Raw genomic sequence first — 66,707 nt, 5'->3', positions numbered from 1 at the left:
GAAATATGAAACGAATACATGTTTATACGTAAAGCTTTAATAATCCATAAGAATAACGGTTTTTATGAGATGGCGAAAAAAACTCTTTTTAAATAAAACAGATCAATAAACATCATCATAAGTATATAAAAAAAGCTTTTATTTTAAGGGCGTTTTATTATTATTACTATTAAAAATCCAATCCTCTTAACCTTCATCCAGCCAACGTACATTTTCCACCTTTAAAAAAGCACAAAAATGGTCATAACTTTTTTGTTTTTTTGAAGGATTTTGAAGAAATTTTCACAACTTCCCGAAAAACTCTTCTAGTTTATGATGCCTGAGACAAGGGTGCCTGGTCCACATGGATCCGGAGTTATCCCGGATTGTCTTGGGTACCAAAATTGGCCACATACTTTGCGCAACGTATATCTCAAGATCCCGATGAGGTAGAAGTATAGTGTCTTCGGCGAATTCGTTCAGCAGGTTAAGAACTGACTGGCAACGGCGACTTTGGTTCGCGATTCGGCCGCTAGGCGGCGCCAGTGTCAAAAATGATCAAACCCTCATATCTCAGAAACCTGATAAGATAGAATGATGCTGTCACCGGCAATGTTCTTCAGCAAGCTCAGAACTATCTCATAGTTGAGTCTTTGATTCGTGATTTATCCGCTAGGTGGCGCCTTGTGTCTGAAAAATACCCTAATGAGATACAAGCATGCCGTTTCCAGCAAAGTTGTTCAGTAGGCTAAGAACTATCTGGCAATGGCATCTTTGGTTTGAGAAGCGTTCGCTAGGTGGAACCAGAGTAAAAAATGTTCAAATTTCTATATCTCAGAATCCTGATAAGATAAAATGATGCCGTCTTCAACAAAGTTCTTCAGCAAGCTCAAAACTATCTGATAGTTGAGTCTTTGATTCGTGATTTATTCGCTTGGTGGCACCTTGTGCATAATATTTAAATACGTGTATCTCGTTACTCTAACGAGCTAAAAGCATGGTGTTTTCAGCAAAACTGTTTGGCAGATTGAGAGCTATCCGGCAATGGTGACGCTAGGTGGCACCAGCAATCAAAACATTCAAACAATTTTATCTCAAAAATCAGAAAACGTTCAGCAACTTGTTCCGAAAGTTAAGAGGAAGTAAAACGTATCTGGTGTCCTTGGTTCTGATCTTATTCGATAGATTCCGTCTTGTATTAAGAAATACTTGTATGAACACCCAAATGAACAAGAGGTATTCCATTTTCAGCAAAGTTGTTCAGCAAACTAAGAGCCATTTCGAAGGATAGGAGACGGTCGAGTACGGTGGTACAAGAGGCAATACTTTAACACCGTCATTGACCCCCTGCAGACAAATTTTGTCACCCTACAATATTACTTCTTTTGCTCCGTTTTTTCTTCCGGGAATTTCTACAGGAATTTCTCCGGGAAATCCATCGAGAATTTATCCAAGAATTCCACTGAGAATTCCTCAAGAACTTCCTCTAGGAATTTCTTCAGGAAATCTTCTTGGAATTCCTCTGGGACATCCTCGAGAAGTTCCTCCGGGAATCTTCTAGAAAATCCTCCAGGAATTCCTCCGTTTATTCCTCCAGAATTTTTCCCAGGATTTTCTCTAGGACTCCCATCAGGAACTCCATCAGGAATTCATTTGGCAATTTCTGCATGAATTCTTCTGGGGTTTTTTGTCAGGAATGCCTCCGATTTTTTTCCAAGATTTTCTCCGGAAATTTCACTGAAAATTTCCTCAGGAATTCGTCCATGAGTGCCTTCATAAACTCCTCCGGGGTTTTCTACAGGAATTCCACCGGGATGTTCTATAGGAATTCCTCCAAGAATTTCTCTAGGAATTTCTCCGGGAATTTTCCTGGAGTTTCTCCAGGAATATATCCGATAATTTTCTAAGGAAAACTTTCGATTTTTTTTTCAAGAAAATCCTCTGAAAATTTCTTTAGGAATCTCTTCAGGAAGTCTTCCGTTATTTTTTTTTCTCACAAAACCCTCTGGGAATTTCTCCCGGAATTCCTCTAGGACTTCCTTTACGAATACCTTCGGGAATTTATCCTGTAATTCCTCCGGGATTTTCTCCAAGAATTCCTCCAGGAATTCCTCCGAGAATGTCTCCGGGAATTTCTTCAGGAAATCCTCCAGGAATTCTTTTGAGAATTTCTTCTGGAAATCTTCCAGAAAATCCTCTAGGAATTCTTCCGGGAATTCTTTCAGAAATTCCTCCGGGGATTCTTCTGAAATTCCTCCGAGAATTTTCAAAGGAAATCTTCGGGATTTTCTCAGGAAATCCTCTGGGAATTTCTTCAAGTATTCCTCTGAGAATCTCTTTATGATTTCCTCCAGGAATTCCTCAGGATATTTCTTTAGGAATTCCTCTGGTAATTTCTCCAGCAATTCCTCCGGAAAATTCTTCAGGGAATCCTCCTTCCTGGGGGATTCCCCAGAGGAAATTCGTGGAAGAATCTCTGGAGGAATCCCCTGAGAGAATTCCTGGAGGAATACCCGGGGGAAATCATGGAGAAATACCCGAAAAAAAATCTGGAAATAATCCCGGAAAAGTCCTGGAGAAATTACTGAAGGAATCACCGGAGGAATTGCTGATAGGAGTCCTAGAAGAATTTCCGGAGAAATTTCTGGAGGAAGTCGTAAAATAAATCCTAATTGAATTCCAGGAGAAATTTTGGAAGGATTTCCTGAAGAAATCCCTAGTGGAATTTCTGGATAAATTCCAGGGAGAATTTCGAGGGACATTCTCGGAGAAATTACCGGAGAAATCCAAACAGGAATTCCTGGAGAAATCCCCAGAGGAATTCCTAGAGAAATTCTCAGAGGGTTTCCTGAAAAAAAAAATCACGGGTGATTTTTTGAAGGAAGACTTCCTAGAGAAATTCCCAGTGGATTTGAAAAAAAAACCGGAAGTTTTCCTGAAAAAATTCCCAGAGGAATTTCTAGGGGGATTTCCAGAGGAAATCCTGGAAGATTTTGTGGAGGATTTCCCCAACAATTTCTTGAAGAAATTTCCGAAGCAATTCCTGGCGGATTTCCTGAAGAAATGCCCAAAGGAATTCCCGGAGACATGCCCGGAGACATTCGCGGAGATATTCCCGTATATATTCCTGGAGGAACTTCTAGGAAAATTCTCGGAGAAATCCAGTGTGGAGAAATTCTTGAAGGAATTCCTGAGGAAAATCCCGGAGCTATTCATGGAGTGATTCCCAGAGGAACTCAGGTATTCTCGGAGGAAATCCGGTGGAATTCCTGGAGAAATTCCCAGAAGAATTACGGGGGAATTACCGAAGAAATTCCTGAAGAAATCTCTGCAGGAGTTCCTGATGGGGGTCCTAGAGGAAAGCCTGAGAAAAAATCTGGAAAGAATTCTCGGAGACATTTCCAGAGGAATTCCTGGAAGAATTCCTAGATTAATTCCCGGTGGAATTCCTGGAGGAATCCCTGAAGGAGTTCCTGGAAGAATTCCCAGAGAAATTCCTGGAGGATTTCCCGGAAAAACTTCTGGAGGATGACCCAGAGGAATTTTCGGAAGATTTCCTGAAGAAATTCCTGGAGGAAGTTCTTTAGGAGTTCCCAGTGGAATTCTTGGAGAAATTCTCGGTGGAATTTCCGGAGAAATTCTTGGAAAAATTCCCGGAAGAGTTCCTGTAGAAATTCCCGGAAGAAAAAACGGAGCAGAAGAAGCAATATTGTGGGGTGACAAAATTTGTCTGCTGGGGGTCAAACACTGTATAGCGAATAACCTAGCGAATGAATCAAAAATCAAAGACTCAACTTCCAGACAGTTTTTAGCTTTCTGAACAACTTTGCTGAAAACGGTATGCTTGTATCTCATTACGGTATAGAGATATGGGTCATTCCATATGAAGTGACCGAGAAAATGTGAAAACTTGCAACCGACCATCACGGATTTGAACCAAATTTGGCTGAAACATTTGTTTAGATGGAAAAAGAAAAAAATCCAAATTTTGGTGCCGATCAGATCACCCCTCGGCCCGTGGCAGCACCCCTCGTTTTGGCCAATATGAAAATGATCCTCTCTTTCTTTTATTTTTATCATTGAAACGATTGCACCTACACATTTTCGACCTTCGGCTTTTTTGAAGGAAATCGTTCAAGGAATCCAGAAAAAATATTATTTTTTTTGATACAGTGTTGCCAGATACCATATTATTCAATTTTAAAACTAAAAATCGATTTTTCTCAAAATACGTATATTTTGATTTTAAAAATTTTGATTCCATCGTGTTTATCAGACGTTTTTCGATCGAAAAAGCTTAACTCCCCAAAGTAATTTGCGTCGTTTCTGAGATATAGCGTTTTTAAGAAAAAATATTATTTTTTTTTCATATAAAGTATCGTATAAAATCAGGTTCAGTTTACAAATTTCGCACAAAAAATATTGTTCGATGCCATACAAACACGTTTTGTGTTGATTTGAACAATATCAAGTATAATCAGGATTAAAAAAACGTTACAGTGTTGCCTGTTAATCAATTATGAGTCTATCGTAACGGACTAGCATAACCTGTTGTTCTAAAAATTGTATCTATTGAGATCATCAATTCTAAACAAATTTCATATATTTTAACATTATCTGAACGGAAGTGCTGCCAAATATTTAATATTTATTGTAGAAATCTTAATTTTACTAGAACTTTAGTATGAAATCTAATTAACAAGCCAAAAGTATTTTTTATTTAGGTTTAGTACATTTGGCAACATCGACGTAAAATATATTCAGGATAACATTTGATGAGTGTATTTATAAGCAACAGTGCTGAAAATGTCATTTCGATATAACTACATTCAATGACCAACAGCTAATTTCAAAAGCTGAACCTGAAAATATGGAATATGATAACATATGAAGCATGATATCCTTTGGAATTAGATAATATTAGATACTACGCATCGTCGCGCAACTGGTAGCTCAAACTTCAGTATTTTTATATTATATTCGAAGTTCCAACTCCTTATAAAAATCCCTGTAAAAATATCTTTTCATTGATTTTTACGGCAGTGTTGCCAAGTATGCTAGTATTTAGCGGAAACGCAAACAATAGGTGCAGGGATGCTTAGTATTGCGTTTACTCTTACTGGATTGCAGAATAATAGATCATGTCCTTTATTGTCCTGGGCAGAGAAGTGAAGAACAGTGTTGAGTATTGTGCTGTCTATTGATGTGATTGCATATGGTATGAGTTTTTGTTTGTTCTTCGTGGCGAAGAATGAACAAATATCTGTGAGTGAAATGGATTAGTGGCGTTTGCTCCCTAGAGCCTACTTTTCTTGCATGGAAAAGAGATCGGTTGTACGCGAAGGTTAATTCCGATAAATCAAATCGATTGTTCGATCAATTGTAGGTGACTCCCAGATCGACAAATTGTTGATTCAGTATTATCATGAATTTGATGTTAACTAAATAAATGAATCCCAGATCGACAATGTATAGTATCATATTAAGGATCGGTATATTCGCCTCACTCCATTCATATTCACTCCTCTTTGCAGAATCGAATCGAGAAAGATGCAGCAAACGGATTGTCGTGATCAAGCACGCAACCCCATCACCAGTGGAAATCCATGCGCAAGTTGCTTGACATGGATATTCGTTGCCGTTCGTCGCAGTTTTGATCGCAAGCGAATGAATGAATGGCGAATGGTGAAGAATTCTGGTGAGTGATCGAAGTGGCTGCTGTTGTCGCTGACAAGCAAACACACAAACAAAAGCGACAATCGTTCGCTGCGATTAACCATGGAGTAGCAATGGGCCTTTTCATTTGACGTCTCCAATCAGCTGATTTTTCGGGCCTTTGACAGTTCTCCTATGAAAATGACAGTTTGGTGTTTGCGCATTTGTTCGGCGTGGCTTACACGGCTTACACGGACCTGTCAGCTGAAAAGGCCTATTATGAATTGTGTTGCCATCTATGCTCATACTCATGCACTGTTGCCAAATGTGCTCGTTATGTATAAAAAACTGAAATTATTTGTTTTTATTTGGTGTTATCTAATTTACGAAATTAGATGTTTACAATAAAAATGACATGTGTGGCAACACTTCCATCTACAACATCGTTGAAATGAATAAAATGACAATTGAAATGAATTTCACAATAGATACATTTTATATTTTAGCAATTTATCCTCATCTTTTCCAATAAACCAATTTTTTATTGCTAACTATCAAACTAACAATAACTGTCAATAATCGGGTCGTTTTGTCGGAACCATAAACAAGAAAACACAGACAAACAGACGTAACATTGGAAAAAATTGCAACGACCACGGTTTTAACGATTTTTTTGAACCTTTATAGTTGTAGCTTTCACAACCAGAGGTGCGCACATCATTTTTCTAAGCATTAGACGTTTCACCTAGTGTGAACTAGGCGATGGATTTCGCGAAAAATTTTCTTTGTGTTACGTCTGTTTGTCTGTGAAAAAAAGGTCAACAACAAGGTCGTTAGAGAAGATGTGTATTGTTTTTATCTTGCTCACACATCTTGCAACACACATGGTGCGATTTTTCAGTTAAACTGGCAACACTGTCACATTTTTTTTATTCCTTTTTATACTCGATATTGTTCAAATCTGCACAAAACGTGTTTATATGTCATCGAACAATGTTTTTTTTACGAAATTTATAAACTGCACCTGATTTTACATGATACTTTATATGAAAAAAAAAAGAATATTTTTTCTTAAAAACGCTATATCTCAGGAACGCCGCAAATTACCTTGGGGAGTTAAGCTTTTTCGATCGAAAAACGTCTGATAAACACGATGGAATTTTTTAAATCAAAATATACGTATTTTGAGAAAAATCGATTTTTAGTTTTAAAATTAAAAAATATGATATCTGGCAACACTGTATCAAAAAAATAATATTTTTTCTGGATTCCCTGAACGATTTCCTTCAAAAAAGCCGAAGGTCGAAAATGTGTAGGTGCAATGGTTTCGATGATAAAAATAAAAGAAAGAGAGGATAATTTTCATATCGGCCAAAACGAGGGGTGCTGCCACGGGCCGAGGGATGATCCAATCGGCACCAAAATTTGGATTTTTTCTTTTTCCATCTAAACAAATGTTTCAGCCAAATTTGGTTCAAATCCGTGATGGTCGATTGCAAGTGGTCGGTCACTTGGCGTGGAATGACCCATATACGTGTTTGAATTTTTCAGACACAAGGCGCCACCTAGCGGATAAATCACGCATCAAAGACTCAACTATCAGATAGTTCTGAGGTTGCTGAAGAACTTTGCCGAAGACAGCATCATTCTATCTTATCAGGTTTCTGAGATATGAGGGTTTGAACATTTTTGACACTGGCGCCGCCTAGCGGCCGAATCGCGAACGAAAGTCGCCGTTGCCAGTCAGTCCTTAACCTGCTGAACAAATTCGCCGAAGACACTATACTTCTACCTCATCGGGATCTTGAGATATACGTTGCGCAAAGTATGTGGCCAATTTTGGTACCCAAGACAATCCGGAATAACTCCGGATCCGTATGGATCAGGCATCCTTGTCCCCGGCATCATAAACAAGAACAGTTTTTCGGGAAGTTGTGAAAATTTCATCAAAATCCATCAAAAACAAAAAAGTTTTGACCGTTTTTGTGCTTTTTCGAAGGTGAAAAATGTACGTTGGCTGGATGAAGGTTAATATCCTACTATGGAGAATTTTCAGCTCAACGCACGAATCGCACAGACGCGACTTTAGGATTAATTCAAATGAAATGATAAACTATCTCTATCTGAAAATATTTACAATTTATTTTGCAATATTTTTCATCTAACTTTTGGAAAAGGAGAAATGTTAAAAATCTGATATTCTTTTCCAAAAAAAAAATATTTTTTTGCTAGGTGGGGGCAGTGAAATAGGCAAATAACCAAATGACATTTTACAATCCTGACTGAGAATAATATTCATTGCAGATCTACGTTAGATGTCATATAATTTTATTTTTTTCAAAAACCTTACCCTTCGGTTTTTTATTACTAGCTGTCCCGGCAAACGTCGTACTGCCTACCTATTGTGTTTTTGACGCCCATAGGGACGTCCTCCAACATTTATTTGTATGGGAGCCCTTTCCAGAGATGGGAAGGATCTCACGCCGAGCTAAGAACCTTCCCCGGTTCCAAAAGTACACAAACATTAAGTTTCACTTCGACTGGTTCAGTAGTTTCCGAATCCATAAGGGTCAGATAGACAGACAGAAATTCATTTTTATATAGATATATACAGGGTGCGGCAGGAAAAAATGCGAAAAGTTCAAGGCACTGTTACACGCTAAATATGGGACATATATGACTATTTTTTCATGACAGTGTATCAGTCAATGTCTATATTCTAGCACTGAAAAATAAAAATGAACATATTTGATGTTTAACATGTGATAATGTAGGCCTAATAAGCGTATATCAATAAACTGCGCGCCCAATGGTCATTAAACAAAATGACTATAACAGTAACAAAATTAGCTCTAATTCGACCAGACCACACTGATTCAGAGCCATGTAGTTTCACATACCAGATGGAATAAGTACATATATTTGATGATATTGTAGAGAAAATCAAAAATTTTTTTTATCAGATGCGAAATTTAGCGACCTGTGTGGTTTTCTGCGGTTTGAAAATTCTGGTTGTCTTCATCTTCAGGCGCCGCCCTGTAAAGGTTAGTGACCAAAATGGGAATTTTTTTAATTAACTTTTCAGAAAACTAGCCTATTATAGATCATGGAATGTTGAAACATAGATTGGTTAATGTCAAATGGACGAAAATGAGGTTTGAAGTTGAAAAACACTTTCGCATTTTTTCCTGCCGCATACTGTAGATATGTAGATTATTTTTTATCTATCACTAGCTTTCCAGCAAAGATGTCCGATTAACAAGATGGCCATGTGAGTGGGTTTTCTATACAAATCGTAGGAAACATGCCTAAAGTAAAGGAAATTTGATTGTTGTATCATGGAAACGGATTGAAGGACTATCTGTTTCATGAAGTTTGGATCAACTATTTTTTAACGACTATTAAAAAAGTTGGCTTGTCTTGAGTTGTGCCTTTTTCCGAAAAAAAATGTGAAAATGCTAAAATCTCGAGTTTCTCAACGAATTTCGGAACGGGTCTTTGTGAGATGAGAGTTAACATAGTCTTACATCATTTTCCTTCAACATCTAAAAAATGACAAATTTTGAGTTGTGCCTCTGTTGCAGGAAACCCACAATGTATGCAGTTTCTTTCCTCGACCGTATAAGATGACAGGGATGTACTGAAAAATACATTACATGTGAAGTGACTGTTGCAATACAGATTAGTTTCAATTGCTGGTGCTTTCGAATGCTCTGTTCTTGATTCTTCCGTCTTGCCGTATCTCGAGTCATCGTGTTTGTTGTGCATTAAACTGCAGGCATTCATTCCACATGGGCTCTTGATCTTACTTGCACCAACATGTTTCTGTAAGCACTATAACTGCTCTGAACAAAGAATTTGCAAAAAAATAAATGTATAAAAAGTTATGGAAAGAAAACTTTTTTTTCGGGTGTCACCCTATTTTTTTTTCTTGAAACAATAATAGGTATCTCTGAAACTATTAGAGATTGCGATATGGTTTCTTTAACAAAGTTGTTTAACCTTAACTTTTTAACTTTTTAGAACATTTTTTTTTATAAGAAAACCATTGATGAAATGTTTTATAGAATACTTAAAGATATCCATAAAGCCAGATTTTAAGAGTAAACAAAACTCTCTTATTTGTAAACTTTCTGGCATTCATTATTACCCCAATAAAACTGTTCAAGCTCCAACAGATGGCGATCCGTTCGATTAGTAACGACATCTGATGATGACAAAACAGAAACTGTGACTCTTCTAGGTTTATTGCGGTCATCATGAAAGTAAACTTGCTTTCGTTTAATTTTCGCTAATTATAGTCATCGCCATATTGTAGAATTAGCTAACGTGAATGGAAAATAGTTATTTTTGCCCAAATTACCAATGAATTGAAAGTTTGCCGCCATTTCCATAACATGCTTACATAAATAAATACTCTTAGCTGAGTTTTCTTGTGATTCGAGATAGTTTTCCTAAATTAACAAATTGATTTATTTCATTCCAAGATGAAAATAATCACCATTTTCGAAGCGCATTAACTTTATGTTTCTGCAATCCCCATATTCACGGTAAAATTGAATGCGCATAAGCCTACCAACACAATAACTACTGAAACATTACTTTGAAATAATCGCTTTCTACTTACGAATAATTTAAATTCCTGAACTTTACGTGCCATCCAAGAAGTTTTTATGCATCTTGAGCTGTCATAGTTTTTATTAAAAAAAAAAAAAAACAACGATCGTCATAACCTCTTTTCGAGAATGGAAAATTTTTCAACTAGGTTTTATGACGGGTTGATTGCTACTCTTAATGCCAACCTCTCCGAGAGTGGTCCACTTAGCCGGAAGATGCTCTTAAAGAGGTTATCAAGAGGTTTTGATGTATGATTCAGTTTTATTGCAAGTTTTATAAAATTGATCATGAAGATCTCTTATAGAGCCGAACAAAACTTAAAATGTTACTTGGGTAGTTGAATTTAGGTAGGGAAAGGTAGGGGAAAGGTAGGTAGGGAAACTGATTATTTTATCTGATTATTTATTATTTTATCTTTTTAAATACAACAAACGGAGCAAAATTTTGACAAGATCTTTTGGATATTTGGCCACTTCACACCATCAATGTGCGATTTTCAGTTCGGTTCGCGGTGACAGTTTGTGACAGGTCCTCCTTGACATTAAGTAGCACGCAATCGAAGCCAGCTGTCTCCTCTCTCTCAGATCTTAACCTCTTTTCGAGAATGCAAACATTTTCAACTAGGTTTTAAAACGATTTTATTGTTACTCTTAATGCTGTTTGCAAAACCTCTCCGAGAGTAGTCCACTTAGCCGGAAGAAGCTCTTAAAGAGGTTATCAAGAGGTTTTGATGTATAAATCAGTTTTATTGCAAGTTTTATAAAATTGATCATTAAGATCTCTTATAGAGCCGAACAAAACTTAAAATGCTACTTGGGATGGTCCCCGTCCCCTGTAGCTAAACCAGCTAAAGCGAGCTCGCTCCGGCGACGAATGATGAGCTCATCGTAATAGCTAAGTCGCTTAAATTGAACAGGGTTTCGGGCCCAGACGATACCCCAGACGTATTCAAAATTGCTATATCGGATGTACCTGATTGGTTCTACTGGTCAAACCCGGGACAGATCTTTCAAGCTTCAACACCACCGGGAAACTGTAGGAATGGATCATTCTGTCGAGGCTGATGCTGGTACATATCGAGGTGCTGATGGTCTATACCGAGAAACCAGATGACTCTGGACTCTCGGACGATTCTGATGAAAAATGGGAAGGTGAGCCGCAGTGATTCTGTTATGTGTTGTTGCACAGAAAAACCGACGTAACACCTAGTACAATTTTCGTGAAAATTCATCATCTAGTTCACATGGTGGACATGTTTCACGAAACACTGCTTTATGCAGATGGTGCTATGTAGTGGAAACGACAAAGCAAAGAACTTGTCGATTTGTCACATAATTTAAGTCCTTGTTCGGCTCTGGCTGTCATCAAAATTCATAAATCGCCACTAAAACTATTTTTCAATACGTTGTGCACTTAGTTGTCCATATTGCCATCTGAGACACAGAAAAAAACAATTCAATTTCATTTGCGTGTTTTGCAAATGAAAAGCAGCTATCTTCAACATCAATTACTTCAGCTCAGTCAAATAGATCTCCGTCCACCCTATGCTTTTGCAATTCTTGGTTTATCCATTCTGTGAACATACTATTCTTCGCGTAAACGCCGGGTACACCTGCCGTACCACATCCGATGCCCCACGAAACAATTCCTGCCTGGTAGAAGCGGGTCTCTGATCCGCTGAAGGGGCACATCAGCGGCGATCCTCCATCACCTGTACAGGTATCAATCCCGGCTTCACCACCAGCGCAAACGAACGAGTTATGCAATCGATAGTTTCCCTTCAGCCTCGTTCCTCGTAAAGCAGTCTGGCAGTCCGGATGTGAAACCATGGGTAGTTGCACTTTCTTCAAAATCACTTGGTACGAGTCGGAATCAAAGTTGGATTTGCCCCATCCGATTGCGTAGCAGTTTCTGTCGGTGAACGTTGCGCCTTGTGGAGGCAAACAGATCAGCTGAACGTTATCATCTGCTTGGAATGGGTGTTCTAGAACTAATAGGGCGACGTCGTTGAACAGCGTTGCTGAATTGTAGTTTGGCTGCACGATGATGCTGCGAACTTTTTGCTCCTGTTTAGGAAGTGGAAGCAGAAATCAGGCGTTAATGCGTTAGTTGTGAGGAACACTTTTGTTCAAGTCAGTTTTGGGGATGTTATATTATAGTAGCTTCGGGTTGAAATTAGAGCTCAATATATGAAAACAAACTTTAAGTATAACTTTAATAATTACTTGGAAAGTATGTTTTCAGGCAAAACTAATGAGGATAATATGACTAACGCTAGATAGCAATAGCTCTCGCTAGATAGCGAGATAGCAATCAAGTGTCTGGATCTCAAGATATGGTTGTGACCTTGGATGCAAGCTTAGAAAAATTTTATTGATTTGATCAAGATTCGACCAAAACTGAGCTATTCAGGAATAAAAAAATGTATAAAACGATTATTTTTACTGTAGGGAAGTAGTGAGGTCAGCTTTGGTCCTACTGATATGAATTCACCTTTTTCAACGTTCAAAAAAAAACGGTTTAACATTGCAATAGAGAAATTAGGAGGAGGGAGGATCAAAACTTGTCGGTTTGGCGTTACGCATTATATACGCCTAGCCATGAATCAATTAAGGCACAGACAAACAGACATAACGCCTAGAACATTTTTCGTGAACATCCATCGCTCAGTTCACACTACCATCACCTGATGGAAATGTTTAACGGAACACTGAGTTGTGCAATATCGTCATCAGACGGCGCTAGTGTAAAACGCCAAACGCAAAGAAAAACGATGCGCGCGCCTCTGGTTGTGAAAGTCACAACTATGCAGATTTCAAATAATCGTTAAAAGCGTGGTCGATGAAAATTTCGCAAGGGTTACGTCTGTTTGTCTGTGATTAAGGTATGATAGATAAGAGCGCAAAACGGTGCACAGTGGAAAAAAACAGTGCAAACCTACACTAAATTCTAGTTCTCACGAACGCATCCGGCTTTTCTAATGAACAAACCGGTTTTAGGCGTAAAATTGACTGGAGAATCGAATGGAAGTGTTTAAACAGACCGCACGGATCATTATCCTGCTCATTTTGCCCTAATTCCCCAATTTTTATTAACACCTATATGAAACTAGCTCTAAAACAATTATGAAACATGAATGCGGTTTGCCTTGAAGCAATTTTGTGAAGGATTAAGATGTAGAGAATCGATTTGAAGGGATTGCAGGGATCGCATGAATGTATTTATGCTTATTTTACCCTAAGTCCTCTCATATATAGAGTTTTGTATGAAATTAGCTCCATAACTCGCAAGGAATTTATGAGTAGTATGCTAAGAAGGCTTTTTTGTGAATTATGATACAAGGAATTGATGAGAAGTGATTGCAGTGACCGCGAGAATGTAGTTATGCTCATTTTACCCTAATTCCCCACATATATTGAGTTTTGCATCAAATTTGCTCCATAACTCGCAAGAAAGTTATGAGTGGTATGCTCTGAAGGGTTTCTTTAGTGGATGATGATACAAGGAATAGATTAGAAGTGATTGCAGTGTTTGCGCGAATTTTGTTATGTTCATTTTACCCTAATTCTCCATATATGTTAAGTTTTGTGTGATATTAGCACCATAACTCGCAAGGAAATTATGGTTGATATGCAAGAAAGGTTTTCTTTAGTGGAGTATGATACACGGTGATGAAAAAAGATTGCAGTGACCGCGTGAATATAATTATGCTCATTTTACCATAATTTCCCACATATATTGAGTTTTGCAATAAATTAGCTCTATATCTCATAAGAAACTTAAGGGTGGTATGCTATGGAGGGTTTCTTTAGTGAATTACTTATGAAACAAGGTATTGATTAGAAGTAATTGCAGTGACCACGTGAATGTCAGTATGCTCATTTTACCCTAATTCCCCACATATATTGAGTTTTGGATGAAATTAGCTATAAAACTCACAAGAAATGGGTGATATGTTCACAGAAAGAAATTCTGAAAACTAAACGTGACGTAAATATTGAAACGTTTAAATTTTCATTTCATTCGATTTCCCATAAAAGAATTTCTTGTAAGCAAAATTGTAAGCAAGTTCCATACTGCAGACAACCTGTAATTTTACAATCCGATGGAGAATTGTGGTGAAAGTGATGGAGGTCATTATGTTACAGCGAACTCAACGTAATAAGGCTGGTACAAATTTAATTTTCAATTTTTGTCCCCCCCCCCTTTAAACATTTTCGGCTGGATTTTGCATTAAGAGGGGGCAGTTAAAAAATATTTATCAAAATATCAGGCTTTGGTGAAAAATCTTTAACAAATCCGATGAGTTTTATATATTTTTCAGATTAATTGCTTTATTATTTTTGCCCCCCCTCTCCACCAGCTAAAGAGTGGTGGGACAAAAAGTGAAATAAATATTTGTAACGGCCTATTTTTAACTACACACTCAGATTCAAATTCGCTGTTCGGTAATTATTTTATAGGAAAAAATCGGTAAAGTGAAAAAATAACCGTTTTCCGGTAATTATCGTTCATTTTACAAGAGTTCGGTACTTTTCTTACCGATAGATTTGTGATTCAGTCAGCATCTGTCAAATATTACGAACTGTGAAATGGAGAGACATAAGAGAAAATCGAAATTTGTAGCAGCCTAATCAAATCTAATTAAATGGGAAGGAATCCCAGCAGGAATTTCTGAAAGAAGCCCTGAGATGTTCCGTAATCAGGAGGAGGCGAACTCTCTCCGGAGGTGTCAGCTTGAACCAGTCATCCCATGAGTACATTTCAGTAAGGCCCCACATTTGAATGCGAGGATTTTTTAGAAATGAAAAAAATCTTCAATAAAATCCCTGTACAAATCTTAATAAGTACATTTGAATGAATTTTTTTTTGTTTGTATTAATGTGTATTTTAACTTAGGAGCTAATTCTACACTTATTTGAATGAAGCTTTTGAGTAATATCCGGAGAAATTCCCGGCAAAATCTTGAAGGCATCCAAGAAGGAATGTCTTAAGAACTTTCTAGTGAAATTTCACGGCTGTATTTGGATGCCAAAGTGAACGATCCTTCCGTTGGTTCTGTTTCAATTACGTGACTTTATTCTCTCGAGAAATTACTGACTGAGTCGCTGGAAGTAATAATGCAGAAATCTCTGCAGGAGTTTCTGCCCGATTTTCTAGATGAATCAGTGCAGACATTTTTGGACATATTAATTTGAAAGTTTTCATTGAAATCCCTAGAACAATTCCTTAACAAACCTTTGTTGGAATTCCTGAAGAAATTCCTCAAGGAGTATCTGGAAAACTTTCTGAAGAAACCAGTGGAAAAATATTGAAGCATATTTGAAATAATTTCGGCTAAAATATAAACGACTCATAAAAAAGTGATCATTTTCCGTAACAAAATCAGAAATGGTCAATAAAGAAGTAGGGGCGGGAGCAATAATAAACAATAAAATTTCCATAAACAAATCAAAAAGTGCATAAATAAATCAAAATTTCCCATAAATAATTGATTTTCGAGCAATAAAAAACGTCGGAATTTCCACGAATAATTCAATAATTGCAATAAATAACTACATTTTTTCCACCAAAACAGTTAAAATTTTCCATAAATAAATCTGATTTTTCCATAAAAAATTTACAAATTCCAAATTGAAAAACATCAAAAAAGCAATTGAAAATTTAGTAATAAATAGGAACTGATGAGCAAGGTAAAAGTACCGGCTGAGCCATGCGGCGAAGCCGCATAGAGGATCGAGGAACTGAGGCGGCAGAAGGCCGCCGATGTTTCCGAAATCCGATGCGCCGTAACTGCGTCGATTCGGTTCTAGGCAATCCACAGATCCAAGAATTTGCCCGGTATAATGCGAACAGAGATGTTATCCCTTTTTTAAGTCCGAGGAGCGTTAGCGAGTTCGGACAGCAAGCGATTGTCTGTTAAATTGCACAATAGTTTCAGTCTTCCTATCATAGTTCATTTCATCTTTCTATCATAGTTCATTTTTGTTGGAAAAAATATAGTTTTTCATTGCAATTGTTGATTTATTTGTGGAAATTCTTACATTTTTTATTGCTAGAAAATCAATTATTTATGGGAAGTTTCGATTTATTTATGCGCTTTTTGAATTGTTTATGGAACTTTTCTAGTTTATTATTGCTTCCACCCCTAATTATTTATTGGTAATTTTCGAATTATTTATGGAAACTTTTTAATTTATTATGGGACGATTAATTGGCTGCCAATAATTTCTAAAAAAAAAAACCCTGTAGAAAACTCGAAAATCCCTTTAGAAATTTGCGTTTTTTTTTTCAAGCGAATCCTTAATAGAATCTCTAAAGTAATTCATGATGGAAATTTTTAAAGAACCCATTGTGCGGCTCCGTGGTCGTGCGGCTAGGGTCACCAAGCTCTTAGCCGCATCGTGCTGAGGAGCGCGGGTTCGATTCCCGCCGCAGCTGTCAGGAAAAATTTTCGGCTGTGCCACTGGGCGTTGCATGCTAGTCCGTTGTCTAGTGTCGTGTTTCCTTCAAAGAGCGAAAAGCTCACTGGAAGCATTGAACGTGTCCGTGTCTTTTAAGTCTACCCAATACAATGCTTGAAGAGGGAATATCTAAAGGAAGCCCGAGGGAAATTTCTTCAAGAATTACTGGAAAAATTTCTGAAAGAAAAAACCCGGAGGAGTTTCTCTACGAAAACCTTGATAGATTTTTAAACTGAATTTCTAGAGTAAGTTATGAAGGATTCTGTAGATTTATTTTGGAAGAAATCCAAATAAGCTATCCTTGGACTTGGAATCCTTGGATACATTTATGAAGGATTATCATAAGGAATGTTTGAACTAATCTGGAATATTTTCTAACGGATCTTCTGGAGTCTGTGGAAGATTTCCTAACGAAATTGGAGAAATTTCTGGAGGAACCTTCAAGTTTCTTAGCGAATCACTGAATGCATTTGTGCTGGAATCCGTGGAGGATTTCAGGAAAAAATTCTCGCTTAGATTCATAAAAAATCTATGGAAGTTTTTTAAGAAAGTTCATGGAAGTTTTTAGAGGATTTTTTTTTTAATTTCGGGAGAATTATGCCTGTTCAACGACGTAGGTTGAACTTGCTCGAAGTTGCTGCATCCCGCTCTTTCCCGTTTGATGACAAATGGGTAAGAGCAAGATGCAGCAACTTCGAGCAAGTTCAACCTGCGTCGTTGAACATGACTATTATGTTCATGGACGTTTAAAGAAGCTGATCGGAGAGCTTTTGGAGTCTTTGAACGTAAAGTTCTGCGAACAATACTCGGTGGTAAATTGCAGGACGGTATCTCTCGGCATCGCATGAACTACGAATTGTACCAAGTATTAAGCTGGTATGCCACGCACACCTTGGCGCTTTTGAGGAGGACTTAAGGACAGACTTGTTAGAATCCCAACATGGCCGCCACAATGGCCGATTTTGGCACCTACTCACGATTTTGAGGGCACAAATCTCTTCGTAAATAAAACCAGCGCACCTGAGCTTACAAGTGAGCAATAACAGAATAATAAAAATCATTGTTGTTTAAATCTTGCTTCTTGAGGTTTGTTCGTCTGAAATTCTCTGCACTGTTGAAGCGGAATGTCAAGACGTTTGTCCTTATGGATTCTTAACCGCGATTGGCTCAGGGCCGAAACCAGTGGAGGTGAATGCTTCATTCGGTGTCGACTCATCACTGCGAGTTGTAGCCCATCAAGTATCAAGTATCCAGTATCAAGGTAAGAGCGCTGACGAATTCGATTTTAATAATATACAAATTCATGATTAAGATTAACTGACACCTTTGGCATCTAGGTACCGTAATCCGGGGTCAAATTGATCACTTTAAAACAACTTTTGCGGATAACATTAGTGGAATTCCAAATATTGCAAAAAGAATTTCTGTAAAATCAGTACCCTGTGGATCTCCATGGAACCACTTGACAGAATTGTGTTCAACAAATTTAAACTGTAAGTTAAATAACTCCAAATATCATTAAATTGGAAATGCCACTTTGGGGCGAAATTGATCAGTATCCAATTAAGCATCGGCTGGAAAGGAAAATTTCCTTGTCCGCTTAATTTTGCCCTTCTAAAACCGAATAACGCGTTTAAAAGCTTACAACTAGTGAATTTATTACTTTAAATGCAAAATTTAATTTTTAAATTTCCCCCTTAAACGCCTACAGGTAGGCAATTTAATTTGAAATAAGTGATTTCTGTCACAATAAATGACTATTTCAACATAAAATGAACTTTTTTTTAACTATTTCATGTTCTTATTAGCTACATAACTTTCCAACCAAGGCTCCACAAAAATGTTAAAACAGAGAATTTAAGGGAAGTCCTATTAACAATGGATTGTTTAGTAGCCATGATTTCATCTAAATGAGTAATACATTGCAAATTTCTAAAAAAAATAAGGCAAAACTAACTTTTTCTAAAAAAATAAAATTCTACACTCATTTCTAGACATCTACGAACCAGATATCGTAAAATGTTTAAGATCATTACGACGCTTAAGAGTTCCTAGTATGGAATTACAATGTAGTACCCGAATGATCAATTTCACCCCGCTGATCAATTTGACCCCGGTTTACGGTACTTAAACCAAAAAAAAATACAATTTAGTTGCGTTGCATGCGATGAATTCTTATCGTGCATATCCCTAAATTGATCACTCACCTGGTATGGACGAACTTCATTTTCCGTTCTAGTGTCCCATTCACCAGCACGCACAGTGAGAGATCCAGCATCTTTCTGATGAACACAATGAGCAGCGGTAAGCACAACGTTTGGAGCGATCAGCGATCCTCCACAAATAAACGTTTGAGACATTTCGTCTAGCAACATTTGCGATTCCAGAAGTGCCACCATCCATGGAAATTCCGCAAATTCTGTTTCGTTGTGTCTGCCGTTGATGGTTCTGAAACCAACACCATCTGGATTTCGAAGCCCGCAGTCCAGGAATGTGGACCCGGAGGACCCGGGACCACCAGGACCACCAGGACCACCAGGACCACCAGGACCACCAGGACCACCAGGACCACCAGGACCACCAGGACCACCAGGACCACCAGGACCTCCAGGACCCGGAGCCGGCGATGGTGGTTGAGGATTATCGTCTATTATATCTTTTATATCACAACATACTTCTAAGTAGTGATCACATTCCCCTTCCACTTCGGCACCAATTCTTTAAAACAAAAATTTTGATTAGTATTAACACATTTTATTATGAAATTGAACCTACCTTAAGTCAAATATGTTTGTTCCTCCAAAATTACTCTGACATTTTGCAAACCCAACACATCTACCATCAGTACACTGTAATCAGAAAAATGACTAGCAAAATTCTTTTGTAATATTTTTGTTTATGTTACCTGACCGTGCACCAATGACACACATCCAAAAAATGCAACATTTAATAATGCTGCAGAAACTAACGAAAGATAAAACTTCATATTTACTCACAGATGGACACTGAGTTCGAGATAATTATGATACTGGCTGCAAAATAGTAAATAGGCTATTTTGTACCGAGCATAAAACTGCTTCTTCATGTGAACTGTGCAGACTGTAGAATGCCCCTTTATTTCGATGGACTAGGTATTAACCGCATTGGAAATTTCAATCGCACAATTCGTAAATGCTTCACGAGATGTCAGTAAAACAAATAATCAACCAATGCACAACACGGAACACTGAAATTGATAAGACGTGTGATCAGCCTCGGGATTCCCGCAGGGAAATATCGATTGACTGATGAAGCATTTGTGTGCCGGTGGCGGAAACCTTTGACATTTTCTTATCAAGAGGTTTCTCCCGGGACAGCAGCATTTTTTTAAATGTTTATAAAATTGACCTTCAACTGTCAACAATGCACATTGTAATTTATTTTGTAGACTGAGCATTTGTCTATTGTCGATGCTGCCGTTAGCAGCTATAAGTATTGGTAGATACAGATTCCGATTCAAGGAGTCGACGCCTTTATGAACCTTTCGCCAAGTAGTAGACTTCCTAAAGTACCAAACACTCTCCTGTTGACTTCCTTTTACGTTCAAGTCTCATGGTCTCAAGACAATCCGAAAGAATCAGTGTCGCGAATTGTCTTGGTCTGGTTACTACGGTATTTCAGCTGGCTACGGACGCTTAAGATTTTAATTTATATACATATCTCTACATAAAGTCAACATTTAATAAAAACCACCAAAATGATGCTTACCTAATCTCTACAGATTGCTGTGGTACCTTATGTAGGATTTTCCGGATCAAGAAGATAATCACTTTGCACAATAACTTTCACTAACAACTCGTTTATTTCGTACGGTTACAAGTTCTAATTGGTATCCACGTCTTGACGCCACGATGGCTTCGATACTTCCGTTCTTCCAGTCTTCACACACATTGTGTCTCCCTCTCTACCATCTCACCCATTCTCGCCAGGTATGTACTCTGGTCGTTCAGTTCTATTCTAAACCCTACATCCCTTACCTTGTCCAAAAAAACGATCGATGCATATTATCTGAATCTCTCGGGAAGCTTTCTATCTCGAATTGGACGCTTTGACACTTCTTCAGTTTTCCTATCTTCAGCCGAAAAATCTCCAGCTCGTTTCCCGCTCTTCTGTGATTTCACACGTTTATCATCATCATCATCATCCATTGTTGTCGAAGGCTCTGCTTGGAAAGAACCCGCTGTTTCGTTGACTGATGGCCACTTCCTCAAATGAGTTACGGAGCGACGGTACATTACCCCATCTTCATTAACGACAACCGTGTCGTTTCCGTTTTTCTTCAAGACGGTGAATTTCTCCAAGCGAAATTTTGGTTCTAGTTTTCCAGTCTCATAATTTTTGAGCATCACGAAGTCACCCACATTGATTTCCGACGGCCTAGCATGTCTTCTCCCATCAGCGTAAATCTTTCCCTGCAACTTTTTGACCGCATCTTTCTCTCGTATATTTTCATCTCGGTTCCAATTCGCATCTGTTCTGAAACTTGGCAATAAATCCTTCACCGGCCGCCCAGTCATCAGCTCCATAGGGCTTTGTCCGTAATCGAATGGGGACTAGTATTATACATATAAACGTAGTCCTTTAAGGCCTTACGCCAATCGCTGTTTGTCGCCTTGGCAATTCTGAGGGCCCTCAGAATTCCTTGGTTTTGTCTCTCAACTAAACCATTCATTTGGGGCCAGTATGGTATTGTACGAACCAGCCGGATGTTTTTATCACGACAATAGTTTGCGAACTCCTCTCCTGCAAATGGGGGACCGTTGTCACTTCTGATTGTTTCCGGATACGTCTGCTCATTGAAGATAGCTTCCAGAGCTTCAATTGTTTTTCCCGCGGTTGTGCCTTTCATCTCGACGACTTTTAAATACCGGCTGAAATAATCCACAAGAACCAGGAACGTTGCGCACTCCTTCGCCGAAAGGAAATCAATGGCAACCTCTTGCCATGCTCTATCCGGGATTTCTTTTCGGAGCATCGGCTCCGGAGGGTGTTGTTTACTTACTGCTGCACAGCCAGCGCACTCTTGAACCATGCTGCCGACATCGTTGTCCATACACGGCCACCAGACTCTCTCCCTTAAACGCCTGCGCATCGAAACAACTCCAGGATGTCCCCTATGCTCGATCTCCAGTGCTCTACGCCTTAATGTTGCCGGAAGTACAATTCTCTCATCTCGAATAACAATACCATCTCGAACCCCCAGCTCTTTATCAAATGCTTGATATCGAATGAGATCGTGAGGCCAATCTCCGGATTCGAGGGACTTCATAACCGACTGAAGAGTCTGATCGTATTTGGTTTCACGTCTGATTTCATCCAACGTAATTGCAACCGGTCCATCTCCAATTTCCAACAAGAAGTGTTCCGAATCCTCATCGAACGCTGCATCTGACTGATCACAAAGCCTTGAAAGTACGTCCGAAATATTGTCAAATCCAGGAATGTGCTTTATTTCGAAATTGTACGGCTGGAGCCGCAATGCCCAGCCTTCCGCTCTGGAACAGGCTCTTCTGCCGTCTCTGTATTTCCCACCATAAATATACTCCAACGTTTTGTGGTCAGTAAAAATAGTAAACCGAAGCCCAAACAAATAGAGGTAGAACTTCTCCACGGCCCACACAACCGCTAACGCTTCTCTTTGTGTTTGGGGGTAAACTCGCTCCGTAGCAGTCAATCCTTTTGAAGCGAACGATATGATTCTCGGGACATTTGATGAATCCCTCTGAACCAGGACTGATCCTAGATCAACCGATGAGGCATCGACGTAAAGTTCGGTAACATCCTTAGGGTCATAGAATCCTAGCTTACGCACATTCGAAGACAGCTCAGTTCTGAGATCGTTGAAGGCGTCCTTTTGAGGTATTCCAAATTCACTGACGTCACCACGCACAAATTGTCGCAATGGCTCGGATCGCGTTGATAGGTTCGGAATAAAATGAGCCACGAAATTCACGAGACCCAAAAAACTTCGTACCTCCTCCTTGGTTTCAGGTTGACGGAAATTTCTAATAGAAGTGATCTTATCATCTGAAGGGCTGATACCTGTTGAGCTAACCTTGAAACCCAGAATCTCTAACTCCTGAACACCTATCACACATTTTCCTTCATTCAATTTTGCATTATTCTTCTGCAGTACGGACAATACCTCCTGCAACCTAGCATCATGTTCCGCTTGATTTCTACCGGCAATAACAATATCGTCGATATACACTATGACACCTTCAATTCCTGACAACATTTCCGTCATTATTCGCTGAAAAATTTCCGGTGCGCAGTTAATACCAAACATCAACCGTTTAAACTGCATCAATCCTCCCCAAGCAACACACATGTTATATATTAGTTACGACAGCGCAACTTTTGGTTATATAGAAGTTTATTTGACGTTATTCCAACACAATGTTAGAATTACGTAAAATGAACTTCTATACAACCAAAAATTGCGCTGTCGTAACTCTATTATAACATGTGTGTTGCTTGGGTCGGCTCGTCATGAACGTTGTGATTCCACGTGACTCTGGATGTAGCTCAACATGGTGATACGCAGACATTATATCCAATCTCGAAAAAACCGTCGATCCTCTGAGTTTGTTTAAAAACGTTTCGATTACCGGCAACGGGTAGTGTTCTCTCTGGATGGCTTCGTTGGGAAACTTCATGTTAATACACAAGCGTACGTCATCAGTTCCTTTGGGTACAACCACCATCGGCGAAATCCATTCGGCAGGACCATCTACCGGCTCAATTACATCATTGCGGAGCATCTCCAAAATCTTAGCATCGACTTTCTCTTCCATGGGTCCTGGGATCCTCAGATACGCAATCTTTCTTGGAGGAACCCTTTCGTCAATTGATAGTTTCAGTTGGATGTTTGGAAACTTTGGGAACGGTTCTGTAGCCTGTTCAATGTGCTGAACATCAAGCCCCACTTTAAGAACTCTTAAATCCTCAGCAGTTCTTTTACTCAACAAACATCTCCTGGCTCCCTCAATGACAAAGAACTCTGCATAACATTTCGGTTTAGAAAAATTGATTGAAATCCATGCTTCAAATATCATCGCCACATTTAGCGGCTCATCACTGGCATATGCCTTGAATTGGCGATCGCACTGGAATTTCTTCTTGAAAATTCCTGCATTTGTGGCGTTGAGCTCATTCCAAACATCCGTAGTAACTGTATTTATGGCGGCTCCAGAATCGATAAGAAATTCTACTGGACACTCGTCAATGAAACAGTTTATCAATCCGCTATTCGATGACTGTTTTGTCACCTAGTAAAAAAATCCCAAAACGAAAAAAAAATCCATCAGTTCTTTATTGTAATGCATACATCATACAAACCAAAGCCTACAACGGATGCTTGGTTGATTTATTCGAAAAAAAAAGAAGAAAAAAACGGTTAAATTCTGGACCATCAGTGATCAATTTACCTTGGCAACATCCTCCGGTTCTGGACGACGGGGTAGTTCCTCCTTCCACTCATTTTCTCGCAGAGAATTCGTTTCCTGAACTGATCGCCCCAATGAACGTTTCCACACATACCTAATGTTGAACAAGACAACTATAGTCATCAGAGTAGAAGGCCCTTTAGGCACAACGAATAATGTTGATCCAGTGGGCAGACATACAAGCATCACGTGTCCTATTCTACACTAAATACATACCGATCCCTTGCAGATGGCGTTCGTGATGTATTGCACACTCTGGCATAATGACCGATCTTCGCACATCGGTTACAACGAGCATTTTGAGCTGAACAATTACGCGCGTCTCCATCATGGTTCAATGATCCACAACGATTACATTTTGAGCGATTCCTTCTGTTGAAGCTTTGAGACGAATCCGACCTCCCCGATGCACTGCGTTGAAACTCAAACTTAGGAACATTGGGTGATCGTCGATACATCCTACGCGAACTTTCTCCTCTCTCCCATTCTTGCCTGACAGGTGCAACCATGTCTTTGCGTTCGTCTTCTCTGAATGCCTTGGATTTCTCCTTCTGCTTGATGAGTATTTCTCGATTTATCGCGTAGTTAGTCAGTTCATTCAAGTTCATGACGTTCTCTAATCCTTTATCCCTTACTTTTTCGTCACGAGCGCCCATGGTAATTTGCTGCAAGATTTCTTACTCCTCACGATCTTTGAAATCGCAGCGCGCAGCTTGCACTCGGAGTTTCAGTATGAACTGATTAAATGGCTCATCGTATGACTGCTTCAGTGAACGGAACAATTCAAGTTCTACGCGATCATTCCGTTTCCCAATGAAAAGTTTGCTGAGGCGTTTAATTGCATTATCGTACTCCGGGATTTCCACCGGATGGTACGGAACCTTCACCGGTTCGGGATAAATCTCATCCGCAACCACCCCAAGATTGTAGTAAATTCGTTGTAGGCCGCGACCTCCAAGTGTCAGAAGTAGAATACATTTTTCATGTTGAGAGGAAACATTCCTCAATTCCAACAAAAGATCAAAGGCTCTGTGCCATTCTTCCCACTCCTTTTGCAAGCCTTGTGAGTCAACTGCATCGTTGAATGGCTCAAGTGGCCACAGAGTTTTGTCCATCGTGCTTATCTGAAATATTAATCAGATAATACCACAATTATTCCCACACCTTTTTGGGAAAAAAAAAGTAATTTATCTCATTGATTGTACAATGACTAAACTATATATTGTATTTTACAGAACAAAACTCCATAGCCATACGAAATTCATTGAGACACAGCAATAAAATTTACAACAGTCATGTAACAGCAGCACCAGGATTATGATATGTAGTTAAATTCAAAGAATAATCACCTTACCTTATTTGATGTTGCTCGTAGAATCATATAATTAGCAACGGGTTGACTTAGTATTGCATACGTATTGCACTGGCTGTATTGCCTCGCACTAGCAGGGATTCAAAACCACTTACACTATTTAATGTGTTCACTCATTAATAATGGGAAAATAATGCTCCGTTCTCATCATGTTTCTCAATTCCCACCAGCGACAACGACTAGAATTTAGAACTATTATTTCATCTTTCACACAATATTTCTTGCTTACCACATTATTATCACTTTAAATTTTGCGAACAGCCCTGCATCATCAAATTTGTTTAACCACATTGACTGATCATCATGCAACCATCATCATCATTGCAACATTTTCCAACACAATGAGCCATTTTACGAAGTGACAACAATGTTTATGATGATATTGATATTCACGGGTTATTGAACGCTACCTCCTGTCAAAATTCATCCATAAAATCGGCTCGTAAAATGGACTATTAGCAGATCCTCTTCTAAAAAAAAAAAAAATACACCAGTGCACCTACGACTGCTAGCACACTTTCTTTTCTCTTATGGCTATCATTCTATGCCTTGCAATGATCGTTATCACTTTCCTGGATGCAAACTGATGCACTTCTGTTGAGCCGCACTTGTGTTCTTCTTCTTCCCTACAGCATCTCTCGCTGGTCTGGTTGTCGTCGTCACACACAAATTCACTTTCCACTCTGCTTTCGCACTGCAGCTTTTAGCCTGACTAGCAATAATGATGCGCTTCTGACGAACTCGCACTTGATTCCACCCTACAGCACCTCCCGCTGGTCTGGCACATTCCACGCAAAATACTTTATTACCCGATTCTCGCTCTACAGCTTCTATGCTGGACTAGCAACAAAGATGCGCTTCTGACGGACTCGCAAATTTTCTCTCTAGCTTCACCCTACAGCGTCTCTCACTGGTCTGGCAGCCATCCACACGCAAACAGTGTTTCGCTCTCACTTTACAGCCTCTTGTAAGAATAACAATGCGCTTCGATGGACGCAACCTAGCTCTCTCTCGTTCAACCCTACAGCGCCTCTCGCTGGTCTGGCAGTCATCCACTCAAAACAGTTTTTTTTCGGCTCTCGCTCTACAGCTTTTGCTGGGCTAGCAAGAACGGTGCGCTTCTGACGGGCTCGCACTTGTTTCTCTCTCATTCTACCCTACAGCAAATCTCGCTGGTCTGGTACAGTCATTTACTTGAATTTACTTACTCTCTCGCTCTACAGCTTTTGCTGGGCTAGCAGCAATGCGCTTCGAACGGGCTCCCATGCTTTTCCTTACTCTTTGCTCTACAGCATTCTGATGCTGGCCTACACCTTACATAATTCGCGTTTTAAAACTACACTTATTTCCCACTTTTGCATCCTATTCAACATCAAATGCGATCGTGTGTTGACTGGGTTGCCTTGTGCGATGATCGATGAATTTCGGTGAATTCAGTATTGTCTGCAAAACCTAGGAGCATGCGTCGTGACCGTGTGATGATGATCTCTTTCTTTGCATGTCAGCTCTCCTAATGCGATGTTGAAAAACAAGTTCGATAGTGCATACCCCAACCAATCAGTCTAAGGTCACGAAGAACGTCGAAATATCATCCGCAACCCGTTCACCAATGTCCGCAGATAGATACCAAAGTGCGAATAAGAATTCGGATCACTACCTAGTCGCTGTATGAATCTGCTCACAACTTTCGACAGTTTTAACCACGTTGAAGTCGAGTGCCGCGGTTTAACATCGAGCAGCTCCGTAACGTAGAAGTGGCTAAAGACTACGCGTAGCAGCTAGCAATGGTCCTACCAACGGAAGAGCAGCTTGGCGCAGCTACACTTGAAGACAAGGATGGGAACACTCACTTGCAATGAATTACACTCACTTACAGTTTTCTCAGCTCAGAAGCGTGCAATCAAAAAACGTTGTATGGACAACTTTTGCCTTGTGATTTTGTCTAAAAGTTTGCCGAATAGAATAGGGGTCGCACACGCATACCGAATTCGTGAGTGAGCTGAGAAGGCAACTCTCCACGAGGTGAATTAATTTACACTCACCTCGTGGCGAGTCGCTTTCACAGCTCTGTCACGACTTTGTGAGCGACCCCTACTCTATTCAACAAAGTTTGAGACAAAACCACAAGGCAAAAGTCGTCCATACATCGTTTCTTGATTGCACGCTTCTTAGCTGAGAACATAGCAAGTGAGTGTAATTCTTTGCAAGTGAGTGTTCCCATCCCTGCTTGAAGATAGCAGGAGGGACATCCGATCCGTCACACATAGTACCTCAGCTGCAGCACTAGACTTCGCGACTCTGAATCACAGAAACGATTAGTACGACGACGAATGTGAACAGCCGAAAAACGAGAAGAATTTAGCAATGGCGAGAATATTGCCACACCGTATTAGCACAGACAAACAGACGTAACATCTTGAACGATTTTCATAAAAATCCATCGCCCAGTTCATACTACCATCACCTGGTGGAAAAGTTGCACGAATCACTGTGTTGTGCAATATCGTTAACAGAAGGCGCTAGTGTGAAACGTCAAACGCATAGAAAAACGATGCGCGCGCCTCTGTTTGTGAAAGCCCCAACTATGAAAATTTAAAATGATCGTTAAATGCGTGGTCGATGGAAATTTCGCAAGTGTTACGTCTGTTTGTCTGTGGTATTAGGGAGAATGAGGCGCGGAATAGGTAGAACTCAGTCGTCCGGAGGAAAAAGCCCCAGCAAAAAGAACGGGATCGCGAGGTGATGGAAGAGCTGTACCGCGCTAAGGACTCACGGAAGCTCTATGAGAAGCTGAACCGCTCACGCAGAGGCTTTGTGCCACTAGCCGACAATTGACTTATCCACCGATGAATAGAATTCATCGCGGTCCGAGAATTTTGACACTAGAGCTGGGCCATTCCCAATCAGAATCGTTCAATTCTAATTGGAAAGACCCCGCTCTAGTGTCAAAAGTCTCGGGCCGCGATGAATTCGGTTCATCGGTGGATAAGGAATATCCTCACGAGCGAGCGTTAGGTGGTCGAGAGGTGGTGGCAGCATTACAATGAACACCTCAATGGTGACAATGGACTTATCCACCGATGAACTGAATTCATCGCGGTCCGAGAATTTTGACACTAGAGCGGGGCCGTTTCCAATCAGAATTGGACGATTCTGATTGGAACAGACCCCGCTCTAGTGTCAAAATTCTCGGACCGCGATGAATTCGGTTCATCGGTGGATAAGTCCATGCCAGCATTGAAGATGGCGTAGTAACAGATCTAAGAGTACGTGCACAGGGCGTAACAATTCCAGCCCCTAACCTTCTAGAGATTGAAGGGGAGGTTGGCCGGTTGAAAAACAACAAAGCCGCCGGAGCTGATCAACTAACAAGCGAGATTCTAAAATACGGTGGAGAAGCACTGGTGAGAGCACTGCACTGGGTAATTACCAAGATTTGGGAGGAGGAAGTATTACCGGAGGAATGGATGGAAGGCATCGTGTGTCCCAGCTACAAAAAGGGCGACAAGTTGGATTGAGCGCTGCCTACAAGATACTCTTTCAAATTTTATGCCGTCGTCTGTCACCGATTCCAAGAGAGTTCGTGGGGCTCACGCTATGTCCGAAGGGAAGTATTATGAAAAGCAGTGAATCAAAATTCAACCATCGCGCAACAATAATGACAATGTCACAACCTGTATTTGTTGCGACAAACAAACCCATGCGACATAAGTTTGTCCCAACTTGAAAAAAATGGGATTAACATCGTACACCACGAGTTTAGAGATTTTTAAGCCTTGCATTGCGATTTTCGAACGGTAACTTCGAGTCGGTAAACACTGCAACTCTGGTGAAGCTCTATCATCAAACAGTTTCGAATTTGAGTTGGCAATAATTGATTATTCACGAGTTGAAAAGTACGCAACAAATTCAGCTTCCGTTTTGTCTGCAACAAAAAATTTCGAGATCATGTCATTATCTGTTACCAGTAGCGATAAAGAGTAATCGTCGCGCCTTCTTTGTTGCTTGTTTTGTGCCTCTTTTGTCTGACAATTCTCTTCACTGATGAAAAGTGAATGTACCTCAAAGTTTATTCGCTAGAACCGTATTTTTGGACCTCTAGATTCAGAATATGTGCGATTTAAAATAATCCATCTTGTTTTTTTTTTCATACATTTTTATATGGGGTGAAATTAACCTTAAAATGACCTTGTTCGCCATTTGTATGGGAAAATAGGAAAACAATCAAACAAATCGAAAAAAATCGAAAAACCCAAGATGACATATTTTAAACCGCACAGATTCTGAAACTAGAGGTCCAAACCTACGTTCGTATGAAATAACATTTGAGAGGTACATTCGATTTTCATGATACTTCCCTTTGGACATAGCGTGGGGCTCATGGGTGAATGCGTAACAACGAATCAGATGTTCGCCATCTGCCAGGTGTTACAGAAATGCCACGAATACAACGTACCCACACATCACCTGTTCATCAGATTCAAATCGGCGTATGATATAATCGATCGAGACCAGCTATGGCAGATTATAAACGAATACGGATTCCCGGATAAACTGATACGATTGATCGAGGCGACGGTGGATCGAGTGGTGTGCATAATTTGAGTATCAGAGATACTCTCGAGTCCCTTCGAATCCTGCAGAGGGTTTCGGCAAGGTGATGGTTTTTCGTGCTTGCTGTTCAACATTGCTTTAGAGGGTGTAAAGGAGAGCGGGGATAAACACGAGTGAAATGATTTTCACGAAGTCCTATCAACTGTTTGGTTTCGCTGATGATATTGATATTATAGCTTGCAAATTTGAGATGATGGTGAATACGTTCATCCGACTAAGGTACACCGGGGCAATTTGAAACGGGTGGGGCAAGATGAAACAGCGGGTTAACATGATGTTTTCTAATGATAATAAACAGTTTGATCGGCATAACACATAGTTTTTGATTCAAACAATCTTTTAGCGAACGACAAATTTTCAAATTGTATTGAAATCTATTTCGAAACTTCGTGTTTCATCTTGCCCCATCCGTTTCAACTAACCTTAAAGAATGAGGCTAGGCGAATTGGATTAGTCATTAACCCGTTTGACCCCGTTTGACGCACAATACTATAGTTTCGGAAATATACGGGATCAATATTTTCTTGGACTTCTGGATGGAGTAAGGCCGGTGGGTCACTGGGTCAAGTCGGGCAAAAAATAGGCCAAGTACGATTTGCACCCCCATAACTTTCTTCTTAACGAAATTTTTCAATGCGAGTTTGCACATTCCGTTGCTTGATGTTTCTACAGGTTCGAATTTGAGATTTTTCGATAGGTTTCTTTAGAGTTGAGCATGACTTCAGATATTCAACATTTCTGAACCATCCAAGTCTTCATTTGGGTTTGTTGTTTTCAAATGAAGTTAAACACGAGATACTATTCCCTTATTGACCCCATAGGTCATCGGAGACATCTTTAGAATATATGTTGCCCTTGTAGTGCTATTAATATTTCCTGAATATCTCGATGGATTGTCCGAATCCATCCTTACAAAACATGAACACTCGAAATAAACATTAAGGATTACTTTCAGTTATTTTTATCGCTTTTATTTGCACCAATACTTGAACATCTGTGTAATGTTTGTTGTATCAACGAACAGTAGAAATTTTGAATGATCTGATTAAAGTCATGCCTTGACTACAGAGAACCATAGATGGACTACAATTAGACATATTTGCACGCGGAAAACAACGATTAACTCCAGAAACCAATACTACATCGAACAGGAGTAAGTAAAAACTTCGACATCCTGAGTACCCGGGATGGCCTGGTTGAAGTCAGGCCTTGAGTTCATTGAGCTGAAGATAAACTGTAATTACATGTTTTACCTATGTACAACCTCTGTGCACTACATAAACTCATATTCTATCATGTTTAAAAAAGGTCTCGCACAACTATTCCTAGGAAAATTTGATAACCTAAGCGAAGTCATGCCTTGACTACAGAGAACCGTAGATGGACACCATTTTTTTGCACGCGGAAAGCAATGGTTAGCTCCAGAAACCAATACTACATCGAACAGGAGTAAATAAATTCCTCGACTAGATTCCTGAATACACGGGACATCTTGATTGAAGTCAGGCCTTTAGTTCATTGAGCTGCAGATAAACTGTGATCACATTTTTTGGCTGTGTAGAATCTCTATTGACTACATAAACTCACATTCCATCATGTGTTAGGGAAAAGGTCTCTCACAACTATTCCTAGGAAAATTTGATGACCCAAGCGAAGTCATGTCTTGACTTCAAAGAACCGTAGATGGACAACAACAAGACTTTTTTGTACGCAGAAAACAACGGTTGGCTTCATAAGCCAATATTACATCGAACTGGAGTAAGCGAATTTCTCGACTAATTCCTGATTACTCAGGATACCTTGATTGAAGTCAGGCCTTGAGCTGTTGATGAAATTTAATCACATGTTTTACCTGTGTGGAACCTCTTCGGACTACATAAACTCATAACCCATCATGTGTCAATGAGCAGGTCTCTCAAAACTATTCCTAGTGAAATTTGATAAACTAAGCGAATCATGCCTTGACTACAGAGAACCGTAGATGGACTACAATTAGACCTATTTGCATGCGGAAAACAACGATTGCCTCCAGAAACCAATACTGCATCAAATAGGAGTAGGAGAAGTCAAGGCAAGAGCGAATTGAGGCATGAGCGAATGAGTTTATCAAATTTCCATAGAAATAGTTTTGAGAGTCCTACTCGTTGACACATGGTGGAATATAAAGTTTATGAAGTGCACAGAGATTCCACACAGGTAAAACATGTGATTACATTTCATTTACAGCTCAATGAACTCAAGGCCTGACTTTTGCCTGGCCATCTCGGGTACTCAGGAATGTAGTCGATGAATTTACTTACTCCAGTTCGGTGTAGTGTTGGTTTCTGGAGCTAACCATTGTATTCCGGGTGCGAATAACTCTCATTGTTGTCCATCTATGGTTCTCTGAAGTCAAGGCATGACTTCGCCTAGGTCATGACATTTTCCTAGGAATAGTTGTGCTAGACCTTTTCCCTGATACATGATGGAATGTGAGTTTATTTAGTCAATAGAGATTCTACATAGGTAAAAAATGTGATTACAGTTTATCAACAGCTCATAGAACTCAAGGCCTGACTTCAATCAAGATGTCCCGTGTATTCAGGAATCGAGTCGAGGAATTTACTTACTCCAGTTCGATGTAGTATTGGTTTCAGGAGCTAACCATTGCTTTCCGCGTGCAAAAAACTCTCATTGTTGTCCGTCTATGGTTCTCTGAAGTCAAGGCATGACTTCGCTTAGGTCATCAAATTTTCCTAGGAATAGTTGTGCGAGACATTTTTATTGACACATGATAGAATATGATTTTATGTAGTGTACAGAGGTTCCACACATGTAAAACATGTGATTACAGTTTATCTACAGCTCAATTAATTCTAGGCCTGACTTCAGTCAGGCCATCCCAGGTTCTCAGGAATCTAGTCGAGGAATTCACTGACTCCGGTTCGATGTAGTATTGGTTTCTTGAGCTAACCATTGCTTTCCGCGTGCAAAACAATGGTGTCCATCTACGGGTCTCTGTAGTCAAGGCATGACTTCAATCAGATCGTACTAAATTTCTACTATCAATAAGGGAACAATATCTCGTGTTTAACTTCATTTGAAAACAACAAACGCAAATGAAGACTTAGATGGTTCAGAAATGTTGAATATCTCAAGAACTCAAAAGAAACCTATCGGAAAATCTCAAATTCGAACCTGTAGCAACATTAATTATCGTTAGGCAACGGAATGTGCAAACTCCCATTGAAAAATTTCGTTAAGAAGAAAGTTATGGGGGTGCATATCGTACTTGGCCTATTTTTTGCCCGACTTAACCCAGTGACCGACCGGCCTAACTCCGTCCAGAAGTCCAAGAAAATTTTGATCCCGTATAGTTCTGAAACTATAGTATTGTGCGAATTTATGTTCAAAATTTGGTTGAATTCTGTTGAGAAATGGGCTGTTGGCGATTTTTTGAACTTTTTTTTTTACCTGGGGTCAAACGGATTAATGTGTCGAAGACAAAGTACATGATGGCAAAGGGCCCAGGGAGGAATCATTACGCCCGCCACCCCGAATTTCTATCGACGGTGATGAAATCGAGGCGGTTGAAATATTCGTGTACTTGGGCTCACTAGTGACCGCCGACAACGACACCAGCAGAGAAATTCAGAGACGCATTGTGGCAGGAAATCGAGCTTACTTTGGACTACGCAGAACTCTACGATCGAATAAAGTTCGACGTAAAGTTAACTATCTACAAAACGCTGATTAGACCAATAGTCCTCTATGAGCACGAAGCATGGACTCTACATGCACAAAGACAAAGGACTAACGCGCCCTTGGAGTTCTCGAACGGAAGGTGTTGGATAGCAACCCTACTTAAATGGTTCTCGAGAGTCATCCGACCGGTACAAGAAGACGTGGTGTGCAGCGAGCTTAACGGGTCGATCAAGTGGAGGACGATCTGCGGACCCATCACAGCGTGCGGAACTGGAGACACACAGCCATGGACAGAGTAGAATGGAGACTCCTATGTACAGCATAGGTGGTTATTTAGGCCTTAGCCTGATCGGTAAGGTAAGTAAGCCTGTGGACCCAACCTACTGAAACTTACCCAACCAGCTGGTGGACACCCAGCTCCCATAGCTCATAGTAGAATCGAGTGGATTAATTGGTGTATCTACAAAAAAATTCATTTTCATTTTCATTTTGCAGCATTTGGTGGGGCAATGAGAGCGCAAGTCAGTCCAAAGCCGATGATAAGGAGGGGTAATGGCTGAATAGTCTTTGCTGATCACATAAACGCCATGGGATAGGAAAAGGGTATTTTGGTGTGGGATTAGGGTGTTGGTACAGACTTGACAATATCAATGCTATTCAGATGCAAAATAATTTTAAGGCTCAATAGTGAATCGCATACCTTCTAAAACCAAAAGAAAAACAATAATCCACAAAATGCCAAGCAAGTCACAGAAATCAAAAGTACCCGATTGTTTATTTTGTCAATTATAACAAACGGACACTCCTACCCTCTCCGACTCGCCAGTCATCCCGGAAAAAATGTCCCTTCAGTTCCGGAACATATATTATTCCCAATTAAGCCTTTAATCGAATTGTCCGCGTGGTCTTGTAGTACCCCTACTAGGCAAGAATCAGTCATTGCCATACATAGTAAATGCTAGACATGACCCCATGGACAGCATTTGCATATGTAAAAGCTTTGCTGATGTGACTTTCCTTTTAGGTAATTCTCTTATCTCATGTTTATCTTCAAAACCTTGTCAAGCATAGAAAATTGAAGTTAATAAACAATACATTACAAGATTCGAATTCCCATAGAATGAGATCATTCATTCGCACTACAACACCATAGAAGATAATATCACATTGGCTGATTACAGTACAAATGCGAAAAATCTCCCTTTTCCCCCTATCCGCAACCCGGGGACGCGCCCTGTTGGATTTCGAAAGCCTCGGAGAATATTACAAACCTTCAATGGCATTCCCACACACTAACCCACATTGCCCATTCAGGGGTCTGACTGAGCCTATTACCCTCCCTCAGTTTGTAATATTCTCACCAACTTGGAATTATATTTTCCCGGCACATAAATGACTTCGACAAATGTTCGATATACTAGGCAGCAGCATGATCAGTATAACTATATCAGATGCCTTGAAGCTCTGATTTTTACAGAACTGTTTGCCATTGCTTATACATTCAGCTATTCCAATCATTACTGCAAAGCACATCGGCCACATGCCCAAAATCAAAGCTTCCTGGAAGATATAGTTCAAGCCCAGGGTAATTGGTGTATCTACAAAAATGTGAAATAAAACAAATTGTGTTCATTCAACGAGTACATATGTATTTCATAGCAGACATGTATATAATGATAAAAAATTTCTATTTCACTTCCCCGAGCTTTCGAATTTCCTCTCTGATCCAATCAGTATACAAACTGACTCTAACGTAGACCCCAGGTATGTCCTTCTGCCCACAACCAATCCCCCACGCAACTATACCAGCTTGATAGTACTTGTTCTTGAATCCTGGCACCGGGCACATCAACGGAGAACCTCCATCACCGGTACAGCTGTCAACTCCCTCCAGCCCACCGGCACAAATGTACGAGTCGTGCAGTCGAAACTTCGGACCGAGATGCGTTGTCCTCAGATGCGTTTCACATTGTTGTCTAGGAACTATTGGTACCTCAATCCGCTTCAGGATGGTTTGATGGCTTTGCGCACTGAAATCAACTTTACCCCAACCGGTGGTGAAACAGCTATCATCGTAGAACGCTTTGTTCTGCGGAGGCAAGCATATAAGCTGGATGTGTTCGTCGGCAACAAAGTTTTCCTCCAGAACTAGCAGTGCTAAATCGGAGAACAGGAGTTCTTGGTCGAAATTGGGATGAAGGATGATCCTTTCAACGCGTTGCTCCTGCAGAGATGTTGTTAGAAATGAACAAACATTAGATAACTTTGAAATAATTTACAGACATTCAAGGTATGAAAGTTATCTTTGGAACCTCTAGCAACCACACTCATCAATAACATAACAGTTCTTCTAATATGAGGTATCGTACATTGTGAGACACATTATCGCGTTGAGATGTACGATTTTTAACTAGGTATAAAAAACAATATACTCGTGGATGTCTAGCATAGACGATTTTGTACAGTTTTGATAAAGTCACTCTAATTTCTACAAACCTGATACGGAATCACTTCGTTCTTAGTAGCAATGTCCCATTCTCCCGCTCGAATAATCAATGTTTCAGCGTTACGATTCATCGCACAATGAGCCGCGGTCAGAACGACGTTCGGTGCGATCAGGGAGCCTCCACAAAGCAACTTAGAACTAGGTGCAACTAGTTCCACTTGAGATGCTTCAACCTGCATGACTGCAACCACCCAAGGGAATTCTCCGAACTCAGTCTCATTATGTTTGGCGTGTGTTATTCTGAATCCGATTCCATCTTCGTTCCTTCTGCCACAGTCGCGGAACGTTTTGATGGCACTGTTGTCACAGTTTTTCTCAGCGCGGTCAGGTATTACGTTTTCGCTGGGGCAGCACACTTCAAGATAATGATGACATGATACTTCTACATCGTCTCTGAAAGCGGAAATAGTGTAAGCCTTAATATTATATTAGCATTATATTATTCGAACATACCCAATGTCAACAAGGTTGTAAGACCCTACCAACGATTTGCATTGGTTTAGTGGAACACACACTCCATTGCACTATAATTGAAAAGCAACTTATTGTCTGAAACTAAATTACAAATCACTTCTACGCACCTTTTTCCAACTTTGGAGCTCACCAGAACACGAAAGTTGTACACATAATCCCAGAAATATAACCTGGACAAAAGTGTGTCTTGGTGGCATATTGACTGTGAAATAACTAATCAATATTGGAAGGATCATAAGACGGTTGGATTTTATTACTGTTGGAGGAAATAAAGAATAGTAATAACATCATTGTATTTAGTTCGCAAATTTACAGAGCGTCCGCGCACGCTCACAGACTGCTGCGATTCGTAAAACGTAGCTTATTTCAGGCCAAACATTTCAATAGGTCCTATCTGCATTTAAGAGGCTCTCTTTGTTTACTTTCTCTTTCAATTATTGCAATGTAATGGTACACTTTTCAACTATTTTTGCAGTACAAATCAAAAGACGATTGTTTTGGCCACCGTTCAATGCAAGGAGACAATCATAACACACAGTTCGAAGAAAACCTGAAAATTTATGACGGATCGAATGTAACAAAAGGACCCCGTCATATATGATGGAAATTTTTGTGCGATCTTAATATTACATTGCAGATATCTGTTAAAAAATGTAAAGAAAAATTGAGCTCCGAGCGAGAATTGAACTCAGATCCTTGGGGTGAGAGTAGCACGCCCGAGCTCTCTCAGCTATTTCAGCTTGTTGAAATGCAGTCAATCAAAGTTAAACTGCTTCTACCATAATGCACGCATTCCCGACATGCTCCGGCTGCTACAGAGAGTACTGAGAGAGACAACGAGGAAACCGCCACAACTGCGAGCAGGCGTTCGTTTAGCTGATGACGGAGAGTGGCTGGCATGATTTATAGCAGATGCATGTAAATTTAAAGCGAATATGCTTTAAAATCTGTAAACAAGCCGTCTGACCAGCAGCGGGCTGCTCGGCTGACGTTAAATGCTGGTGGTTTACATTTTTCTGCCGCAAATTTCAGTTGATCTTCAATTTAAGTGCTGTTTAACTTTCATATTTTTTTGCTGTGTACAAATAAACAGCTGAGATATTAACTAAAAAGAGGGAACCAAAGAGAGCCTCTCTTCTGCAGATAGGACCTTTAGACATGTTTGGCCTGATTTGTATGATAGATTGATTTTATGATATTCAAACGCTCGCAATACCTTATTTACTGCTGCTTCGAAATTAAAATCAAATGGAAATGTCCAAAATACACAGAAAAAAATGTTGATTTTTAGACGATATGTAAATTACAAACGTTGTGAATTTACACGAGTTGAAATAAAAATTTGATTTAAAATTGAGTTCATTTCAATGCATACGAAAAAATATGTGATTCTTTTTCACATATTTTTACATCGTGATGCATTTTTCCAGCGTTCTTGGAATATTATAGCGACACCGATTCGATTTCTATCAACAAAACTCTAAATTTAAACAAACGTGTAAAAATACAGTGAAATTGTTGAAACAAAAACAAGTATATGGCCGACACAGTCAAGTTAGATAGCTCTGCAACTTCTGATCGGGATTTTTCTTGTCATGCATTTAAAAGTAGTTTTGGTAGATTAAAACGTACGTAAATGTTCAGAAACCCACTCCACTATTCGCGGATTGTTCGAGGATGTACCTTTAGATGTACCTACAGGTGAGTCAACATTGAATTTAGTGGAAATGTGATTGATGACCTGCTGAATATATTTTCGTAGGCCCCCAAATCTCACCCATAGGAACCAGTAGAAACAGAAGTGCAGTTATGCACCCAACCAGCGGCGAAAAGTGATCGAATCAGGAGGTTTAGTTTGCCTTGTTTAATTGAACAAAAAAGAAGTGAATGACACACAGAAAAAAATATTCATGTAAAATTCAGCGAGAAATCATGCACATAAAGGGAATGCTAGTGTTAGTGCAACAATAGCACAACAGTATCAAGTTTTGAAATCAAAGCAACAATTCGATAATAATTACCTGTCATTTTGTTTTGTTCCATTTTTTGAAACACTTCGAAGTTCAGGAGGAACCCTTCGATATCTTGGACAACTTTTCAAAAGAACTCCTGGCGCAATCCTAGTAGAAATTCCAAAAATAATTCTTCTGAGAAATTATTAGAATTCATGGTAAAATCTTTTGAAAAACTCCTGCAGAATTCTTCGGAAAAAAAAACTCCTGGATAAATTCTCAAAAAAATTTTCAGTGACATCTCAAGAAGGAATTCGGGACAAATAATCACGGGAAATTCTGAAGAAACCCTTGAAGCGATTCTGTTCATTATTCTGGAGGAATTTCAAGAGGAGTCTTTGAAAATCTGTGAATGATTTCGTGGAAGAACTCACAGAGAAATTTCTGGAAGTAATTTTTTAAATTCTTTTAGAATGATTAATTCATTCTGATTCTGAATATGAATATAGTATTTTTCGATCATTTAAAGTATTGTTACTGGTGTTATTGGTAGGTTTGTGAGACAAAGTGAATAATTTTACATAATAAGTATCATAATTTACTTAGTTACGATTTTGATACCATAACAAATTTTGCTTTCCGATTATTATCAATTACATATTAATATCTAAATTTTTTATTGAAATATTTTCCAAATTCACTGTTATTTAGTTGTTATTGAAACTAACAAAACAAGTTATTAAAATGGTTTTCCAAGAACATTTTTTTGGAATGATATTTGTTATTTGCCGCTTATGACAGACAAGTTTATAACATAATATGTTATGTTAATAACATAAAAATCATCGATTCTATTATTCAGTTATTTTACCCAAATAACACAGCTCCTTATGATGTTGTTATTCTCTTCTGCTCGGGTTTATCGTACCACAGTGTCCCTTCTCACATTTCTTTACAATGTCATGATATGGGAGCTAATTTAGAAATTGATACCAAATTGGCCATGAGAATTAGGTGAGGTGCATGAAGAAATTCGTACATTATTGGTAGGTGCTGAACTAAGCGGGAATAATATTTAAAAAAACACAATGTGTTTGGCAAAAAACAGTTGCTAGTCTGCTGAGTGGATTAATTCATGCAATGTATACCAAACAATAAACATACAGTTTGTGCGGAACCCGCAATATGTAGCTACTCAGTGTGATATTCTGATTCAATACACGGTCCAACAAAAAAAGCATCTGTCGTTTTGCCTAGTTCAAGTTTCATTTTTTTCTGATTGTTGCAGACTATAAACTCATAAATCTGAAGTTTATACCCTCCGCTTCTTGTAGAGAAGAAGGGTAATGAGTTGAAATATTGGAAAGTATTCCCATGCCGGTTTAATGCACGATGTAAAAAAAAAAATGAAAGCTATAGGCTACTAGAGTGGGTCATTGTTTATATGGAGAAATGAAAAATTCAATGGTATCCCATCAGATCAAAGCTTTTTTGATCCTATTTCAGGACCCAAATAAGTGTGCAAAATTTGGGCACGATCGGTTATGTCTACGTTTTTCGCATCGCGTTTGAAGTTTGTATGGGGTTTTACATGTTTTCCACTTTTTTGCATTTCTCTCATAACAAGCTCGAATTTTTCTAAAAACATGTAACCGATAAAGTTAAAACATAGCCTAGGGTGTCCTGAAAAACTTTGTCGAAGACCGCGAAGTGATCTGATGCTTATGAAAAAAGTTATAGCGTTGGCATTGCTTGGCGAAAGAGCATGATTTTGTTGCTATTGTTATTTCTTTACATGTTAAAACATAAACACATGCATGCGGTTCGTTGGTTATAATTATTTTCACAAGCATCGGATCGCTTTGCGGTCTTCAACAAAGTTTTTCAGAACATCATAGGCTATCATTTTTCAGTATCGGTTAAAAAGTTTCAGACATACTTTTTTCAACTTATGACAAAAGTGTAAAAAAGTAGGTTTTCCCATACAAAATCCCATACAAATTTCAATTGCAATGCGCAAAGTGTAGACGCAACCGATCGTGCACAAATTTTGCACAGATACTCAGCACCCAAAACGGAACCAAATAAGCTTTGGTCTGAGAAAACGGTTCCGATGACCCACCCTAATGGGCTACCAAGCGTCAAAATCGGAAAAGTTGTAGAGAAAAAAACTTCGGACGGCCGTCGGTAACAAAAACTTAACATGTCTTGGAAAGTAACAAAATGGTGAATTTTGAATCTTTCAACAAAGATTTTCAGAATAACATTTTCTACAAATTTTGTGGAGACATTAGCCTAGGATCATAAAAAATATAAAACATTATCCCGTAAAACCTCGTTTTTCGAGAATGGCTTGACAATTCCTTTTTTGACGTAAACTACGTCTAAGGGGAAGGTACGGTACTGTACCACGGCACTGGGTGTAAAATGAAAATCTAAAATTTTGCGACCGTCACGAAAAAATGATAGGTTTTGAGCGCTAATAACTCAGCCGTTTCACGACAGATTTTCAAAATTTTTGCACAGATAGGTCGGAAATTTATCTACGCATTGAATGAACTATTGGTAACTATTGATTTTCAACAGTAAACTATTGAAAATTTGGAAATAGTGAACCCATGTTTTCATTTAATTCAGCCAATCACGTGCGAGCACATTTTTTGGGTTTTGCTGCTTAGTATATAAGTTATTGTCTTCTTCTCATCTTCCATCATTCTTCCGCGACACCTCGAGGGGAGCGCATCGGAGGACTGCTAGCCAGTTTCAGTTTCTCTCCGTTTGCTTCTCCCTTCAGTATGCTTTGGCTAGCCGAGCGTGGTGGACGGTCGTCGGCTGTTGCCATTTGCCAGTCGTCGTCGCATCGCAGTGCGCGGTACCAGTGGGGCCGCCAACCAGTTCACACCGGATCAGCTGCGAAAATTTTCTTCATTTCATTCATCGGGCGTCCGGGCAGCGCAAGCCAACATTGGAATTAACAAAATTACACCGCTGGACGCGCTTGCAGTAATACTGCAAGTTAAATAAAACAGCCCTTGTAAGGGCTACGAAAATGTCCCACGGGGGTGAACCGAACAATTTTCTCAGGAGGAAAGCCTCCTTCAGTGTTTATGTTTTGCCAAGGCGGGTGCGGTGGTCGTCGGCTGATGCTAGTCGTCATGGCAACGCCGCGCGCGTTACCAGTGGGCCCGCCAACCAGTTCGCACCGGATCAGATCTCTGCGAAAACTTTCTTCATTTTGACTTCATCGGGCGTCCGGACAGCACAAGCCAACATCGGCATTAACAAAGTTAAGGAACGCGCTTGCAGTAATACTGCAAGAAAAATTAAAACAGCCCTTGGGGCTACGAAAAGGTCCCACGGGACTGCCGAATACCTAAATTGCTCAGGAGGAAAGCCCGGGACACATAAGTGTGAAAATTGACCAGCGCTTTGTCGCAACAATGAGACATTTAATTCAAATTTGTTAAAAGTATGCTAGTTGATTGGTAATTGCAAAACATTTTCTTCGATTCAGATGATGAAGAAAATTTCATTTTGATGATATGTATTACTCAGTGTTGCCATATTTCAATGTGTGTAAGTCTTCGCAAAATTCTTAAATATTCTTTACAATTTCGCCGATAAATTAGCATAATTTATATAAATTATTTGTTAAACATTATAATTGTGCTGATCGATTTGCAAAAGTTCAATGAGATAATTATTATTCGAAAGCATTTGGTGTGCATTGTGCAAAAATCTGTACGGCATTACTAATTTTCACCCTTCTTTCATCTAACCAATCACGTTCGAGAGGGGAATTTGAACTTCTTTGCCGTACAGCCGTCTAGTATATAAGTTATTGTCTTCTTCTCATCTTCCATCATTCTCTCGTGATACCTCGAAGGGAACGCATCGGAGGACAGCTAGCCAGTTTCTCCGTTTGCTTCTCCCTTCAGTATGCTTTGGCTAGCCGAGCGCGGTGGTCGTCGACTGTCGCATCGCTTTGCGCGGTACCAGTGGGGCGCCAGCCAGTTCACGCCGAATCAGATCTCTGCAAAACTTTCTTCATCGGGCGTACGGGCAGCACAAGCCAACATAGGAATTAACACAATTATGGAACGCGCTTGCAGTAATACTGCAAGTAAATTTAATTAAAACAGCCCTTGTAAGGGCTACGAAAATGTCCCACGGGAGTGAACCGAATAATTTTACCTCATGTACGCAATAATTGAACAATTATTGTTCAGCATATAGATTTAAACAGCCCTTCTAAAGGCTTCGAAAATGTTTTCCACAAGAGAGAACCGAATAATTTCCAAGGGTCACACAAACTTCTTCTAATCTTTCATCATTCTTTCACACCTCGAGGGGAACGCATCGGAAGGCTGCTAGCCAGTTTCTCCTTTTGTTTCTCCCTTCATTCAGTATGCTTTGGCTAGCCGGGCGTGGTGGTCGTCGGCTGTTGCTAGTCGTCTTCGCATCGCTGTACGCTGTACCAATGGGGCTGCTAATAAGTTCACACTGGATCAGATCTCTGGTGCGGCAGGAGCGGAAACTTTCTTCATTCTGGCTTTATCGGTCGTCCGGGCAGCTTTGCAAAAGCCAACAAAATTACACCGCTGAATCGCGCTTGTAGTAAAACAGCCCTTGTAAGGGCTACGAAAATGTCCCACAGGAGTGAAAGAATAATTTTCTTAGGACAAAATCCCGGGACACAAGTGTCAATCACTGTGAGCGCTGTGTGAAAATTGAATAGCGCTCCGTCGCAACCATGAAATATTCAATACAAATTTGTGAAAATTGTGCTAGTTGATTGGCAATTTCGAAAACATTTTCTTCTTTTCAGATGATGAAGAAAATTTCGTTTTGATGAAATGTATTTATTACTTAGTGTTGCCATATTTCAATGTGTGTAAGTCTTCGCACAATTCGTAAATCTTTACAATTTTGCCTAAACATTTACATGATTTATCGAAATTATACAAATATTCAATGAGATAATTATTCGAAAGCATTTGGTGTTTTGTCCCATAGGAGCTAAATGTTCTCTAAAATTGTTCGAACTGTTCTTTAGAGGGCCAACAATTTTCTGAAAGAGGGTACGGTGAATTTTCAGAGAAAGTTGCTACCGCCAAGAATTTGAAACCAACTACATCAAAAGCACTCTGTGGAAATCAAACCGCATCTTGTCGCAGAAAAGGCAACATTTCTCTAGTGCGCCCTTTGCCCTATTGCATTCCTTTTCATCATAACAAGTGTTCGAATATTGAGACTATCAAACCAATTATTCTTACAAAGCCTATCATTGTCGCTGTTCTGACATTTGCTGGCAGAACAACGAAATTATTGATGACACATGCAATATTTTTAACATATTCTTGTTCAAACAGCCCTTTTGAGAGCAGTTTAAAGAAAGAGTAAACGGAAGATTTTCTGACAAAGTGACGCTGGTCACATAAGTGTCAAAACCGCCGAATTTCGAAAACTACTCCTAAACTAAATGCAACAGTTTGTCTTATCATCTGGTTGTGTCACCGAATCTGGCGAGTACGCTTTCTTCTTGTGTGTACAGTGTATAGCTATAAAGGAATTTCTTCAGGCTTTGCTTATGTTTCAAACTTTGTTATAAATATTTCCAACACAAATCCCCAGAATCCACCAAAATCTTGTAGAATTTACATTGTTAAAATTAACGGTTTTCAAAACCATTAGCCACTACAAATTCTATTATTGATCCACAGAAATTGCATAGTAGTCCTTTGTCGTTCATAACAAACTGCTTTACGTAGTTTACGTCATGCGGTTGTGTCTTGTACACACCCCTCTGATTTTTTTCGTTTTTTGACGTAAACTACGTCTATGGGGAAGGTACGGTACTGTACCACGGCACCGGGTGTAAAATGAAAATCTAAATTTTGCGACCGTCACGAAATTATGAAAGATTTTGCACGCTAATAACTCAGCCATTTATTGACCGATTTTTAAAATTTTGCCATCAAACAATCGCAAAACTATGTCCCTTTCATGTCAAATAGAGAAAACTATTGATTTTCAACAGCAAACTATTGAAAATTGCGGAAAAGTGAACCTATGTTTTAATTTTATCCAGCCAATCACGAGCGAGCACATTTTTTGGGTTTTCTCGCTTGGTATATAAGTTATTGTCTTCTTCTCATCTTCCATCATTCTTCCGCGACACCTCGAGGGGAACAAATCGGAGGACTGCTAGCCAGTTTCTCCGCTTGCTTCTCCCTTCAGTATGCTTTGGCTAGCCGAGCGTGGTGGTCGTCGGCTGTTGCCACTTGCCTTGCCAGTCGTCGTCGCGTCGCCGTGCGCGGTACCAGTTGGGCCGCCAACCAGACCGGATCAGCTCTGCGAAAACTTTCTTCATTCTGGCTTCATCGGGCGTCCGGGAAGTGCAAGCCAACATTGGAATCAACAAAATTACACCGCTGGACGCGCTTGCAGTAATACTTCTCTGTGGTAATACTGCAAGTAAATTAAAACAGCCCTTGAAAGGGCTACGAAAATGTCCCTTGGGAGTGAATCGAATAATTTTCTCAGGAGGAAAGCCTCCTTCAGTATGTTTTGCCAAGGCGTGCGCGGTGGTCGGCGGCTGGCTGATGCTAGTCGTCATGGCAACGCCGTGCGCGGTACCAGTGGGGCCGCCAACCGGTTCACACCGGATCGGATCTCTGGTAAAATTTTCTTCATCGGGCGTCCGGGCAGCACAAGCCAACATCGGAATTAACATAATCGTGAAACGCGCTTGCAGTAATACTGCAAATAAATTAAAACAGCCATTGTAAGGGCTACGAAAATGTCCCACGGGAGTGAACCGAATAATTTTCTCAAGAGGAAAGCCCGGGACACACTGCGCTTTGTCGCAACAATGAGATATTCAATTCAAAATTTAATGTGCGAAAACTGTGCTAGGGTTGTTTGACAAGGAAAACATTTTCTTCAACTCAGATGATGAAGAAATATTCATTTTGATGAAATGTATTACTCAGTGTTGCCATATTTCAATGTGTGTAGGTCTTCGCAAAATTCTTAAATGTTCTTTACAATTTGCCCGAAAAATTTGCATGATTTATAGAAATTATTTGTTAAACATTATAATTGTGCTGATCGATTTGCAAAAGCTCAATCAGATAATTATAATTCGAAAGAAATTGGTATGCATTGTGCAATAATCTGTATGGCATCACTAATTTTCACCCCTCTTTCATCTAACCAATCACGTGCGAGAGGGGAATTTGAACCTCTTTGCCGTTTTTTTTTTTTTTTTTTTTTTTTTTTACCGTTAAATTCATATTTATTTGATTCATTTTTGCTCTACAATTATTTTTTGGACATTTTAAGTGATTAGTCTAATAACTCTACATCTTAAGTATAACATTTTCTTTGAATAATCAGAAGCTATTTTTACAATGGAGGAATGTACACTAATTTAACATGTTGGTCCTTAAGACTCTGGTTTATAAAAAAAGAAAAGAAATTTGATAACCTACCTAACTACAATCTACAAATTTGATAACCTACAATTTTTTTTTTTCAAAGGACCTAATGAGGGGGAATCAGGTCCCGAATGATTTGTTGGTCCGATGCTTGGCAACGCGCCCTGAACCTATGGATAGACTCACCAAATCTCTGATCAAGGGTTTTTATTCCGGCCAGACGATGAACCTCAGAATTTCGCATTCTCCACGGGCAGTTCATTATCATCCGCAAGAACTTGTTTTGCACCCTTTGGAGTTTTAAGTGGTGGGTTTTCGCGCAACTTTCCCAGACAGGGACGCCGTATTCAATGACCGGTAGTACAATCTGTTTATAGACAGCAAGCTTGTTCTTCAACGACAAGGTTGATCTGCGGTTGATCAATGGATAGAGCAACTTTAGCAACATGTTGCATTTAGTGACGGTTTTGTCAACCTGCTGTCGGAAGATAAGCTTGCTGTCCAGAGTTAGTCCTAGGTAATCGGCTTCACTAGACCAATCCACCGTTGTTCCACCTAGGGTGATTTTACAATCCTCAGCCGGAACAAGTCGGGGGGATTTGGAATGGGGGAAGAGGATGACCTGGGTCTTCGCCGCGTTGATGCAGATCTTCCAGTTGATCAGGTAGTCTGACAGAACATTCAGGTCTCGCTGGAGTCGTGAGGTGAGCGCCCTAATGAACCTTCCATTTTGGACGACTGAGGTATCATCGGCGAACAACGATAAGGAACTATTCTCTGGCAACGGAGGAATATCCGAGGTGAAGATGTTGTACAACAGCGGACCTAGTATACTTCCCTGTGGAACGCCGGCGGGGATGTTGAGCGGATCGGAGTTTGCTCCTTGGAGCGAGACTCTGAATGTCCTGTTCGAGAGATAGTTGCTGATTATTTTCACCAGGTAGGTGGGTAGATTGAATCGGTGCAGCTTGTACACCAGGCCATCATGCCAGACGTTGTCGAATGCTTTTTCGACATCGAGCAACGCCATAGCAGAGGTTTTGGAGAGGGACTTGTTCCGTCTGAGGTTGTTTGCTACTCGGGTCAGCTGGTGCACGGTTGATCGACCGCGTCGGAATCCAAACTGTTCCTCGAGTAGGATGTTGTTTTCTTCGGCTGATGTTAAAAGGCGCCGGTAGATGGCTTTCTCAAAGAGTTTCGATAACCCCGAGAGAAGGCTGATGGGACGATAGCTCCTTGGGGAGGAAGGATCTTTCCCAGGTTTCCTGATGGGAATGACTTTAGCCAGTTTCCACTGCGACGGGAAGTGGCTAAGTCTTAGGCACTGGTTAAATATCACAGCCAGATGATCAAGGAATCTGTCACTCAGGTGTTTCAGTTCCAGATTTAGGATTTTGTCGAAACCTGGGGCCTTCATGTTCTTGGAGGTCTTGACATAGGCCGACAGTTCATCAGCTGAGATTCTCAATTCATCCGAGAAATCATTGGGAATCTGGTGTAGATTTTGAGCATGCTGGTTAACTGCAGCTTCGTGTGAACTGACGATGTCACGTCCGAGATTGTGGGAGCTGATGAAATGCCGACCTATTTCAGAAGCCTTCTCTGCTGGGGTTATCAATCGGTCTTTGGTGCCGTTCAGTGGAATCAGCAGTGGAATTGGTCTAGGTTTGGTTTTTAAGATTTTTGTCATTTTCCAGAATGGCTTAGCGTTGTCTGGGAAAGAGCGGATCTTATTCGAAAAATTTTTATTTCTGAGGTCCACCAGTCTGGCCTTGATAATTTTGGTCATGCGATTGCAATCACTTTTCAGTGCAGGCAGACCAGTACGCTGGTACTGCCTGCGGGTGGTATTACGTAATCGGATCAGATCTTTAGTGAGTCTATCGATAGGGAGGGTGTTGCTTACCTGGTTGCACACTGGTATGTGCAACTCCCTGGCCCGGGTGAGTGCCTCTTCGATGCTCTGGAGCTGCCTGTCGATGTCCTCAGGATTTTCGAGCGGGGCCTCGTAGTCGACGTAGGAGTCAACTTGCTGCCGGAACTGCTGCCAGTTTGCTTGATGGTAGTTTCGCTTGGTAGTTGGGTGCCGGAGGACGGATGAACCAACTTCAGTTACCACCGGGTAGTGGTCCGAGCTTAGTTCGTTGATCACGACCGGCTGGTCGATGTTGGTCGCCATGTTTGTCAGGAATATGTCGATGATCGCGTGGGACCCAGTGCTGCTCAACCGGGTGGGAGAGTCCGGGCTCAGCATCGTGTATAAACCTTCATCCAGTTCCTTCTGGACGACGATTCCGTTGCGATTCCTGCAGGCATTCCCCCAGGCTTCATGTTTCGCGTTTAGATCCCCAGCGATGATGAACCGCCCCTGCCGCCGAGTCAACTTGGAGAGGTCGTTCCTGAAGTCCAGTTGGGGGGCTTGTTTGGGACAGTAGGCTGCAATGATGGTGATCGGTCCGACGGAGGTGCTAACCTCAACACCAATGGCTTCGATAGTTTTCGTCTTGAAGCTCGGCAGCAGGCGGCAGTTGATGTTGTTGCGGAGTGCGATGGCGACACCACCCCCTCTAGCTTCAGTCCGGTCTAGTCTCACTAGCCGAAAGTCAGGAAAGTAGATCTTCACTTCCGGCTTGAGATGTGTCTCGGTGATGACGCAGATGTCGATTTTGTGTTCATCAAGGAAGTCGATGAATTCTAACATTTTGCTCTGTAAAGAGCAAGCATTCCAGTTGCAGATGGTGATGGACTCTTCAGGGCCCATACTTGGTGACGAAGTTTAGAAGCACCATGGTGGATGCTTCGAGTTGCTGTTCTTTGGAGCGGCAGCCATGCAGCGCTCGATACATGTTTCGGACGAACTCCATCATCTGCTCCGGAGTGTAGAGTTCATCGTCGACATCGCTGGTGGGAGGCAGCTTGTTCTCGATGTTGCCCCAGCCTGGAGGGGACACACTGGGCCCGGGGGAACCCCAAGCTGTAGTGGATGGTTTCGTTGGTGCCGCTGCGGCAGCTGCGAGGCGAGGCTGGACCGAGGGTGGAGGGGGCCGGGTGGCTTGACGCTGGTTTGGTTGTAGTGGCGGTAGGTTCGGAACGTTGTACCGAAGCGACGGGAAGTGTTGTTCTGTCATCGGTGGAGGGGGGCGCCGTTCGCGTCCTCGCTGGTTTCGGGAGGATGCCTTTTTGCGGATGTCCATGTATTCCGCACGCTTTGGGCAGTTGCGAGAGTTGCCCTCGTGATTTGCGCCGCAATTGGCGCACTTGGGATCCGAGCCTTCTTCCATGTGTTGGCAGTCGTCGGTTGAGTGCCGTTCGGCACACTTACCACACCGCGGGTGCATGTGGCAGTTTCGTGTGCCATGTCCGAACGCCAAACAGTTTGTGCACTGCGTTACTCCTCTTCGCTTCGGCTTGTATCGCTCCCACTCGACAATGATGTCGAAGAGAGAACGAACTTTCTGGAGATCTGCCATGGTGGTAGAGCCCTTCTCCAGGTGGACCAGGTAGAGGTTGTCCCGATGGGTTTCACCGCTCAGTCGCCTGATAGGGAAAACGTTGATCGGTTTGAGCTTCGCTTCCTTCAGTTCAGCTACGATTTCGTCCGGGGGGAATTCCGCCAATCCATGGATGACCACCTTGAACGGCTTTTGTCCAGGGTTGTCATGTGTGTAGAACTCATGCCCTTGCTGCTTGAGGTGTTTGGCCACCACCTGGTAATCATCCATGGTGGAGCAGACGATCTTCGTGCCCGTGTTGCAGAGCTTGAAGAGGGGGTGTACTTGTTTCGCCGTTAGCTCATTCCTGAGCACCGCCACAGCCTTCGTCGAGGTGAAGAGAGGGGGAATTTTCACTTTCCTTTCGATGCTGCCGGAATCCTGCGGCAGGGTGGCGAATTTGTTTTGGGCCAGTAGCCTGGCATTTGGGTCCGATTGGTCGATGTTCTCCTTCCTGGGTCGTTTTGCTTTGCTTCCTAAAGCAGATGACGCCGCCGAGGGGCCGGGGGCTGAATCTGCCGGGCGGGATTTGCGACTCATCGCAATGGGCCGCTGAAAGTTGGCTTCGGTCCTCTGAAGCTCCGATTTTTGGTGGGCTGTGTGGAGCAAATGTCCAAGCGCCGGAGAAATATCGCGGTGGGGATGCGAAATTTTCGCGGGAAAAATGCACGAGAAAAGCACGAGAAGCCAGTCGAAAATTGTCGTGGCAGACACACGTCCAATCCGACCGAACGCACGCGACAGAATCAACCTCTTTGCCGTACAGCCGTCTAGTATATAAGTTATTGTCTTCTTCTCATCTTCCATCATTCTTTTGTGATACCTCGAAGGGAACGCATCGGAGAACAGCTAGCTAGTTTCTCCGTTTGCTTTTCCCTTCAGTATGCTTTGGCAAGCCAAGCGCGGTGGTTGTCGGTCGGTGGTTGCGCTCTCGTGTGCTCACCTTCGCATCGTCGTCGTGCGCGGTGCTACTGGAGCCACCACCAACCGGTTCACACTAGTGCACGGCAAAACTGACACGACACGACAGCAGCGAGGGCTTGCTGTCCCGTAACGCAAAGCAAACGCTGCCATTCTGGATTTGATTGTCATAACTACCGGATTTTACCTCATGTACGCAATAATTGAACAATTATTGTTCAGCATATAGATTTAAACAGCCCTTCTAAAGGCTTCGAAAATGTTTTCCACAAGAGAGAACCGAATAATTTCCAAGGGTCACACAAACTTCTTCTAATCTTTCATCATTCTTTCACACCTCGAGGGGAACGCATCGGAAGACTGCTAGCCAGTTTCTCCGTTTGCTTCTCCCTTCAGTATGCTTTGGCTAGCCGGGCGCGGTGGTCGTCGGCTGTTGCTAGTCGTCTTCGCATCGCTGTACGCTGTACCAATGGGGCTGCTAATAAGTTCACACTGGATCAGATCTCTGGTGCGGCAGGAGCGGAAACTTTCTTCATTCTGGCTTTATCGGTCGTCCGGGCAGCTTTGCACTAGCCAACAAAATTATACAGCTGGATCACGGTTGCAGTAAAACAGCCCTTGTAAGGGCAACGAAAATGTCCCACAGGACCAGGAGTGAAAGAATAATTTTCTTAGGAGGAAGGCCCGGGGCACAAGTGTCAATCACTATGAGCGCTGTGTGAAAATTGAATAGCGCTCCGTCGCAACCATGAGATATTCAATACAAATTTGTTTAAACTGTGCTAGTTGTTTGGCAATTTCGAAAACATTTTCTTCTTTTCAGATGATGAAGAAAATTCATTTTGATGAGATGTATTGCTTAGTGTTGCCATATTTCAATGTGTGTAAGTCTTCGCAAAATTCGTAAATCTTCACAATTTTGCCTAAATATTTGCATGATTTATCGAAATTATACAAATATTAAATGAGATAATTATTCGAAAGCATTTGGTGTTTTGTCGTATAGGAGCTCAATTTTCTGTAAAATTGGTTCGAACAGTTCTTTAGAAGGCCAAAAATTTTCTGAAAGAGGTTACGATGAATTTTCCGAGAAAGTTGCTACCGCCAAGAATTTGAAACCAACAACATCAAAAGCATTCTGTGGAAATTAAACCGCATCTTGTCGCAGAAAAGGCAACATTTCTCTAGTGCGCCCTTTGCACTATTGCATTCCTTTTCATCATAACAAGTGCTTGAAAATTGAGACTATCAAACCAATTATTCTTACAAAGCCTATCATTGTCGCTGTTCTGACATTTGCTGGCAGAACAACGAAATTATTGATGACACATGTAATATTTTTAACAAATTCTTGTTCAAACAGCCCTTTTGAGAGCAGTTTAAAGAAAGAGTAAACGGTAGATTTTCTGACAAAGTGACGCTGGTCACATAAGTGTCAACACCGCCGAATTTCGAAAACTACTCCCAAACTAAATGCAATAGCTTGTCTTATCATCTGGTCGTGTCACCGAATCTGGCGAGTACGCTTTCTTCTTGTGTGTACACAGTATATAGCTATAAAGGAATTTCTTCAAACTTTATTTATAACAACATTTCCAACACAAATCCCCAGAATCCACCAAAATCTTGTAGAAGTTACATTGTTAAAATTAACGGTTTTCAAAACCATTAGCCACTACAAATTCTATTATTGATCCAAAGAAATTGCATAGTAGTCCTTTGTCGTTCATAACAAACTGCTTTACGTAGTTTACGTCATGCGGTTGTGTCTTGTACACACCCCTCTGATTTTTTAATATTTCCCATGATTTCACATCAATGTAAATCCACCCTCCCCGAATTGGGGAGAATTGAAACATCAGATTTATGTGCTTCGGAACCAATCAGAAAATGTAAAATTAATCGCTGGTGGAAAAAAAAATGTTGGAGTGTGTAATTATGTAAGATTCTGCGAATCGCAAACAAAAAGGCATGCACAGTAGAGGTTCATGTAACGCGCTAGTAACCACTTATAGCCCACCGTAATTTTCAAATATCTGCCAACCATTTTGGATGTGTTTTTGTAACAAGCTAAAAAAACTGGCAGAAGTCCTAGTTAAACATTTACAAAAAGTCAACTAAAATGCAAGACAGACGATTGACGAAGAACAGTGATGAGCATACAGTGAGTAGGTGGCACGACGTTGTTAGAGACCAAACTGTATTTGTCTGACCACCCAGACTGATTGCAATTGTTCATGTGAACCCCCGAAACATATTTGATAGTACTGAGTCAGGGTTATCAAAGTCAAGCAAATGATGCACAGATAGAGCATACGAAAACGATTTGGCATTAGGGGATGTGTGCCATCAGCAATCTCACGCTCCCATTTTCATCCTATTCGAAAACAAGCGATTACGGCACCGATTGATTCCGTTATTTTTGTTTTCATGCGTGTTCACTTCTAACAAAAAATACAAAAATAAGAAACAAAACAAACAGCGCTTCAATCCTTTGTTTTTCGTAGGATGAAAATGGGAGCCACATGCTTAATAAGGGAACCAATACCCTACTATGTTTGAAATATTGCTTGTTTTGCTATGTTGGGGAGTGTGAGAAAATTCGATATTCAGACGAATTGATGAATAGTAAATTCACATCGAATGTTGTTAGACCTTTAATTAAGGAGCATCTTCGAATGTTTTAGCATTTTTCTCTCTCGAAGCTTGTTTTGCAATGCATAACACATGGTTTATAGCAAAATCAGGATCCCCTCTCACTTCCAACAAGCTACGTCATTAATAGACGATCCTTCAGAAGGGGAGATTTGTAATGGCAACAGTTTCCAAAGACATGGCATAACTCATTAAATGTTGTGACTTTACCAAAATCCATTTGATTTTCAAAATGTTACTAGTTCATGAAAATTACGATTACATATCAAACTATGCTCAAAATCTAAAGGAAACTACATGGGTGCATAAAGTACATCAAAAGCCTAGTCATCTTGGAAAAATGCATAATCCGAGGGAATCCCATTGCATTGCATGGGCTTGGGAAGTTTAACTGATAGCGCAAATCAAACAATTTCTCAGTGAAGAGCCCTATTGACTTGAGCAACCTGTCTGTATTGACTGACTGATAACTCTTTGAACTCGCCTCTATGGGGTGCATAATTTCGTTAGTTCATACAATTGACAAACGTGTTTCCACGCAAATTTCGTGTGCCAGAAAAACAATTTATTGTCTACTATTATAAAACAGTATAAAGCCCAAGGGTACTGGGCATGTGTTTATTGGCGCATGTTATCAGAGATGTAAAGCCCAAATCAACAGTAATCTCATTCTTTTTTGCAATTAATACACAGCTAAAGGAGGATTGAGAATACATAAAAATACCGCATATTTAGTTAGTTAGTTAGTGGTTTTCAATCGATAAGCTTCTTAGGAAAACCGTTCTCGTCCATAGTTTTCCATAGCTAGTTTAAAGTCCATGAACAGGCGATGCGTTCGGATCTGGTCTACGCTGCATTTCTAGAGAATTTGTCTTGTCGTACGGTTGATCTGATCCATTATCGAGCGGCCGCCGATGAAGTTGGCTTGATAACTTTCGATGAATTGATTCGCTTTATGTGCCAGTCGATGTTACATGACCTAGAATTGTGTGAGCATCATTCCCGGGAGTTTTCACATACTAAAATTTCAATTGAATTTGTATCAAGTATGGAGCGGATGAGCGCAAAATAAAGTGCTCTCAAACAATATAGGTCACAAAATTGGTTAGCAACACGCATGATGAACCCTGGTGTCTTATTTGCCTTTGTATTTATGTAGATGTATCGAATGATTTTGCAAAGATAACTTTTTGTCAAGAATCACACCTAAGACCACGATTTGATTATGTATGCTATACGAAAATTCTATATCATTCATATTACGTCTAAACTTATCACTGAACATTTAGGAAAACTTACAATCAGAAGGTTACAAACACATTATGGAGAAAACGAGTCAGCTGTTGATAACCTTCAATAGAACGTATTTGAAGTATAGTTCCAAATCATCAGAGTATACTAATTTACAGCCTTGAGGGAGTTCACAACATCACTCCCGACAAACTCACAAAATGTGAGTTCTTCCTTCGGAAGGGAAGTAAAGCGTGGGTCCCGAGATGAACTAGCCTAGGGCTAAAAATCTCGTTAATACAGATAAAAAAACCCAGATTTATCCACCTAGTGGTGATAGTGCCTTTCTCGTCGAATATGTACTCATGAACTTTCTGTCGACGTTAGCCAAAATGTTCCTGAATCCTGATAATACTTTATATAGAAAAACAACAATTTTAACAAATCCATGATCGATTTTGGAAACTTATTCATGGTACACATTCCGATGTAATGCTCAAGAGCAAAGCAGAGCTGAAAAATATCAGACCTCTCAGTTGACTGCTTGACCACCTTAACCCTGGTCGTATATTGGGGTCAGAGATGCCAGATATACAGATGTTTCTGTATTATACAGATTTTTGACCTTCTATACAGACAGACAAGATATAGAGTACAGAAAAATACAGAATTTTGAAATGTTATACAGAATTCTCCAGAAAGCATGAAATTTGAAGCTTTTTGCAATAAATTTGTTGAAAACTTTATAAATTGTTGCTTAAACTTTAAAGAATTTATGAAGATTTGTACGTTTTCACACATGTTTTAGAAAAATAAATACCTGCAAAAGTTTTAAACTGTTAGAAAGTAGTACATTTTTGTTGGTTCCTATTGAAATCTAGGACTCTCGGTGTCTGCTATACCCTCAAATACGGCGATACAGAAAAATATGTAATGATACAGATTTTTGATAAAAATAATCTGGCATCTCTGATTGGGGTCATTATGACTCCATTCCATGCACTACGGCAGCGGGGTGAGCGTCAGCTAATGCATGAAGAAGGTCAACACGATTCATGTAAAATGTGATCTTCTTACGAGAAAAATGCAGAAAATGTAAAAATTTCCATTCAAATTTCAATCGCAATGAGAAGAGCGAGCGCTCAACCAGCCGCACTCAAATTGTGAGCAGTAATTTTAGAAGCAAAAGTAGATAGAAGATTGAAAATTGATAAGGTGTTGATGCGATTAGATTTTAATTTTTCCATAAAACGTTGATCCATCCTACTATGCATTTACGCCGCTGGAATCTGAAATGGTGTGATTTGAAGATATAACTTTGGTCACGATTTTGTTCTCTTGCATAATTATTAGATTGTATGTGAAGAAATGGTCAAAGTCTTCATATTTGACCATTTCTTCACTTATAATCTTACCCAACGTTAACAGGCTATCAAAAAAGCCACGATTTGATTTATCGCTTTGACATTTATTTTGTTCACTTTTATAATTCCGCTATTTGATGTGCAGCTTGCATGGGTTTTGTTAAATTTTACGTTTGACCACTTCCGGTGGGACACCTGGAACCAATTCTGGTTGTCTCAAATGTGGTCTGAGATTATGTTCTTGTTAACTGTTCATCGAGTTACCTAAAAAGCTGAAAATTAATGTGATCTGAGGCTATTTTCTTGCTAACAGTTCAACATTTTTTTTTGAAAAACCACGATTTTATGTATCGCATGCATGATTTTGGTTTCTTCTTCTTCTTTATGGCTCGACGTCCCCACTGGGACTTGGCCTGCCTCGCTTCAACTTAGTGTTCTTTGAGCACTTTTCCACAGTTATTAATTGTAGGGCTTTCTTTGTCTGCCTTTGCATGAACTTGTATATTGTGAGGCAAGTACAATGATACACTATGCTCAGGGAGTCAAAGCCTTAACCACTAGGCTAACAGGAGACTTCTATTAAATCACTTTCGAAAGAACATCCGCTACCGATTCCGAAATATTATTACAAGTTCGAGATGTGGCCTGAGACTATTTTCTTGTTGGCCTTACATCAGATTATTAAAAAACGCCGCTATGGTTCAGTTCCCTTCTATATTTCACCTCTTCCGGTGGGCTACTCGTCTCACCTCTAGTTCTGGAACACTACCGGTTCTCCCAAATAGGGTCTGAGATTATTTGTTGGCTATCGTTTATCATGTTACTGAATAAGTCATTGATATGTTACATGTATTGGTTCTCTTTTATATTTGACCATTTCTGGCGGGATAACCGGAATCGGTTCCGTAACACACTGATATGGCTTGCGTCTATTTTTTTGCAACTGTTCATGTTGATGTTCAATCAACAGAAGAAAAGAAGCGGTTTCCAAGTTTTTAATCGCTTTAATAGCCCGATAAAAACTTCCTAAAATTAACAAAATGTTCAGTTTCTTTGGGTTTTTCATTTAGGTTACCGTATCTTACATTTAGTTCTTTTCTCGTAGATCTACAACTTCTTCTGATTCTTCTTTGTCACGTCGGAAACTACTGATTGTTCTTCGGCTATTTCAAGAAATTATTTCTTAATTTTCACTACTTGAAAACATTTCGTTAGGGCAAACTTACCGGTGAACACCGTATCATATATTCAGGAATTTGGAGGTAGCTATCGACTGAGGAATCTGGAAACCTGGGACGATTTTCGGCTTGGCAGTCGCAATTGCAATCAAACGATCAGATATTCTCCTTCATCCGACGTTTCGATGTTTATTACATCTTCTTCAGGGAATTAGAAGTGTTAATCGCTTTCGTTCTGAAAAGCTTTGTGAAAGCATAATCCGTCTAAAACAATATTTTTAAAAAACGTTGGGATCCACTTCTAGAACACTAATAATATTCGCAGAATTCGGTTCGCGCTTCTAACAACACTCAGTGTTGTTAGAAGCGCGAACCGAATTCTGCGAATATTATTAGTGTTCTAGAAGTGGATCCCAACGTTTTTTAAAAATATTGTTTTAGACGGATTATGCTTTCACAAAGCTTTTCAGAACGAAAGCGATTAACACTTCTAATTCCCTGAAGAAGATGTAATAAACATCGAAACGTCGGATGAAGGAGAATATCTGATCGTTTGATTGCAATTGCGACTGCCAAGCCGAAAATCGTCCCAGGTTTCTATATTCAGGAATATATCAATCAAATAGGAATTATTCCATTTAGTTTGATTTTATCAAACCTAACCAAAGAATAGAAGTTTACAATATTAGAATTTAGGGAGTTTAGAATATTGTTTCAATGTTACCATATAGTTGAATCCTTGATGAGTTCAATGTACAGGATTTCAATTAGATAGAAGATGGAATTTTAGCTCAAATTTAGCATTAAGCAATAATGTTTCAATGTCACGCACAACTTAACATCAATCGTTTCTGATATCTAATTAATTGCTAGTCATCTAGCCTCTGATGACGTTTCTTCGGCATCTCGGATGACAACGTCATCTCATATGACAACGACGGGTTTCTACTCGCATCGTATTGTCTCAGTGAGACGCGTCGGCCAAGGGGTCGTCACAGTCCCCCCCGGGTACGCCACTGTTGTGGCTTACCTGTTCTTCGCGTCGAACATCCAATACTGCTAATTTCACCACCGGGCGTTCGTATACTCCTCCGGTGGCTGTTTGAACCGCTGCTGATCTCACCTTGTTATCTCTACCCTTGGTGACGGATATGACCCGGCCCTTGGGCCAACAGTTTCGAGGATGCCCTGGATCTACGATTACCACGATGTCTCCTACCTCGATTGACTTAGCTTCGCTAAACCATTTCGTACGCCTAGTCAGTTCGGGCAGGTAATCGCGAACCCAACGCCGCCAGAAGATGTTCGCCTCCTCTTGTGAAGTCCGCCACGAACGCTTCAACGCCGAAACACTGTCGTCGAGTAATGTTAAAGGTTTAAGGCCGCTGGATGATCCCAAGATAAAATGGTTTGGAGTGAGAACGGGGCCGTCAGGATCTTCTGCCGGCACGTGCGTTAGTGGACGTGAATTGATGATTCCTTCGATTTCCGCAAAAAGGTTACGAAGGATTTCATCGCTGAGAAGACGTTGTGGTTGTATCTGCTGTAAGTTACGCTTCACAATCTGAATGAGCCTCTCCCAGGCCCCGCCCATGTGTGGAGATGCTGGGGGAAGAAAGCTCCATTGAGTATTAGGGCTAACTATTTCCTGCACTATTTTTTCCTGATCCAGATCTGCCAGAGCCGCCTCGAGTTCCTTATTCGTTGCCGTGAAATTCGTTCCTCGATCGCTGAAAATTTGGTTTGGAACGCCTCGTCGCACCATGAAATTGCGGATCGCCATCACACATGAATCCGCGCTCAAAGTATGTGCCACCTCGATATACACCGCTCGTGTCGTTAAGCATGTCACAAGTACGCCCCAACGTTTTTCTGATCTTCGTCCTACTGCCACCGTGAACGGGCCGAAATAATCCACGCCTACGTATGTAAATGGTCTGCTGTAGGCTGCCAGTCTAGCCATTGGTAGATCGGCCATCACTGGGGGTCGGGGAACTGCTCGTTGGTTTTTGCATTTCTGGCAGTTAGTCCTCACCTTACGAAACACAACCCTCAGCTTCGGAATTCTGAACAATTGACGAATCTCGTTCACGACGACTTCGTGATTACGATGATGATAGCGTTCATGATAGCTTCGTACTACTAGCATCGTGATGTGGTGCTCCTTGGGAAGGATAATCGGGTTCTGGGCGTCCATCGTAGCGTACTCACACCTGCTTGTTCTCCCACGCATCCGCATCACTTGCTGCTCATCTAGAAACGGATTCATAGAGTAGATCGAGCTCTGCTTATTAATTGATTTCGTTGCAGCTCGTTCATTTGAAAGAGCGTTTACTTCATCGGGATACGATTCTTTCTGCGCCAACTTGTAGAGGTAGTTTGATGCTTGCTGCAATTCCATGCTAGAGAGTGGGCCGCATGCTCGCTGGATTCTCGTTATTTTGCCCCGACAGTTTCTTGAAAACCGGAACACGAAGGCTACCGTACGGACCAGTCGATCCCAGCTACTGAAATCCTCCACGGCAACACACGATGAAATGGTGGCTCTATGGTGGAATATGTTTGCCCGAATTTCCTCCTTCGTTGACCCAGTTGTAAACGGTTCTACGGGCCAATTGTCAGGATGCTGCCATAGAAATTTTGGACCCTTGAACCACCGACTGTCACTTTCGAGATCTGGCAGTCGTTGCCATTTAGTGGCTTCATCCGCAACATTGTCCTTTGTGCCGACCCACCTCCAATTTGCGATTTCACTGGTTTCTAAGATGTCGCTGACACGGAACGCCACGTACTGCGAATATCGACGATGGTCCGACCGGATCCAGCACAGCACGTCACGAGCATCAGTCCAGAAGAATTTTTCATCTAGTTTGAATGACAAACTGCTGCTCACCGTTTTCGCTAATCTGGCTCCTATAACCGCCGCTTGTAGTTCGAGCCGCGGGATTGAAACAAACTTCAGTGGAGCCACCCGCGATTTAGCTGCTACGATTGCACATTCCACGCTGTTGCCTTGCTGGAACCGTAGATACGCTACCGCTGCATAGCCGTCCTCGCTTGCGTCGACGAAGGTGTGTAGCTGAACGCAGGTTGCCGAGCCAATCGACGTTAAAAGCCTGTAACATCTTGGCACGCGAACATTCTGCACCGACGGAAGAACTTGCAACCAAATTTCCCATTTTTTGTTGAGTTTTTCTGGAATCTCGTCATCCCAGCCGATCCCTGAGCGCCAAATTTCCTGGAGTAGCACCTTGAGGAAGATCAGCAGATTTGCAAGTAATCCCAAAGGATCGAAGATGGCCATGAGTGTTCGCAGCACTTCTCTTTTAGTTGGCCGTCGGGTTCCTGACAGTAGATCTGCATCATGTTTCTGTGATAGCTTGAAGGTGAGTGCATCCGTTTTCGTACACCACCACATGCCCAGAACCTTTTCTGTGGCTAGCTCCGATCCTAGGTTTAGGCTCTTCTCGTCGATCCGCTCGTTGTGCAAGGCGTTGAGCACCGCTGAAGAGTTGGAGATCCAGTTGCGCATCTCAAATCCGGCTTGGGCATGAACATGTCGAACATCTTGAGCTAGCTGAACTGCCTCATCTTCCGTTTCCGTACTCACTAACATATCGTCTACGTAGTGGCACTTGATTATCGCTGTTGCTGCTTCCGGATACTCTCCTGTATGTTTTTCAGCGTTCAGGTTTTTAACGTATTGGGCGCAGCTCGGCGAACAGCACGCACCAAACGTCATAACCTGCATGACGAAAGTACTCGGTTCCGCATCTGTAGGGTTTTCTCTCCACAGGAATCGTTGACAATTTTGGTCCTCCTTCGTCACGTATACCTGGTGGAACATTTCCCTTAGGTCCCCGCATATCGCCACTTTGTTCTCCCGAAACTGGATAAGTACGGACAAAAGGGACGTCAACTGATCTGGCCCAGTCACCAGCATCGAATTAAGTGACACGCCGTTGATTTTGGCTGCAGCGTCCCAGACGATTCGCACCTTACCTGGCTTGTTTGCGTTGTAGACGGGAAAGATCGGGAGATACCAGACCCGATGCTGCCTTTCCTTCAACTCTTGGTCAGTTAACTTGCGGATGTATCCTTTCTCGAGGTATTCGCTGATCTTCGTCTGCAGGACTGTGGCCAGCTCAGGATCTTTTTTCATCCGAGCCTCTAAACAGCGTAAACGCTGTAGAGCCATGGGCTTACTATTCGGCAAGTGCAGGTTGTCGTACTTCCAGAGCAAGCTGCAGACATAGTGGCCGTTTTCGGTTTGAGTAACGGTCTTGAGGATGTTTTCGGCCCGTTGATCCTCGGTTGATGCGAGAGAATGTTTGGGTTTGGAAATCCCTAAACTTTCGATAGAGAAGAACTCGCACATTGCGTCTTGAAGTGCAGCATCATTCGATCCACTACAAAGGCACCTTTGAGGACTGTGATAGCCAACAAATTCTCCTCCTAGCTCTGTTCCACCATGTATGATCCAGCCCAACCGTGTTTTCGTGGCGATGGGCTCGCACCAACCCCCTTCTCTTCCTTTTAGTGGAAGTGCCAAGTTTGCGTTATCGATATCGATGAGGATTCGGGGTTGGACATCTTGGTAGGATTCCACTGGTACTCCTCGCAGGTATGGGTACTGTTCTGCTAACTCTTTCACGTTGACCGATTGATGAAACAGACTGAGATTGGCAACTGTATGCACTTCCTGGAGACGATACTTCTTGTGCCCTTCCTGCGTACCGGAGATCTCAACGCTAAGCCGAATCGAATCGTTCTCCATCCGACCTTGGTTGCTTGTCCACCTTAAGCAAAGGGGTTCCGGCTCTCCACTTAGTTTCAGCTCTTTTGCTAAAGCGTCGTCCATCAACGTATAGGAAGAACCGTCGTCTAAGAACGCATGAGTTCTCACAGCTTTGGTTGGACCATACAGTATAACAGGAACAACGCGAAACAGCATTTTGTTTGTGAGCTTCAGATGTGTGTTGCAGTCTCGTCCCGTTGAGCTCTGCGCAGCAGTCGTTTGTGTAGGAGCGTGGTTTGTTGCGCCTTGTTCCGCGGTCGACGTTGCGTTATCTCGTTGGATATTGTGGAGCAGTTGATGGTGTTTGTATTGACAGCCGTTCTTTCCACAAACTTGTTGAGATTTGCATGACGCCGTGTGCTTTTTCAGGCATTTTCTACACAGCCCAAGTTCCTTCACAGTTGCCCATTTGGAGTTGTAGCCAAGTTCAGCAAACCGTATGCACTTGTCCACGCTCGGGCAGCTACCCTTACATACCAGGCAGGTTTTTGACGCTGAACTGGGTGGCGCAGACTTGACAACCTTATTTGGCTTGAACCGATGGGAATCCTTCTCTTCCTCAGTATGCGTGTTGAGATAGGCTGGATCCTTCTTGTTTCGCTGTGGTCTCGTCTCAACACTCGGTAGTGTAGCAATCGGGCAAACAGCTTCGGCGAGATCGTAGAGCCACGCGGAGAAGATGGTTAAGTTGACGCATGGGACGGTTCGCTGGTATTTCGCCCAGTCCACTTTAATCGACGAAGGCAGCTTTTCGACGAGTTCACGTAGCAATACTACATTGTAAGAGTATTCATCTAGTTGGCAAGCTTCTATTGTGGCGCATAAGTTCTGGACAGATAACGAAAACTCTATGAGTGTGTCCAGTCTATCCGATTTCGGTGGTGGTGTGTTTTTGATTTTTGCCATCAGATTATGTACGATCACATCGGGATTACCATAGAGCATCTTCAATGTGGAAATGATGCCTGGTACGCTCGCCGGATGCAACAGCCTGCATTTGACTGCTTCAAAGGCCTTTCCCTTGAGGCATTTCTGTAGGCGCACCAAGTTTTCCTCAAGCGTGTATCCGCACATGTTCGTTGTGGTGATGAAGGTGGAGTAAAATAATGGCCACTCCTCGGGAGTACCACTAAAGCTCGGAAGCTCTCGCGATACCGCTTGGCGAGCGGCTACTTGACTACGTGACAAGTTATTTGCATCGTCTTCCGTCAGCAATGCCTGCCGAGGGGTCGAACGCAGGCCGGGATTGAAGGGGCCAACGTGCGTCTCATTGTTCTCTAATCTCGACGGAAGATGTGTACTTTCTCCAATCCTTAGCCGCCCTAAATCAGGAATTGGCTGGTTCGGCAACCGATGATGTTGTTCCACGGGTCCTTGCGAAATCTGCATTTGCTGTGCCGGAGGCCGGGACAGGGCATTGTCGCCACGTGGGCGCTGTCGGGGTTCGCCTAACTGAACTTGATCTGGATCGGTCGGCGGTAGCCCTTGCATCCATGTGTTCACCTTCTCATTCAACGCTTGGTCATCTTCCTCATCTCCTTCTTCGTCGTCTTCCGTTGTAGAATCGGTTGCCAGCTCCCTCAGAAGTTGATGTTTCTTCTGGAGATACTCGCGTTTCTTCCTTTGTTCCTCTTCTTGCAGCTTCCTTTCTTCGTCGAGAATTTGTAACTCCAATTGTAGTCTTTTCTCCTTCCTGGACATTCTTGAGCTTGCTATTCCGGAGCGCTGGCTGGCATATTCCTCCCGACCTTGTTTGTTGGTGTCGGATGGCTTGTTTCCAACCAATGCAGGTGCAATAGTCTTGGTTGTCCCTTCGGCTTGACTGATGGTTGGCGTATTTCGCGACGATAGAGGCGTGCTGAACTGTAGAGACGGCATCTGTTGATTTCCACACGAAGGCACTGTGAAACACTGAGCACGTGTAAACACTTCTGGATAGTAACCCGACACGCGCGGATTTGATGGCAGAGTCACATACGAGGAGATTGACAGCGGGGGTGGAGGCAGTCCCGAGGGTAGTGATAGACAAGGCATTGAGGCTTGCGGAGTAACGGAGGTCAACCCCGGTACTACTGGGGCGCGAGCGACTACGGGGGCGTACGTAGAGTATGGGAATTGTAAAACAGTTGGATCATGCGCGAAGGGTGGACCTGCGGTTGAGAAACCGATTTGCGTAGTTGACATTACGGGAGCGGTACTGATGACGCTTGTACTTGTCGTCATCGGGGTAACGACGTAGACGGACGCATTTTGGGGTGCATTTCCAATTAGCTCTGAATGAACGGTTCCCTGGTCATCGGCATGCGTACTTACGGGCGGTGGGGCATCTGAGGGTACCTTTGCAGACGTCTTACGCTTCTTTTTGACTCCTCCTTTAGCAGTCTTGCATGTGGCGCACACGAAGTCGTGATGTTCGATGTCGGCGGTCACGCCCACGCAATCGAAGTGGTACCAGGCATCGCATTTGTCGCACTGGACCATGCGACTGTTGTCCGTACTCGTACACATCTTGCAGCCGGTATCCTTCTCATTGGCAGCGGCCACTCGCTGCTGCTGGTTCCGTCGCGACATTCCGTAGGTGAAGCTTCCAGTGCGGGTAAATGAAGTTTTTATATTGTTGATGTTCAATCAACAGAAGAAAAGAAGCGGTTTCCAAGTTTTTAATCGCTTTAATAGCCCGATAAAAACTTCCTAAAATTAACAAAATGTTCAGTTTCTTTGGGTTTTTCATTTAGGTTACCGTATCTTACATTTAGTTCTTTTCTCGTAGATCTACAACTTCTTCTGATTCTTCTTTGTCACGTCGGAAACTACTGATTGTTCTTCGGCTATTTCAAGAAATTATTTCTTAATTTTCACTACTTGAAAACATTTCGTTAGGGCAAACTTACCGGTGAACACCGTATCATATATTCAGGAATATATCAATCAAATAGGAATTATTCCATTTAGTTTGATTTTATCAAACCTAACCAAAGAATAGAAGTTTACAATATTAGAATTTAGGGAGTTTAGAATATTGTTTCAATGTTACCATATAGTTGAATCCTTGATGAGTTCAATGTACAGGATTTCAATTAGATAGAAGATGGAATTTTAGCTCAAATTTAGCATTAAGCAATAATGTTTCAATGTCACGCACAACTTAACATCAATCGTTTCTGATATCTAATTAATTGCTAGTCATCTAGCCTCTGATGACGTTTCTTCGGCATCTCGGATGACAACGTCATCTCATATGACAACGACGGGTTTCTACTCGCATCGTATTGTCTCAGTGAGACGCGTCGGCCAAGGGGTCGTCACAGTTCATCATGTTACCTTAATAGCCGTGATACCTCAATCGCATGCATGGGTTTGCTTTCACTTTCGGCTCGCAACCGGTTGCGGAACACTACTGATAGTCTCTTAAATTATCTGAGCCTATTTGCTTGCAAACGTTTGTTAGGTTATCAAAAAAGCCGCGCTTTGTTATGTCGCATGCATGGCTTTGGTACAATTCTATATTCAGCCGCTTTCGGAGGGAAACCCGGAACTAGTTTCGGAACTACTGACAGTCCATAATGTGGTCTTAGCATAAAAGGTCATCAAGTTGTCGGAAAATCCGTGATTTGATGTGCCGCATGTAAAAACTATGTCAAATTTTATATACGACCACTTCCGGCGAAACTCCCGGAACCGGTTCCGCAACACTACTGGCTCAGATATGGTCTGAGTCTATTTTATGCCAACCTTTCATTATCACAAAAGCCGCGCTTTGATATGTCACATGCGTGGATTTGGTTCACTTTAATATTTGGCCACTTCCGACAAGACACCCGGAGCCGGTTCCGGAACACAACCGGTTCAGATATGGTCTGGGACTGTTTTCTTGCTAACTGTTCATCAGGTTATCGAAATTGCCGCAGTTTGATGTGTCGCATGCATGGGTTTGGATCACTTTTTTATTTGACCACTCCCAGTGGGTCATCTGGAACCGGTTTCGAAACTCTACCGGTTCAGATATGGCCGGGGTTCTGCTAAACCGAACCAAAGACCATTTTTTGAAAAATTGAGTTTTCTTTACCATTGGATGAAGAAATTGATGATCCTCCTTCCATGTAAAAATGCAGTTATTCTGACAGCTCTTCGTGGAATAAATTCAAAATTTCTGTTTGGCAGAACATACAAAAAATAAAATTGCATCCAGCCAGAGTGAACTGTAAACCATTCCATAGAATCATCGAAATGTTCCAATTTTGGTCCAGATGAAGAACATTTCAAGTTATGCTCATCGCCGTCAAATTTCTTACTTCCAACCGACTCATAGTAACAATCTGTGGGAGAATTGAACACGTTATTAGTAATACGGATGTTGGAGGATACAATTATGTTTCAATGGTGCTGATCGCCATTTTTCCAAATCACATTCAGCCAGACCGAACCAAATCCACTGCATTTTAGAATCTATTTATTCTCAACAATACAAAAATCAACTGGTTTTAAATACCTGCGTTATGTCGACACACCTCATACTGATAATTTAACACAGAAGCCGTCATTGAACAACAAGGCTAATAAGAATAATAAAGCTTGAAAAAAATCAAACACTTGGTTCGCTTTGGCTGATCGAAAAATGGCGTTTTCACGAAAACCATGCTAGAGAAGAATGTTTAGAACTTGATTCAGGCTTAACGACTAACCTTCAGCTAAGTAAAATGACCTGGAGGTAACGTGCTCGGTTATCACTTTAAGGACCCAAGTTCGAATCTCTTTAATATTTTCGATTTTTTTTTGTCTTGGTTCACTTTGGCAGATCATTTTCATGGTTTTCTTCGACCATTA

At 41.2% G+C, this 66,707-nt stretch overlaps 4 protein-coding genes across 4 annotated transcripts in view; 1 reads left to right on the top strand and 3 right to left on the bottom strand.

The window, feature by feature from the left end:
* LOC115257573 (general odorant-binding protein 56d-like) overlaps positions 1 to 1,847 on the top strand; it is a 19,452-nt gene extending 17,605 nt beyond the window's left edge. Inside the window, exon 4 of the mRNA XM_029857348.2 lies at positions 1 to 1,847. This exon is cut by the window's left edge and continues 2,305 nt beyond it. The gene's annotated coding sequence lies outside the window, so the exon portion shown is untranslated.
* An 8,024-nt stretch (positions 1,848 to 9,871) lies between these two features.
* On the bottom strand, positions 9,872 to 19,959 carry LOC109403414 (phenoloxidase-activating factor 2). The gene is made up of 4 exons (XM_029857423.2): positions 19,621 to 19,959; positions 19,491 to 19,564; positions 18,923 to 19,433; positions 9,872 to 12,317 (listed from the first exon to the last, which is right to left on the bottom strand). Exons 1-4 carry the CDS (start codon positions 19,699 to 19,701, stop codon positions 11,769 to 11,771), a joined length of 1,215 nt encoding a protein of 404 aa, XP_029713283.2. The 5' UTR covers positions 19,702 to 19,959; the 3' UTR covers positions 9,872 to 11,768.
* Positions 19,960 to 34,342: 14,383 nt separating this feature from the next.
* LOC109403416 (phenoloxidase-activating factor 2) lies at positions 34,343 to 37,117 on the bottom strand. Its single transcript, XM_019676243.3, has 4 exons — positions 36,960 to 37,117; positions 36,832 to 36,902; positions 36,369 to 36,771; positions 34,343 to 36,096 (listed from the first exon to the last, which is right to left on the bottom strand). The coding sequence occupies exons 1-4, from the start codon at positions 37,086 to 37,088 to the stop codon at positions 35,560 to 35,562; spliced, it is 1,140 nt and encodes a 379-aa protein (XP_019531788.3). The 5' UTR covers positions 37,089 to 37,117; the 3' UTR covers positions 34,343 to 35,559.
* Positions 37,118 to 58,049: 20,932 nt separating this feature from the next.
* Positions 58,050 to 64,960, bottom strand: LOC134290734 (uncharacterized). The gene is made up of 3 exons (XM_062857925.1): positions 64,918 to 64,960; positions 64,775 to 64,851; positions 58,050 to 64,711 (listed from the first exon to the last, which is right to left on the bottom strand). Exon 3 carries the CDS (start codon positions 64,452 to 64,454, stop codon positions 58,050 to 58,052), a length of 6,405 nt encoding a protein of 2,134 aa, XP_062713909.1. The 5' UTR covers positions 64,455 to 64,711; positions 64,775 to 64,851; positions 64,918 to 64,960.
* Between the last annotated feature and the right edge of the window lie 1,747 nt (positions 64,961 to 66,707).

The sequence above is a fragment of the Aedes albopictus genome, chromosome 3, assembly GCF_035046485.1.
Source record: "Aedes albopictus strain Foshan chromosome 3, AalbF5, whole genome shotgun sequence".
In the NCBI taxonomy this organism is placed as follows: domain Eukaryota; kingdom Metazoa; phylum Arthropoda; class Insecta; order Diptera; family Culicidae; genus Aedes; species Aedes albopictus.
The sequence above is the reverse complement of the archived record's forward strand: the minus strand, read 5'-3'. Positions and strand labels throughout refer to the sequence as shown.

Excerpts from the sequence above, each read along its gene's own strand:
- LOC109403414 (XM_029857423.2), bottom strand. The coding sequence starts at position 19,701 with ATGAAGTTTTATCTTTCGTTAGTTTCTGCAGCATTATTAAATGTTGCA. Across the intron at positions 19,565-19,620 it reads TGTCATTGGTGCACGGTCAG|TGTACTGATGGTAGATGTGT; the intron begins GTAACATAAACA and ends TTCTGATTACAG. Across the intron at positions 19,434-19,490 it reads ACAAACATATTTGACTTAAG|AATTGGTGCCGAAGTGGAAG; the intron begins GTAGGTTCAATT and ends TTTGTTTTAAAG.
- LOC109403416 (XM_019676243.3), bottom strand. The coding sequence starts at position 37,088 with ATGATCCTTCCAATATTGATTAGTTATTTCACAGTCAATATGCCACCA. Across the intron at positions 36,903-36,959 it reads AGCTCCAAAGTTGGAAAAAG|TGCAATGGAGTGTGTGTTCC; the intron begins GTGCGTAGAAGT and ends TTTCAATTATAG. Across the intron at positions 36,772-36,831 it reads TACAACCTTGTTGACATTGG|AGACGATGTAGAAGTATCAT; the intron begins GTATGTTCGAAT and ends TTCCGCTTTCAG.
- LOC134290734 (XM_062857925.1), bottom strand. The coding sequence starts at position 64,454 with ATGTCGCGACGGAACCAGCAGCAGCGAGTGGCCGCTGCCAATGAGAAG.